Consider the following 68747-nt stretch of genomic DNA (forward strand, 5'->3'; position numbering starts at 1 on the left):
GGGAGTGTTCAAAGGGAGGGAGATAAGAAGTAAATAGCTAAAATATAAGGTGGCATATCATATATACTAGTGGGATGGTATAGGCAGAAATGTTACAGTGATCACTTCTGGGATGGGGAGATCATGGAAGGCTTCAGAGAGGAGGTGGCATCTGAGCTGAGCCTTGAAGGGTGGAGTAGGGTTAAAAAGTGAAGTTGGGTAGGCAGTAGAAAAGCAAGTAGGAATGAAGGGACTTCAGAGTGTGTGTGTGTGTGTGTGTGTGTGTATAAAGCAAAGGAGGAAAAAAATCACAATTTGGATGGGTTCAGGCCACAGAGCAGTGGGAGATGAGGAAAAGGGGGTGTTGGGACAATTTGTGGTATGTGAATATAATGGGAAATTATAATAATATCTGATGTTTCTGTATCATTTTAAGAGTTGCAAAGCACTTTACATTATCTCATTTGCTAATCAATAATCGTTATCATTTGTATAGTGCTTATTATGTGCCAGGCACTTCACAATTATTATCTCATTTGGTCCTCCCAACAATCCTAGAAGGTAGGTGCTATTATTGTGCCCACTTTTCAGTTAAGGAAACTGAGGCAAACAGGGCTAAGTGACTTGCCCAGGGTCATGCAGCTAGTACGTATCTGAGGCTGGATTTGAACTCAGGTTTTCCTGACTCCAGGCCCAGCACCATATACATCGTACCACTTAGCTGCCCCCAACTAGGTGCAGCTAATCACAACAATCCCATAAGGAAGCACAGCGGACATTATTTCCTCTATTTTGCCGACGAAGAACTTGAAACGTATAGAGGTTAATTGAGTTGCCCAGAGTTATACAAGGAAGTATCCCAGGTAGGATTCAAACTCAAATCTATTTACACTAGGAAGTCTTTACTGGAAGCCCATAAACTTTTTTTTTTTAATTGAAGATTTTGGTGATAGTGTTTCATTGTAATTTCAGGCAGCTAAGTGTCTCAGTGCCAGGCCTGGAGTCAAGAAGATTCCTCAGGACAGCTAGGTGATACAGTGGATCAAACTCTGGCCTTGGAGTCAGGAAGACCTGGGTTCAAATCTGGCCTTAGACATTTGACACTTACTAGCTGTGTGACCTTGGGCGAGTCACTAAACCCCAATTGCCTCATCAAAAAACAAAAACAAGAAGATTCCTCTTCCTGAGATCAATCTGGCCTCAGATACTTATTAGTTGTATGATCCTGGGCAAGTCACTTAACCTCAGTTTCCTCAATTATAAAACAAGGATAATAACAGCACCTCCCTCCCAGTATTGTTGTGGGGGAAAACGAGATGACATTTTTTGTAAGCGCTTGACCCATAGCATATATAGTACCTAATATATGCTTATTTCTTTCCTATAACTTTGTAAATGATAGCAATAAATGCAAGAAAATCTAGAATGAAGGGGAAGGGAAGAAGCATTTTAAAAGTGCCTAGTCACTGTGCTAAGCACTTTACAAATATTATCTCATTTGATTTTCACACACTGCTGGAAGTTAGGTGCTGTTCTTACCCTCATTGTATAGTTGAAGAAACTGAGATTAAGTGATTTACCCAGGATCACAAAGCTAGTAAGTGTCTGATCCTGGATTTGAACCCAGGTCTTCCTGACTGTGGGGTAACTAGATGGTACAGTGGATAAAGCACTGGGTCTGGAGTCAGGAAGATGAGTCTCAGACACTTATTTGCTATATGATCATGAGCAAAAGTCACTTAACCATGTTTGTTTCAGTTTCAGTTTCATCATCTGTAAAATGAGCTGGAGAAGACATGACAAACCACTCCAATATTTCTGACAAGAAAATCCCAGATAGGGTCATGAATAGTCGAACACCACTGAACAACAACTTTCTGATTCTAAGCCCAGCTCTCCAAGTGGATACTTGGACACCTAGCTCCCTTGAGTAGCTAGACAGGACAATTTTGATGCTGTTGTGTTAAATATAGTATATGGATTTTTTTTCTTAATAGGAAGAAAGATGATAAAAGTTTACAAATTCTCATTTTGTATTTGGGAGCTTGTTGGTGGTTACTAAGTTTACAGTAATTTTTAAAAATAAATTTATTATTTTGATAAGCTTTAAAAATTTAAGATAGTTGAGGCCAGATTGTAGAAGCCATGAGTGCCTGGTTAGGAGTTTGGATTTTAATCAATAGATGATGGGAAGCTACTGAAGGTTTGGGGGAAGGAGGATGACCGAATCAGAACTGTGCATTAGGAAGATTGATTTGGCTGTAAGCCTGAAGAGGGATATAAATGGGGACAGGCAATGAGCTAGGAAAATGTTGCAGTTTTCCAGTGAGAATTCATTTCTGCTACCAAGCCATAGCATCACAAATTCAATGGGGCAAATACGTATTCCCATTTCATTCATTTTCTCTCCAAGCTCTCTGACCTCCCATTGCTTCCATGCCCTGCTTTCAGGGATCCAACCAGATCAGGACCATGTCCCAGCTGGGCTGCTGTTCACTGGCTCCTACACCTACTTCAGCCTCTCTTCCCTGCCACCATCTCTGGCCCAAGCCCTCCCTTCTTGACCTTGAGTCCCTCCTGGTCCCAGAGTTAATGAAAGGTTTGGGAGAATGGAATCACTTGTTTGTATCTAGAATTTAAAGCCATCCCCCTCTTATCCAGCTGTTTTCAGGCTCATTGGCCTCCCAGATTGAATGACCCCACAGGTTCATGACCTCTCCTCCCCCCACTGTCTCTCTATCTCTCTCTTTCTTCCTACACTGCCCCCAGCCCCAAACACATACACACATATTTGTGCATCATTAGGCATAGACAGAATTCCAGGGGCAGCAATAAGATGTGGTCTCCAGCTCTGTACCCTTCAGGCTTATGCCCAGTCACTACTGCCCTTGCAGCAAGAGCAAATCGAAATGAGGGGAGAGTTGAGTAGGGCTGAGGTTAGGGGTGGCTGTTTGGCAAGAGATCAGTCCTTCAGGAAAGAGAGAGGGTCCGGAAAAGCAAAAAGAGCAGGGGTAAAGCTCAGGTAAGAGGGGAGTTTGGAAAGAAAGGGCAGGGTTGAGTAAAAGTGAGGACCGGCAGATAGGGCCCCTGAGCTAAGGGTGGATGGTGAAAAGAGAGTCAGCCTCCCCTAAGCCAGGCAGTGTGGGGGTGGGGGGCTGAGGGTGGGGGAGAGAAACAAATTAGAGAGCTGGAGGAGGAAATGGAGTCTTAGCAGCCAGGGAGAAGGGAGGAGGGAAAAGGGGGATTGGAGAGGAAGGGAAAGGGAAAGCGGCCCAGGCGATGGAGACAAAAGTCTGGGCGTCTGAGCCTCTGAGGAGCCACCTGGAAGGAGAAGCAGGCAGCAGCGGCAACATCAAACTTGGGAGGGCAGGACCAGCTCTGAGAGAGGGGGCTGGGGGAAGGAGGTGGATAGGGACGGGGACAAGGGAACAAAGGGGACAAGGCCAGGGGGATTGACCCATCACCCCACTGTGACTCTGGCCTCACCCAGTCTCCCTTCCTACCTACTTTGAGCCTTGAGAAGGTGGGGTGCCAGAGGTCCTGGCTTCCCAGACACTCCCCAGCTACCGGCACATAGTAAGCATTTATTTAGCAAATGCTCATTGACTGTTTGACTGACCCTGACGTACAGTTACCACCTCCCAGTCTCAAACCTCACCCTTGCCTTGTTTTTTTCTTTCTTTCTTCTTTTTTAAAATCATGCAGGAACCCAAGAAGGAGGCAGAGAGAAGAAGGGTCAACAGCACCCCATTAAGGGATGGGGTCAAATTGGTGCCCAGTAGAAATGGGGCATACAAGTCAATTCTTTCCCCCTTCCAAGTCCAAGGGAAAGTCCTCTTTGCTAGTGGAGAGGTGAAGTGAAGTCATGGGGAGGAAGGTTCTATGAGGACAGGTAAAGACTGGGGAATATTCTCCATCTCCTCCCTTCTCTAGAAGGAACCCAGAGTACTGCCCCACTAAGAACCATTCCCCTCAGCTCTGGGACTGGACCTGCTACCTAAACATATGGAACACATTGAAAGAATTTGTATGCTCACCTTATAATTTATGCAAATCAACTCTGTAATTAACTGTAATTTGAAGGCATCCTTTGGTATTTGAGACATTTATCCATGAGGAAATGCCCTGGTGATAATGCTTCTGTATTAACATTATTTACTCCACCTGTGTGGTCTCCCCCCGGAATTTTGCCCCCCTCTCTCTTGAGCTTTCTGGCTTTCAGATGGGAGAGGGATGGGGAAGCCCCCTTGCCAGAGCCTGCCTCTACTCTGGATGTGCCGGGTTCCCCAGGGAAGAGGCACTGGCAACTCTGCTCCCTCCCTCCTCCTACCTTGGCAAGAGTGTGTGTGTGTGTGTGTGTGTGTGTGTGTGCATCTTGGAGAATATAAAGGGAGCTTAAAATTCAGCTTGTACTGCTGGACCCTTAGTCCTCTACTTCCCCCTCCCACCACTCTCTACTCACTGGGTGGCTCTCAGTAGAATAGAGCTGTTTGCCCTCTCAGAGGCCTTAATGTTCCCATCTCTGAAATGGGGAGAGGAGGGACTTGTTAGGGCCTTTTCGAGTTAATTAGCGAAACATTAATGAAGGGAAGGGGAATCCCCAGGATTGAGGTTGTTAGGAGGGGTATGGGGGAAGGGGGAATGGAGGAAGCCTTCTTGACTCATTCATCTGGAAATCTCTAAGAGAGGGAGACCCTTGAGATTATGTCATTGAGGTCCACTGTGGAACAGACCCTGGGAAGAGGAATTCTTTTGCAAAGGAGAGTGTTTCCTAGTGGGGATCAGGGAGTAGGCCAAGGCTGGGGGGGTCTTACCTTCAAATTTATTACAATCCAGTCCTGATTCTAATCCAAATTCCCAACATCGAGCAACATCTGAAAGGCTAGGCAAAAGAGGGTGCTTTGGTCCTTAAGCCAATTCGTTCCCTCCCCTTTGCCTCAATCAGCTTCTCTCCGTTTTCTGTCTGCCTTAAAGTGCTGATGCTGGTGATACACTGAGAAAAAAAAGATCTCTTGTGGGTAATTTTTTTTGGGAAAAAAAATCAACCTTCCATTTATTCCTATCTCCAGCCTCCTCCTAACCATACTGCTGTTATTATTTCTGATTAAAAGGTGGGCCCTGTCCCTAGAAATGGCTGGTTGGACTCCAGTCTCAGCACCCTATTAATTTCACTGCTTCCCTGGGGGACAGGGCTCAGACAGAGACCTATCCTAGGCAATATTAGGGACATCAGTAATGGGATTCCCTTGTTTTCACTGTTAACAGGCCCACAGTTCCCCTCCAGGGTGATTGAGAATACCCAGAGCCTTCTGGGATGGCTCAACCCAGGGGTGGGGTGGGCCCCATAGACCCCACCTGGTGGTGACTGCTAGAGAGGGTGGCGGGGTGGGGAGGGGGAGCTATGAAACTGTGTCCTCACAGGCTGGCTTGGCTTTGGATCTCTGACACCCTTTTGTTCTGCCTATTCTGATGTCTGCTGTAGCCCAGCCTGCTGTTGTAGTTATGAAGATACAAATTCAGCTATTAATTAATATTAGTACTAATGCTCTTTGACCGAGAATTTATTAAGTATCTAATTTATTAAGTATCTATCTGTGTATCACAAGGTCATGGATTTAGAACCATTGGGGATGCACAGGCCATTGGAGTCCAACCCCTTCATTCCCAGAGAGGGAAGTTGATTTGCTCAGGGTCATGCAGCTAAGTGTCTGAGGTAGAGTTTGTACCTAGGGCTTCATGATTCCAAGAGCAGTACCCTGTCTGCCCCATTCCAAGACCAGTGCACCATTCTGTTTATACTTCGGCATCTTCAGGAACTAAGCTAAATGTTGAGGTTACAGAATTAAAGATGAACAACTGCCCTCAGGAGGCTTTTATTCTACTGGGTGGATTTGGCATGCACCCAAGTAAATGTAAATATAAAGGATAGGGATAGAGAGGGAACAAGCATTTATTTCTCCCCCACTCCACTTAATAGTGTTTTATTTTTTCCAATTACATGCAAAGATAGTTTTCAACATTCACTTTTATAAGATTTTGGTTCCAAATTTTTTCTTCCTCCCTCCCCTCCTCTCTCCCCAAGATGGCATGCAATCTGATATAGGCTACACATATATAATCATATTAAACATATTTCCACATTAGTTATGTTGTAAAAGAAGATCAGAACAAAAGGGAAAAACCATGAGAAAGAAAGAACAAAAAAAAAAAAGGAAGAAAATAGTGTGCTGGGGCAGCTAGGTGGTACAGTGAATAGAGCACTGACCCTGGAGTCAGGAGGACCTGAGTTCAAATCCGGCCTCAGACACATAACACTCACTAGCAGTGTGACTCTGGGCAAGTCATTTAACCCCAATTGCCTTATCAAAAAAGCAAAACAAAAAAAATGGTTAAAAAAAAGGAAAGAAAGAAAATAGTGTGCTTCAATCTGCACTCAGACTTCATAGATCTTTCTCTGGCTGTGCATAGCATTTTCCACTGAGTTCCTTGGAATTATCTTAGATAATTGCATTGCTGAGAAGAGCTAAGTCAGTTATAGTACAATGTTGCTCTTGCTGTTACTGTGTACAGTGTTCTCCCGGTTCTGCTCACTTTACTCAGCCTCAGTTCATGTAGGTCTTTCCAGTTTTTTCTGAAATTTGCCTGTTCATCATTTTTTTTTATAGAACAGTAGTATTCTATTACATTCATATACCACAACTTACTCAGCCATTCCCCAATTGATGGGCATCCCCTCAGTTTCCAATTCTTTGCCACCACAAAAAGAGCTGCTATAAATATTTTTGTACATGTGGATCCTTTTCCCTTTTTTATGATCTCTGGGATACTGACCTAGTAGTGGTATTGCTGGATCAAAGGGTATGCACAGTTTTATAGCCCTTTGGGTGTAGGGGAATAAGCATTTATTAAGGGTGTACTATTTTCTAAGGAAACCACTTCAGTATCTTTGCCAAGAAAACCCCAAATGGAGTCAGGAAGAGTTGAATGTGACTGATAGAACTCAGTGACAACAAAAAGTTTGCTAGGTGCTACACTAAGGACTTTACAAATATTACTGCATTAATCGTCACAACAATCCTGAGAGATAGGTACTATTATAATCCCTATTTTAGATTTGAGGAAACCAAGGTAAATGAAAGTTAAATGACTTGCTCAGGGTCACATAGTTAGTAAGTGTCAGAAGCTAAGTTTGAACTCAGGTCTTCCTGACTCCAGGCTACGGGATCACCTAGCTGGTAGGACTAGACCTACAGCCAATACTCTAGAGATTAAGGTCTAGTAATTCAGTGATTTGCCCAGGGTCACACAGCCAGTATGTATTAAAGGCAATACTTGAACCCAGATCTTCCTGTCTGGATCTCCATCCTTTATTAAAAGCCATGCTGGTTCTCTACAAATAGGAAGTACAGGATGTTCCAAAGTCTTAGTGAGGTTGTAAATTCTTTTTTTTTAATTTAGTATTTTATTTTTCTCTGATTACATGTAAAACAATTTTCAACATTTGTTTTTAAAATTTTGGGTTCCACATCCCCTCCAATATTTGTCATTTTCCTTTTCTGTCCTATTAGCCAATATAATAAGTGTGAGACAGTACCTCAGAATTGTTTCAATTTGCATTTCTCCATTCAATAGTGATATAGAACATTTTTTCATGTGACTATAGATATCTTTGATTACTTCACCTGAAAACTGACTGTTCATATTTTTTGATCATTTGTCAATTGGGGCTCTTACTTTTTACAAATTTGACTCATTTATCTATATATTTGGGAGATGAGGCTCTTATCAGAGAAACTTCAAATTTTTTTCACAGTTGTGATTGCTAACTATTTCCCTCCATCCTATTTCCCCTCTGTTTATTCTGTTCTCTCTCTCCTTTCACTCTGTCTGTCCTTAAAAGTGTTTTGCTTCAGACTATTGCCTCCTCCAATCTACTCTTCCTTCTATAAGCACCCTCCCCTTTACTTATCCCCTTCCTGTAGCGTAAGATAGATTTCTATACTCATTTGAGAGTGTATGTTATTCCCTGTTTGAGTCAGTTCCAATGAGAGTAAGGTTCAAGTGTTGCCCACCACATCCCCTGTCTTCCCCACCACTGTAAAAGCTCTTTCTTACCTCTTTTATGTGAGGTAATTTACCCCATTCTACTTTTCCCTCTCCCTTTCTCCCAGTGCACTCCTCTTTGTCACCCCTTAATTTTTTAAGATATCATCTCATCACATTCAACTCTGTCTATATATACTCCTTCTAACTGCCTTAATAATGAGAAAGTTCTTATGAGTTACAAGTATCATCTTCCCATGTAGGAATGTAAACGGTTTAACCTTGTTAAGTCCCTTATGATTTCCCTTTCCTATTTACCTTTTTATGCTTCTCTTGTGTCTTGTTTTTGGAAGTCAAATTTTCTGTTTAGCTCTGGTCTTTTCATCAGGAATTTTTGAAAATCCTCTATTTCACTGAATGTCCATTTCCCTGGCCCCCCCCCCAAAAAAAGGCTACACTCAGTTTTGCTGAATAGGTGATTCTTGGTTGCAATCCTAGCTCCTTTGCCCTCTGGAATATCATATTTCAGTTCCTTCAATCTTTTTGTTTGTTTTTGTGAGGCAATTGGGGTTAAGTGACTTACCCAGGGTCACACAGCTAATAAGTGTCAAGTGTCTGGTCTGAGACCAGATTTGAACTCAGGTCCTCCTGACTCCAGGGCCTGTGATCTATGCACTGCGCCACCTAGCTGCCACCCCACCTTCAATCTTTTAATACAGAAGCTGCTAGATCTTGTGTTATCCTGACTTTGGCTCCATGATACTTGAATTGTTTCTTTCTGGCTTCTTACAATATTTTCTCCTTGACCTGGGAGCTCTGGAATTTGGCTATTCCTGGGAGTTTTCATTTTGGGCTTTCTTTCAGTAGGTGATCAGTGGATTCTTTCAATTTCTATTTTACCCTCTGGGTCTAGAATATCAGGGCAGTTTTCTTTGATAATTTCTTGAAAGATGATGTCTAGGCTCTTTTTTTTTATTATGGCTTTCAGGATGTCTAATAATTTTTAAATTGTCTCACCTGGATCTATTTTCCAGGGCAGTGGTTTTTCCAATGAGATATTTCACATTGTCTTCTATTTTTTCATCCTTTTGGTTTTGTTTGATTGTTTCTTGATGTCTCACAGAGTCATTAGCTTTCATTTGCTCAGTTCTAATTTTTAAGGAATCATTTTCTTCAGTGAGATTTTGTACCTCCTTTTCCATTTGGCCAATTCTATTTTTTAATGAGTTCTTTTCTTCAGTGAATGTTTCTGCCTCTTTTTCCATTTGGCCAATTCTGCTTTTCAAGGCATTCTTATCCTCATTGGATTTTTGTGCTTCTTTTACCATTTGGCCTATTCTGTTTTTGAAGGTGTTATTTTCTTCAGTATTTTTTGTGCCTCCTTTTCTAAGGCATTAACTCTTTTTTTCATGATTTCTTTGCATCACTCTCATTTCTTTTCCCAGTTTTTCCTCTACCTGTCTTACTTGATTATTTTTTTAGACAATTGGGGTTAAGTGACTTGCCCAGTATCACACAGCTAGTAAGTGTCAAGTGTTTGATCTGAGGCCAGATTTGAACTCAGGTCCTCCTGACTTCATCACTGGTGCTCTATCCACTGTGCCACCTAGCTGCCCTCTTACTTGATTTTTAAAATCCTTTTTGAGCTCTTCCATGGTCTGAGACCAATTCATATTTTTCTTTGAAGCTTTAGATGTAGGAGTTTTGACTTTGCTGTCTTCTTCTGAGTGTGTGTTTTGATCTTCCTTGTCACCATAATAACTTTCTATAGTCAGAATATTTTCTGTTGTTTGCTCATTTTTTCCCAGCCTATTTCTTGACTTCTAATTCTTCGCTAAAATGGGGTTCTGCTTCCAGGGTGAAGGGGGCACTGTCTCAAGCTTCAGGTTTTTTGTTCAGCTGTTTTCAGAGATACTTCTAGGGACTTGTAAGTTTTCAGTTCTTTCAAGGTGATATGATCTAAGGAGAGGTGTTTACTACTTTCTTGGCCTGTGCTCTGGAGTGTAAGCCACCACGAGCACTCTTTTCTGCCCTGAAACTGTGGCAAGAGTCTTCCCTCCACTGAGGCTGCAAGCCCTGTGTGCTAGTGCTCCTCCTGGCTCTAGGACTGCTACTCAGGACTGTGACCCAGATCAAGAATGGGCAAAGCAACAAAGGCCTGCCCCCAGTGCCAGCAAAGAGACTCCTGTAATTTCTTTCTGAGGAGTTGTTTGACCCCCTATACTGTCTGTGGACTGAGAACTCCAGAAACAGCTCCTGCCACTGCTGATTCAGTCTTTCCAAGGCCTGCTACTGGTTTGCTGGGACCTGGTCTTTGTGGTTATACTAGACTGTGCTCCACTCTCACCCTGGTGCAACAGACCTTTCTTGCTGAAAACCTAAATTGTCTTGGGCTGGAAAATTGTTTCACTCTGTCCTTTTGTGGGCTTTGCCACTTCAGGAATTCTGTTATGGCATTATTCAAAGGTGTTCGGCGGAGTTTGGGAGAGAGCTCAGGCAAGTCCCTGCTTTTTCTCTGCCGTCTTGGCCAGTTGTAAATTCTTAAAGCTTAAAACTGTACCAAGACTTTTAAGACATCTTGTACATACAAAGTAATTTCATGAGGGAGAAAGTGAAAATAACAGGAGGTCTGGGTGGGTGGGTAGGAGATCAAGAAAGCCCTTAAGTGACCCTTGATCTGTTCTTTGAAGAAATTCTACAAGACAGAGATGGGAAAGCAGTGTGTTATAGATATGGGGCACTTACTGTCCAAAGACACAGAGATTAGAGTTGGAGAAAGTATGTAACAATAAAATGACAATGTTTGTCTTCCCATTTGGATTCAAGGATTTCTTGTGATAATTCTGTAGCTCCCTAAGCATCTGGGGCCCAAAGGCTGGGGACCACTTGGCTACAAGAAAGAAATTCTGTGAAAAGAAGGAAAAAAAGATGAAGGTTGGACTGGAATTGGGGACAATTCCTCTCCCTAAAAGAAAGCCAATTTTCTATCACAAAGACTGGCCAAAAGTCCTAAGGTGAGGGAGGAGGATGTTACTAGATATTCTGGTATATTCAATTTAGGTTCCTTAAATGATTTCTTGTTTTCCTTCTCTCCTAATTCTTGATTAAAAATACCCAAAGCAGGAAAAAAAATAGAATCTGGGGAACCAAGGACTTCCAGCCAACCCAAACTCTTTTTTCTAACAGGCAATTAATGCACCCTCTTTCTATCCCACTAACCCCACAAAGCCATTTATTATCCATTTCCTCACTACCTGCCCCCCAGCCTCAGTCCTCCCCCCCATCTCCATCTCCTTTAGAGGAAGTTCCCCCCCCCACCAGCTGTTTCTTCCAGCTGAAATCCTTCTTTCCTGCCAGACCTTAGAGACTCTGATCTCACCCCCACCACTCCTCCAGAGGAGCCAGGGGGCCACTGTTTCCTGGATTATCCTAAAAGCTTCCGAGGCCGTGGGGACTTGGCAGCACACCTGCATCTCCCACCTCCCTCTTCTATCTGTCTGTCACCTCCCCATATAAAGCCAGGTTCCCCCCCTGGCACTGTTCATCCCCCTACTACCATTGCCACTGCCACTGACAGCTTGGAACCCCATGGATGGGTAAGGAGAAGGCTATGCCCTATCCAAGGTGGATACGGGTGTAGAGGAGAAGATGGGTGAGGGAGGAGGGGAGAAGGCAAGCTTCCCCAGCCCACACACCGAGATTGACAACCTCTGGCTCCTTATTTTAAATATGAAGAGGGGTCTGGAAGGGCTGGACTCTCCTCTAATAAGAAGGGGATTTTCTTGGGTAAGCAGGGTGTTTGGGAAAATTTCGGAGTCCCTGGAGTCAGCCTAGGTAAGAGAGGTGTGTGTATTTGTGTGTGGGTCAGGGTGGGGGAGGGGTCCTGACCACCAGGGACAAGAAGTTAATTCAATTGAATAGACAATTATTAAGCTCCTTCTGTGTGCAGAGAATGGTATTAGGCACTGAGGGAAATGCAAGATTTAGCTAACACAAGGTTCTCAGCTCTCAAAGAGCTCACATTCTAACATTGTGATAAGAAAAAAAAAACTGAACACAGATAACCATATTATACAATAATAATATACAATAAATACATCAGAGAGGTAAGAAACAAAGTGCTCTGGGAGGTCCAAGGGGGAATGATCATTTCTGACCGGGGAAAACTTTTTGGAAGGAAGAATTGACATTTTAATATGGCTTTAAAGGATGAATAAGCATGTTTGGCCCCAGAAAAGGTGAAGAAATATGCTTGCTTTCCCTTTTTGCAGAGACTGTGGACATGGAATGTGGCTTTTAATGTAAGACATAATTGATTGGTTTTGATGAACTGCCTTTTTTCTATTTTTTTTTTTTAGATTAACCTTTGTCCAAGGGGAGGATGGTAGGGAAGGTAGGGAGGTCTCTATTTGGATGTTCAAATGATTGTGAAAACAAAAGTTTTCAAAGAAAATGAGATAAAAATAAAACAAAGGACGGGAAGGAATTTAAAAGGCAAAAAAGGCAAGGAAAGAGGATTTTCCAGGAATAGGGAACAGCACGAGTAAAGTTTTGGGGAGAGGAAAAATGCAGGACTTGTTCAAGTGACAGAGTTTTCCAGATTGGTTGTAAAACTTACACTTTCAGGAATTGATAAGGAATGCTTAAAGGAAATTGATAAAGCTGAAAAATTAGGTGTGGTTAATGGGCAGCTCTGAAGAGTTTATTCTTAGGGAGGCTCCATCCAGTACATATGATCATTTGCTGACACCAATATATGTAGATCTATCTTTAAGAGACACAGAAACACATAGATATATACATAACAAAGAGGCAAGGACACACATACACAAGGTGAAGTCAGGCAACAGCACGTTGAGTACACTCAACTTCGGTGCAGAGCCTTGGACATGGTGTCAAGGATTGGTGAGCAGGAATGGGAGAGTAGGGGAAACATGGAGATTATTTTTAAAAAGGATATAGGAGTATATTGGGAAAGAGCCTGGATTTGGAATGAGAAGAATCAGTTCAAATCCTATCTATGCCATTTTCTTCCCCATGTATGACCTTGGGCACTCTCTGGCCTCAGTTTCTTCATCTCTAAAATAAGGGGGCTAGACACATAAAAGTGTCTTTTGGTAATCTAGGGATGCATTTTCAGAATAATACTACATTCATAATTGAAGAAAATGCTAAATATTAGAGTTTGGTAAAAATAAAAAAAGTAATTTTTCTCCTCTGAAACCTATCTGTAGACCCAGATTGAGAAACCTTTGACTAAATGCCCTCTTTCATTTCTAAATATATGCTATGATGTTAAGACAGTTCTCAGTATTTGGGGAGGTCCCAGTCTGAAAGAGAACAGAGGACTAACATACATCTTATACACACAGGAAACATTTTGTATATGCACATTCTGATACTTTCACATATGCATATAGATACACAGACCTTGTATACTCAGCTATGTTAGGGAGGCACAGAATATAGTGAAAAATGCCCTGAGCTTGGAGTTGGGATGGTCTTAAGAAGTCAGCTGGATGGACCAACAGCCACTGGGTAAGCTAGAAGAGAGAGAAAAGAAATAGACATTAGTGAGCAGTTTCCCTTATTCCTGGGGGGGGGGAAATCTGATCAAGTGTCTCCCATTAATCATAATGTAAGCTAATTTAGAGTAAGGCTTATTTCTTGCATTTTTTACGTGCATCCCCAGTGACTAATTCTAGTGCCTGGAACACAGTAGGTGCTTAATAATTGCTTTATGATTATTGGAGGGAATGGGAGGGGGAACTTCACAAAATATTTCTGTAGTGTTGGACTATTCAGCTTTTCTTTTCTTTTTTTTTGGGGGGGGGAGCTAGCATACCTGGGAGTAATGTATAGCCAGACTTTACCCCCAAGAGAAACCAATCTAAGGTACTGAAATCTGGAAGGAAGGTAGATTGCCTGAAAAAAAAAAACAAAAGGAAGAGGGAACATAAAGACAGCTCCTTTTCACTACAGTAGGGAATTACCCTGAACTATGTTGAGGAATCTTCTTGGGAGTTGCTGGTTTCTGGTGTGTGTGTGTGTGTGTGTGTGTGTGTGAGAGAGAGAGAGAGAGAAAGAGAGAGAGAGAGAGACAGAGACAGAGACAGAGAGACAAAGACAGAAAGAGTCAAGCTCCTGGACACTTTCACTCAATATCCTGGCATGGTGAGGATTGGGGGGAGGAGTGCTTACATGAGAACAGGTGACATATGCCATTACTATGATAGGTAGAGAAAAATGTTATTTCACCAAAACCAAAATCCTTCAGCTTTGCCTTAAAAGAGACTATGCAAAGCGGTGGTCTAGAGAGCAGCTATAGTCAACAGTTTAGAAAGTGAGAGAGACCCAGAAACATTTCCCGTAGCATTTTGTCCTCCTCGCTGTGTCCTCGAATTTCAATCAGCATATAGCTTTATGTGTCAGCCTCTCATCTCCCCTGCTTAAGTTGGAAGCTGCTGGAGGTGGAAGGATTGTTTCCTCTTTGTCTTTGCTCCTTCCTCAGCAGGGCCCCTTCCTCCAATACAACGCCTATGAACTCAGTCTATGAGTGTTGAATTAAATCCCTGTGATAACACATTCCAGGAAGAAACGAGAGTCTTACAAATTAACGTTATCTATTGATTTGTAGCTGGGTAGCATAGCCCCAGGAGTGCTGGGCTCAGAGTCAGGAAGACCCCAGTCTCACCTTTGATGCCATTCTGCTTGTATTACCCTGGGGAAGTAATTCAACCTCTCACTACCTTCTCCCCCCTCCTTCCCCCACAAATCACTAAGACTATAAATTACAGGACTGCTGCAGGTCTACATCAGTGGAAAGAAGTTTTTTTTTCCACAGGAAGTTATCGGCCATTTGTAAAATAGTCTGAACAACCAAAATTTTAGGGGCATCTTACAATATCTAGGGGTAAGAACCATTATCAAATTCGAAGACATTTATGGTGTTGGGTGGGACCTGAGGGGAATATGAGGAGCCGCAGGCTCCCCAAAGTGAGGTCACAGGACTGGAGGGAATGATGGTTCTTCCCAAGACTGTGGTGATAAAGGTTTATGGTAGGGATTGGATCTGTGATTTCGCTGGTGGAGGCAGCTGCCACTGAGAAACTTCCTCTACCAATGCTCCTTCTCTCCACCAACGAGTAGCTTAGAGCACTGAAAAGTTCATGACTTGCCCAAGGTCACACAGCTTGTATGTGTCAGAAACTTGAGTTTAGTCACGAAAGTGTTAAAACGGGATTAGGGGGATAAGAATGGCAGGGAGAATCTGCTCCAGGAAGAGTCTGAGGAGTCTCAGCGGGGACTGAGGGACTCGGGATTGGGGAGCATGAGTTCCACAGCGGGGGAATCGGGCGCAGAATAGCTGCACCCAGGCCTAGGGCTTCCGCGTCCGCCTCCCCCAGACACCCACTCTTTCGAGGTCCCATTCCACTTTGTGGAGCTCGGGGCAGGGAGGCTTGAGATGGTGGGAGTGGGAGGACCCAGAGAGGACCCTGACCGTGTGTGTGATAGCAAGGACATCTCAGCCTCGCAAGAAGCTGGCCGTGGCTGCGAGCTGCGAGCGCTCGCTCGAAGCGGTCTATGAGTAGCTCGGGTGCAGCCTCCTCGGCTCCGGGTGTCTGCAAGAGAATTCCCGAGCGGAGAATGGGGGCCGGGGACGGAGCAGAGAGAGTGAATACACCGCTTCTGTCGCTCATAAAGTGCGGGCTGCCCGCGGGACAAAAAACTGGAATCGGAGGACGCGGAGCACGCACCTGCCACTGCGGGGATGTTTTGTGACTTTGAACATAGAAATACGCAGAAGATGAGCACAGGTGTAAATGGCGAAGAACAGATGTAGCTCTCGAAATAGGTGGAGATAGAATAACCTTAGCTTTGACAAGCCTCGCGGGGTCAGGGATCCAAAGGAACATGGATCTAAAATTGATGGATAGAGGCAGGATGGATGGACTATCACTACGAATGTGATAATAGTAATACCTACTATATGAAAGTGCTTTGAAATCCGCAACGTCCTATACAGCTGTAGCAATTAATGGCTCAACGAGCATTTACCCTACAATGATCCAGGCGCTGTTGTAGTCACTGGGGGTACAGAGACAAAAGCGACTTAGCCTTTGCCATCAAAGAACCATTCCATCGGGTAAAATAGCCAAACAGTAACCAAAGCTTTGCGTTTTCGAGGTGCTTTCCCATGCTTGGCAGGGCAGGCTTTTGCTATCGCTTTTTCAGGGATGACTAAACCGAGGCTCAGAAGGTTTCAGTGACTTGCTCAAAATTATACAGCTAAAAGAGTCAGAACCCAGATCTCTCGACTCTAGCCAGTGCTTTGTCTTGAATACGAACATAAAGCTCTAGGAAGACTCAACGTAATAGGACCGATTTTCCTGTGGGGCTGGTGGAGGTCAGACTCAGTTTCTGGGGCACCACTCACTATGCATGTGAACACAGGTGCCTAACCCAATTCCCTCTCTGAACTTCATGCTCAGTGAAGGTTTTTTGAATGCTAATGCAAAATGATAAATAAATCTTGACGAGGTCATCTACAAACTATCACAGGATTTCAAATCAGGGAAATTCTACGTAAAGGTCGATATGTGCTAGCAGCTTTGCAGGCGAACAGCGACTAGAAACACAGGAATCTAGAGTTGCGACTGAAGGAGGACCCCACTCTTGGTCAGTTTCTTCGGTAAATCTGTTACAAATTAAACACGGGCATAGCTGTAGGTAGTGATAAAGATAACACTCGTATTCAGTCGAGGCGTGTAGCGCACAGTATTCGTGTGGCTGGCAATCTGCCCTTGGCACTCGCTTGGGAAACTCGGGCCCCCAAGAGTTGGGTTTAGCGGATCCTGGGAGTGGATCCCACAGCGGGAGTTCCAAAATTGTTAGGAGTAAAGACCGTCTGCAGGCTTGAATACTGAAGGAAAGAATCAAGTTTATGACGGCAGGTTAGGGCTGGCTGCCATGGGATGACTATATAAATATGTATTATTTTGCATTTGGGTTCAACCCTTATTGAATGGGCAGCGAGGGAAATCCATACCCGTAAAAAGCACACCATCTCCCGGCCCCCGATTAGATTGCCACTCCAAACCCCAGCTAGTCCAGAAAGGGTCACTGCTTTATTGACCGACCACCTCTTTCCAGACTGGGTATACTGGGGAGGCGAAAGCATTACTGATGGGTCCACGTGGACAGTGCTTCAAGGCGTCGGAAGCCTGTGACTGACTTCTATCTAGAGACACCACCGAAGACATAGAAGGGAAGGTGTAGGGGTGGGGGTTGGAGGTGCTGTGTCAGGACCAGGATTGTAGAGACAGTCAAGCACGGAGAGACGGGAGGAGAGGGAGGCTAATCAAAATTAGGGAGGAATGAACACCTTGGGGGAGGAAAGGGAAAGTAAAAGAGGTGTAATGAAAAATAAAGTAAAGAAAATAAAGGCAGAAAGAATGATGCAAAGTAAACAAAAAGATTAAAAATCGAGGAAAAGATAGACAAGGGAGAGAGAAAGAAAAAGAACGAAAGAAAATGAGAAAGAAAAAGGGAGCTGCAAAAATGAAGAATGGAGGGAGAAAGAAAAACAGGGAGAAAGAAAAGGGAAGAGAAAAAATAATTAGAAAAAGAGGGGGGAAATGAGAAGGAAATCAGACAGAAGAAAAGACAAACGTGGAGGAGAAAGGAAAGGAAGGGGAAAATAGACGAGAGAAAACCAAGGAGGAAAAGGGAGAAAAAAGTCCGGAAACTTCCAGCTTACTAGGCCTCCGGGCCCAGCACCTAAGACATACTTAACATTCAACTGTTTCCTTCTCCCCTCCAAGTCCCCGGGGGGGAGGAGGGCGCTGCTCCCCCACCCCTATCCCACCCCTAGTCCCACGTACACTGCGGGGCTGCGAGTTTAGGCATCCCGGCGCCTTGGGGGCTCTGAAGATGTGACCCCCTTCGAGGGTGGGGTTCGAACCGGGCTCCCACGCTTCTCCCCTCGGGGGCCACAGCGTGGCGATCTCCAGCGAATTCTCTTCAGCTCAGGGAAAGTTTCCACCAGCTCAGCCCGGAGGGGGCGTGACGCAGAAACCTGACAAACCCACTGCCTGGTCCAAAAAACTGGGGCGGGGGGGAGGGGATTTGGGTAGGATGGAGGAAGAAGGGAGGAGAGAGAGGAAAGAGAAGAGGTGGGGCATTGCCTCACTAGCCCTTCCCATCTCCGCCCCCTCCTCAGAGGCTGTGGCTTCCTTGGGGCCGAATCTGGAAGGGTTAAAGGCGGCCGCAGGTAAAGCTGGGCGTGGCCCGAAGCCGGGGGAAAAAGGAGTGAAGGGGAAGAGGATGAAGGCAGAGAGCGTGAGTCACAGGCGAAGCTGGCCCCGCTTGCTCCCCTTCACCTTCTTCGCTCTTTTCATCTGCCTCCTTCTCCTCCTCCTCCGCCTGCGCTCGGACCCGTCGGGTCTCTAGTTCTTCCCTCTGGATTTGTCTCCTCGCGGTTTGAAAGATCGCTGGCCCTGGGAGCCACTGAGCGCCCATCTATTGGGTGTATGCCGGCCGCTGCCAGCCGAGCCCCGTCCCGAGGTAGGGAAGAGGGGGGAGGGAGGAGACCGACGGTTGGAGGGCAAAGGGAAGAGTCCTCTCAGAGGGAGAGGAGTGCAGGAATCCGAGCGCTGGGGAGCTACGGAGATGGGGACAGGATGGGCAGGGTCAGGCTCTGTAGAGAATGGGGTGGGAGTGGACTGGAGAAACTGGGGAAACTGGCGAGACTGGAGAAACTGAGAAGACTGAAAAGTCGGTAAACTGGAGGGACTGGGGCGACTGGAGGACGGGGAACCTAGGAAATGGGAAGCTACACAAACCTAGGGGCTGAGAGATTCAAACGTTTTAAAATCTGTGGCTCCTGGATTCCAGACTCGAGAGCCCCAGTGGGCTTCCGGGGAAAAGTACAAGGGGATGTCTTAGGAAATAGGTCGACTTGCTCCGAAGCAAAGATCCTGGGCCACTCGGGAGAGAAAGAGCATTTCTCCCCAGCTTCACAGGCGCAGGTTTGGAGGCGTCAGTCCAGGAAGCTCAGGGAGTTCTTCTGGGGCGACTTGAGTGAGCAAGCAGGCTATTGCGTACCAGGACTGAGCGGCGGCGCCTCCTTTCTGCTCCTCAGTGGGGGGCTGGGGGACATGATCCGAAGGATGTCTTTCTCCAGCTCTTAGGCGAGGTCCCGAGCCCGAAACTGCGCTTCTGTCCCCCTTGGTTCCCCGGGGCATTCCCAGGTTCCTGGATGTGGCTGGGGTCTTTGACCTGCCCCACCCCTAAGTTTTCCCTGCCCACCACCCGCTCCAGAACGCCCCGCCCTGGCCCCAGCTGGGTTCTTGCAGCTTCGCCTTTCTCCTTTCTTGTGGTGAAGGCGTAAGAGACAGCGGACGGACCCACCCCATCCCGGACCCACCCCATCCCGGACCCTCCCCAGTCGCCTCCGCCACCGCCTCCACCTCCCTCGATCCTTCTCTTTACAAAGTCTGCAGAAACGGAGTAGGAGGCAACAAGACCACTTAGAGTAGGAAGATTCCCTTCCTCCCTCCTAAACCCCCCTTTCAAGTCACAAAGTTGCCACCTGGGCACTAAACTTCCCGGCACTTAGTGAGGGTCTACGCAGGAGGAGGTGGGGCAGAAGGGGAAACAGGCACTCTAGGTCACAGGCAACTGAACGATGACTCCAAGCTGCCTGCTCTGACTCAGGATCTCAAGCTTTTCTCTACATCACCCTCACCTCAATTGCATTTTCCAGGTGTATACAAGCTTTTCTCTACTGATTGCTTTTCCTGGGGGGAGTAGAGAGTCTCACTCATCCATTCTTCCAATCTGTGTTTTTATCACCTTGGGGGAAGGGGCCAGCTGGGGCGAAACTCTAGGTGCCAGGGTAAGAAATGTGACTTACAGTCCAAAGTTAGGGGTTTGTGTGTGGGGTGAGGGGGAGAGAGAAACTCTGCCCCTCCCAATTCTACACTGCATCTGCACCCCAGGAAGGGTGAAGTCCCTGCCTCAGGGGAAAAGGTGGGGGCCAGGGTGTGGGAGGGGAGTGTGGTGGGGCAGGCTAGGAGATGGAAAGCGGGGTGATTAAGCAGACGGAATGCCCTCTACTCACTGAAGGGAGGCAGTGTTTACTCTGCCTCCTTAAATCTCAGAACCTGCTCTGCTTTGACAAGAGTGGATTACCCTGAATTCTGGGGTGCTCTTTTCAGGCTCCCTAGTTAGGCTGGTGAGACAGAGCAATCCAGCCAGGCCCCCCAATTTGGAAAGATAGCAAGTGATGTGGAACAGCACTCTGGCTGGTCGAGGGAGCCCCGGGCTGTAAGTTTTGCCGCAGGACTTGTCTCCCGCCTTGGGGCTGTGCAGCCTGGTCTCCGAGCCTGTAATTACTCAACTCCTAGGATGTGCTGGGTCCTGTGGGAGGAATTTTTTGAAGAGGGAAGTACTCTGGGCTTGGACTCCTTGGTACCATTGCTCTAGGTCTCCAGGTACCCCCGGTCTATTTAACTCCGATTTCTTGTCTTTGGCTGGAGTAAGGAATGACTTACAAAAGGAAACCCTTCTTAACCCTTCCTCAGTCTTTCTCAGTGGGGCCATTTGCCCCAGTGTGGGTACAATAGGCAGAGGATCACGGGGCAACAGGACTTTATGCCAGCTTCTAACTTTCCCCATCTCTTTCCTCCCTTTTCTTCTCCAGGTCCTACTTGAGCCGACCCTGACAGGCCTTGTCCCTCACCCCGGAACCCGGCAATGCTAACCGCTGTGTGCGGCTCTCTGGGCAGCCAGCACACGGAAGCACCCCGTGCCTCCCCGCCGCGCCTCGATCTGCAGCCACTCCAGACATACCAGGGCCATACAAGCCCGGAGGCAGGGGACTACCCCTCCCCACTCCAGGCCGGGGAGCTACAGAACCTCCCGCTGGGGCCTGAGGTGGACTTCTCACAAGGCTATGAGCTGCCGGGGGGCTCCTCACGGGTGACCTGTGAGGACCTGGAAAGCGACAGTCCTTTGGCCCCGGGCCCTTTCTCCAAGCTTCTGCAGCCAGATATGTCTCACCACTATGATTCGTGGTTTCGGCCATCCCACCCAGGCACGGAGGACGGTTCGTGGTGGGACATCCACCCGGGTACCAGCTGGATGGACCTCCCTCATGCCCAGGGCACTCTGGCCTCTTCAGGTCACCCGGGAGCGCTGCAAGCCGGTCTGGGGGGTTATGTCGGGGATCATCAGCTTTGCGCTCCACAGCCTCACACCCATCCGCACCATCTGCTCCCCGCCGCCGGCGGACAGCACCTGCTAGGACCACCAGACGGCGCTAAGCCCCTGGAAGCTGCAGCTCCCGAGACCCACGGGCTGGATGCCAGTCTGGACGGGGCAGCAAGACCCAAGGGCTCCCGGCGCTCCGTGCCCCGCAGTTCAGGTCAGGCTGTGTGCCGCTGTCCCAACTGCCTGGAGGCAGAGCGGCTGGGAGCTCCCTGTGGGCCGGACGGGGCCAAGAAGAAACATCTCCACAACTGCCACATTCCGGGCTGCGGGAAGGCATATGCCAAGACGTCGCATCTCAAAGCGCATCTGCGCTGGCACAGCGGAGACCGTCCCTTCGTGTGCAACTGGCTCTTTTGCGGCAAACGCTTCACCCGCTCGGACGAGCTCCAGCGCCACCTCCAGACCCACACGGGTACCAAGAAATTCCCTTGCGCCGTCTGCAGCCGCGTCTTCATGCGCAGCGACCATCTGGCGAAGCACATGAAAACCCACGAGGGCTCCAAAGAGGAGGCGGCTGGGACCGGAGCACAGTGCGAAGGGAAACCCGGAGCAGCAGCCGAACCCCCGGGGGGTAAAGGCAAGCGGGAAGCGGAGGGCGGCGGGGGCGGTGCCGCACAGTCCAACTGAGCCATCTTCGTTGGACGCCCCCACCAGCTCCAGTGTGCACCCCCCTCTCCCACTCTGGGGTCTCAGACACGTGACTCCTTTCCCTCCGGGATCGGCAGGCGGCTTTGGAGGGAGGGGGATGGGTGGTTATTTATTGGGAGGCGAAGTCAGAGTGTAAGTGGTGGGGGCGAGGAGGGGGCTGGGATACGGGACGCTTGGGTTGTTTAGCCGAAGGGAGTGGGAACTGGCGAGCCTGGAAAGCCAGGCGGAGCTCCGGGGTCCCGTAGGACGCCGAGGGAGCGAATAAGCACCTGTGAGCACAGTCCCAACCCCGACACACACAAATTCAGGCCCTGGGCGTCTCGGCACCCCCAACCCCCATTCCCCAGCCTGAGTACCTACAGGAGAGAGAGAGAGAGACAGAGAAAGAAGAGAGAGGAAGGGAGGGAGAGAGACGTTGCGTCCGGGAGCGGAGAGAAGCGGGGCTGAACCCCGGGGCGCGGGGGAAGCTGCCTGAACACGTCCCTAGTGCCTGGGAACCGGGACATGAAAGCGCCTCCGGAGCCTCCCCACGGCCCGGGCCCCTTTCATCCCGCTTACAGGGCTCCTCCTGTCCTTTGGGTTTCCGGAGGGGGAGGCTGGAGGTCCCCACGGGGCGGGGTCTGCATTTGGCCGGGCGTTGGAGGAAAGGAAAGCAAGATTGTTGCGGGAGAAATAGCTCCCCTTTGATCTCTATAACCTTACCAGAACCACCCTGCTAGAGACTGTGAGATGGGGGTTGGGAGGAGGGGGTTGGGCCAGAAGATGCCCTTATACTCCTCCAATTAGGGGAAGGGGTCATTGGGAGGAGAAGAGCTTTCCTAGTAAAAGTCGTCAGAGCAGTTTTGGGGATGTGGGGAAGGGATTAGGACCCTAAACTCCGAATGAATACTATACAGTAGGATTTTTGAGGAAGAAAAATATAATATCCCAAATCCTCTAACCCTGGCGCCTGATTTCAAGGAATTAATGTTGCCCTTCAGTTATCCTTCCCCCTTGCCCCCCTCCTATTTTTCTCTCTGGCCTCTTCGTCACACATCCCCTTCCTTTTTTGTAGGGTTGTAGGAGGTATGGCTAGGCATTAAGTGGGATAGGGGAATGGTGGTTTCTCATCCTTGCTTCTTTCTATCTTAGAGACTAATTAGTCTGGAGAGAAGAGAAGCTGGGCCAACCCCTTCACTGAACCATCTCTCCATCCCTTTCTCTTTACTTGTAGAAAGCTTATTCCCCTCACCTTTCTTTTCAGTCTGAATCTCTCCCTGCACCATAGGTTCTCTGTTACAGAGGGAATGGAGACTCCATCCAAGGTGATTCCTGGGCCCTTTCTCTCTTTTTACGGGGGAAAGAAACTGTAGTTTGTTTTTTTCTTTCCCTCCCTATGAAGTAGTTGTACTCTAATGTATAAGATGTGTCCTTTAAGGGAGACATCTGAAAAGCTGTCCCTTTTCCCTTCCCTTTTAGGTGTTTAAAAATGAATATGAATTGTGATGTTGGGAAGGGGCAAGAGGGAGAGGCCTAGTTGAGACAGACCCTGGGAATTGGGAGAGAAAGTGTGATGTGGGAAGAGAGGGCCCAGATATGCCCAGGAACCTGAAGTCCCTTCCGGGTAGGGTCTCTTGGGAAAGGGGCAAAGGCAAGTCTGACAAAGGCTCCTTCCTCAAAGATTCCCCCTCTCCTCCTGCCTCCCAAATGAACCTTCTGTGAGACTTAGCTGTGTTTTGATTTTTAAGTTATAAGTAAAGGGTATTTTATTTAATATTAGGGGTGTATGTGGATGTGTGTGCGCGTGGGTGTGTGGATGTGTGTGCATAAGAAAGTGCATATGTGTAGTCCTCTGCTGAGCCTGGAGTCTCCATACAGGGAGAATTCCATCTCCCTCATGTTCTTCAAGGGCCTAGGGTCTCCAGTAGCATCTCCCTCTGCCCCTTCCTCCCAGGAGCTGAATTCAGTTCATGAACTGATAATTCCTGGGTAAGAGAAACTGGGACATAGATGAGGGTTGTATGTGTATATGTTTTTGTGTAGAAAAGGGGGACTCCTCCCCCTTGAGAAGGACAAGATACCCCTTTCTTCAGGGGATTGTTTCTGGGGCATGGGGTAGTTTTGAGATTTAATGCTTTCTTCCTTCTCTTCCCTAATCCTACCCCCATTTTGAGAGTCCTCTATCCTGTGGAGAAGGGACATGGTCAGAAGAGCTAGTCCAGCCAGCCATGTGGAATAAGGGGGAGAAAGAGAAGATATCGCTTTGTGTGGGCTCCCACTTCTCTACCTATCAAAACCAGCCACCTCATCCCTCTGCCACCAGAATGGCTGCTTTGTGTAGAATAGGTATGGTGAAGCCTGAAGATACTTCAAGTCGGGAGACATAGCCCTCCTTTCCACACGGGGTATCCATGGTGGTTAGGGTGAGAGATCCTTTGGGAGGGGTTCCTCTGGCTCCTCTCCCCTATAGACCTATGTTGATTGGCTGCCTGACTTTTCCTCTCCAGGGCAGCACCCTCCCTACCCCTAGAGGAGATATGTAGGATTTTTTTTCTTTAACTGCTGTGAACCCACATTTCCCCCAAATGAAGAGGAGAGGAAGAAAGAGAGGAAATGGTCTCTGTGTGTGTTTATGCCATAATAAAGTTGTGGACCCCTTGGTCCTCTCTTATTCTCCAGATCATTGTTGCTGGGATGTTTTGTTTTGATTCGGCGTGCTTGGTGAAGTCTGGGGAGCCTAGAGAGGCTATGCACTGGAGGGAATCCTCTGATGGGGTCTTTCTTGGTCCCAGGTTCCCTGGGCAGGTTGATTCCAACCACCTTTGAACAGACTTGGAGTGGGAAGGGTCCCCCAGTTCTGATCCTGCCTCTGGCTTGAGGATATGGGGTGGGGCAGGGGCAGGTGGAGTCCTTCCTCAAGCCTTAGGTTTTGAGGACCTGATTGGAGAGAAGCAAGTGGCTGCTACTCTCTAAGCTCTAGAAAAGATCCAGGTTCCCTCAGTGCCACTTGGCCCCACCCTTGCCTTCTGGCCAGGAGAGAGAGAGAGAGAGAGAGAGAGAAAGAGTTGTGTGTGTGTGTGTGTGTGTGTGTGTGTGTGTGTGTCCATCTGTGTGTGAGGTGGGAGTGACTGTCGGTGATTTCCTCACCCTAACTGCACCCCGGCTGATCCCTATCATGGACAAGCCTGATGAAAGGCAGGCAGAGTATCTGATGGGCCCCCACCCAGGTGGAAACCAAGGGAGACATAGTTACACAATAAATGCTTAGGTACATTCACAGAAACAGGTAAGACAGATCCATGGGTATGGAACACACATGTTCATTCCCTAGTATCCCATTCCTTAGGGTTCCATGAAGATCCATTTCTTCCCTTTGACACCCCTGCCCTGCTGAAGCATCCAGTTCTTTGGAAGATTCTTGGATTGAGGTGAAGCTCATCTCCTGTGTCCTGTGGGACCTCCGGTTTTCCCCATTTACCACCTTTCCTCTAAATCTAGATCCTGGTCCCCAGACCTAGCGTCCCTCCCCAGGCATCTGTGTGTAATCTGAGTTTGCCAGGTTTTATCGCTATCTTGGGAATGGGGAGAGTATTTGGGGTCTAAGGGAAGAGCCTTCACAGAGGGAATTGGGAAATTGACCCTAACCCCCTCCACTAGCCCAGGTATTTATCTTCCCAAGAGGAGTATTGGTGGCAGCAGAGGGTGGGAATATATACAAGGATGCCCAGTCTCTCACCCAACTCCATGAGGGTAACTACCCTCATTTGGAGAACTGGGGAGTGAGGGTGGGGAGGAGGCCCTAGGCAGCTGGCCCTCCCTGTCTTTCCCCTTCCCCACAGGCAGGAGGGCAGCTGTGGGGCCGGCTGGGCCTGTTGGGGCAGGGCTGAGGCCAGCCCTCTCGGCTCCTCCCTCTGACCTTCATTCTTAGTGGGGGCCTTTGGCGGGGCTGGTGACACTGGGACCGCAGCAATGTGGCTGAGCTGGCTCAGCACCCCCTACCAAAGCCTTGGGCCACCTCTGACCCCACAGACCCTGCTCCACATTCCTGGAACAGGGAGGGGAAGGATAATGACACCTGGGTCCTTGTCACAATTTTGTGTTAGCCTGCAGACACTAAACACTTCCATTGCCCCAGCTGAGATACAGAGAAGGAATCCCTTCCAGGAAGGAGGGTCAGTAAAATCTTAAGGATGAGAAAGTGAAAGAAAGCTTAGAAAATTCATGTCATTTGGCTGCTCTATGCCTTCCTCCTTTAAAAATATTTTACTTTTTACTGCCTCCAAGAGGGCAGCCAGAGAAGTACAGGACCATTAGCCCTTAGGGACGTTCCAAGCAGTGCTTGCAAAATTTGGGTTCTAAGACAAAGGTTGTGTGTGTGTGTGTGGGGGGTCTCCTAGTATTAGCACGTATAGTGTTTATGGTGAGGATTAACAACTTATTTGTGGCAGTTTATAAAAATCAGGCAAAGCCTCACTGATGATGTTTCATCCAAAGCAGCTCTCTCCTCAGTTAATTCAAATTTTTAAAAAACAAACACTTGTTCTGGAGTCAGAGAAGCCAGGTTCAAATCTTCCCTCTGAAACTACCTGTATGATCTTAACCTCCACAGGTCTCAGTTTTCTTATTTGTAAGATGAGAAGTATGGACTAGGTCTAGGCTTCTAAGATCCCTTCTAGATCTAGATTTATGACATCTATGATAAAGAAAATCAAGGTTGGTTAGAATATATTCTTTTTCTTTAGAATCATTGAATTTTAGAGTTGGGAATGACTTTAGAAATCACCTATTCTAATATTCAGATTTAATAGATTTTTGAAAAGAGAGAGACCCAGAGATTGAGTGAATTGCCTAGAGTGGCATAATAAATTATTGTTAGAGCTAGGATAAGAAACCAGGTCTCTTTACTTCCAGGCCAAGGGTTCTGCTGCATGTTTGCAAGAGGATAATTTAAAAAGTTATAAAGGTATTAACTTTCTACAAAAACAACTATTCAAAAAGATGAAATCATAGGAACTTGTAAAGTGCTTTGCAAACTATAAAGCGTTATATAAATGCCAGCAATTGCAACTCTAACCTATTGGCAATTTTTAAAAATTTAATTTAAAATTTTTATTTGCATTTCCAAATTCTCTCCTTCCCTGCATTCCTCCCCCAGCCACTGAGATGGCAAAAAGTGAGATACTCATCATACATATGAAGAATGGCAATTCAGTTTTTAAAATGTGTATGATCTTCACACAGCCACAAAAAATCTTGTTTTCTGTTAATCTCTTTTTCCTCATTTAGGGCTCTTTCTTTGACTCCACAATATCTTATGCAGACTACCAACCTTCCTTATCTGGAAATTCTTCCTCATACCTAATTCATAGCCTCCTTGGATACAGTGAAACACCTTTGAAGTTCCCTAATCAGGGGAGACGGAAACCAGTTGCTTCAATCAACCAACAAGCATTTATTAAGTGCCTACTATGTGCTAGGCAATGTGTTGTGGATACACATTTAAAGAATGAAGTAATCTCTATTTAAAATTGAACTTAGAGAGTCAGCTAGGTGGCGCAGTGGATACAGCACCAGCCCTGAAGTCAGGAGGACCTGAGTTCAAATGTGACCTCAGACCATACACTTGACATTTACTAGCTGTGTGACCCTGGGCAAGTCACTTAACTCCAATTGCCAAAAAAAAAAAGACGCGTATTGCTCTAGGAATCTTTTCTCCAACTGCATGAATGAACATTCCTTCACCAGTCAGTGCTGAGTCGAAGAAAGAGGGGGCGTGGGAAGACTCAGCTGGCACAGCTACAGATGTAGTTGGCATGACTTTTATCTCCACCCTGAAGAGGCAACGTAATGGAACAGAAACAGCCCCAGACAGTAGGGTCAGAAACTTAATTTGAACTTTTCTATTAACTGTTTGTATGACCTGGGATAAATGACTTCTCCTTCCTGGGATTCTGTCTACTCAATTGTAAAAGACAGGTTTGGACTGGATCAGTGCCCAAGTTCCTTTGAGCTCTCAGTCTATAAATTTATGCCAGAGGAGGGGATTAAAAATCCTGGCTTCAACATTTAACTACTTGTGTGACTCTTGGCAGATCACCTTATCTTTCTGAGCCTCGGTTTCCTCATTTGAAAAAAAGGGATAATAAAATATCTACCTCACAGCCTAGTGAGGAGAGTGCTTCTAAACCGTGAGACTTCTATAAATGTGAACTATTGTTATTTTTGCTATTATTAAAATGAATGGCCCATTTGGTTCAAGGATGCAATTCAACAAGCACTGAAAGACATTTTTATTCACATCTTTTACATTCACATCACCATTTCTATATAGCCTTTCTTCCCCTCTCTACCCATACAGCTATCTGGTGCAACAAAGAATAAAAACAAAGCAATTCAAGAAAATTAATCAATATTCACTTAGCCTGTTCCACACCCCATAGTCTCCCACCAATGCAAAGAAGGGAGGGAGGAGTAATTTATTATCTCTTTGTGGAGACTAATCTAGTCATTATAGTTACACATTTTCTTCTTTTTTTAAAAGACCATTTATTAAACAAGTACCAAGTGCTGTGCTAGGCACTGTGTACACTCCAACAAAAATGAAATGGCTGGTGATTAGAGTGGGGTCTGGAGTCAGGAAGACCTGAGTTCAAATCCAGCTTTGGACACTTACTAGTTGAGTGATCCTGGGCAAATCACTCAATCTCTGCTTGACTCACTTCCCACAACTGTAAAATGGGGACAATAGTAGTACCTCTCTCCCAGGGTTGCTGTGAGGATCAAATGAGATCAAATTTTGTAAATGCCTGGCACACAAGCACCTACAATGCTGGGTTCTTTCCTTTCATAAGCTTTTAATAGCTAAAAATTGAATTGAGACTCTTGGAACACTCTGTATAGCAGGAATCTTGAATTCCCTGCTGCTTCCCTGAATTCAACTCTTTCTTCCAGCCTCAGCATCCTCTGAGAGAAGGCATGGAAGTGTGCTCGATAAAGTAGCATCCCTCCTTCTTTGGTATCAGGGCGGGGCTGGGTGTCGAGTCAGGTTGGGGATGGGATGGGGAGGGGCGGGGCGGGGTGGAAGGCTCCTCCCGCCGAGGTGATGCTGGCGCGCATCCTGGTGGACAAGGCGGAAACTGCAGATTGAGAGGCGGGGCGGTGGCTCCGCCCCCTTGCCCGGGCCTTCCTGGGGCCACAAGTTGTAGAGGTAACAGAGTTCTGGCTGGGTCTGGGGATCTTGGAGGGTAATGGGGAGAAAGAACCGCTGAAGGGGCGTCCCTAGGCATGCACTGGAGGGGCAAAAGGGAAACTATTCAGTGTGTTATGTGTGTGGGTTTTTTTGGGGGGTGGGTAGTATCTCCAGGTTATATATTTGAAGTGGGGGGGAGGGGAGCCACGCAGAGGATTTCCAAGGTTTGCAGAGACGCAGTCATGCGTGGCCAGGAGTCTCTGTGCACTCTGTCGGAGGAGAGCCGGGCGCCCGTGTGCAACCTGTTTGCGTCCCAGTAAGAGACCGTGGGCACGCGGCGGAGGCAGAAAAGTTCTGCCCTTGCCTGTAGGTGCAGCCTGTGCAAGTGGACAGAGCCGTTGCTTGGGAACCTGGGAGTGGAGGGAGGACCTGGATCTGCAGTGGAGGACGGGCCAGGGGAGGTCACGGGGCTCCTCAGTGTCAGGCTTATGGCTAACTCTCCCTGCCCCACAGGCGATGGCATCTCCATACTCGTCCGATGCCCCCTGCTCCTGCGACTGCTTTGTCTCCCTTCCCCCGGCCTCCGCCATCCCTGCGGTCATCTTTGCCAAGAACTCAGACCGGCCCCGGGATGAAGTGCAGGAGGTGGTGTTGGTCCCTTCTGGGACCCATGCTCCGGGGAGCCGGCTTCAGGTGAGTATGGGGCTAGGAGGGAGACCCTGCCTGTAGTATAATAGAAAGTCAGGACATGGGTTCGGATTCCCATCTCTGACAGTACCTGGGGAACCTTGGGCAAGTCATTTTGCTACACATCTTCAGCTTCAGTTTCCTTCTCTGTAAAATGAGGAGGTTGGACTAATTGTCCTCCTAAGATCTCTTCTAGCCCTAGATCGAAGAATTTATGATCCTAAGGAGAGAAAGGGAGGAAACCTAATCATACCCAAACCTGCTCACTCCCCAGTGCACATACATCGAGGTGGATCAAGTGGAGAAAACCCATGCAGTGATCCTGAGCCGGCCAGCCTGGCTGTGGGGGGCTGAGATGGGGGCCAATGAACATGGTGTCTGCATTGGCAACGAGGCTGTATGGACTCAAGAGCCTGTGGGCCAGGAAGAGGCCCTTCTTGGCATGGACCTGCTCAGGTGAGGGACCCAGGACAGTGTGAGACTAAGGCTCTCCCCCTCCCTATATAGTGGGGAGAGTTCTTGGAGTCAGGAGAAGGCTGGGTTCAAATTCAGCCTTTGATGCTAGGTGGGTGATGAGTCATGGGTAAGTCATTTATCTCTTTGATCCTCAGCTTCTAAATCTGTATAAAAATAATAGCATTTATCTAATGTCTTAAAGTTTGCAAAGTGCTTTTTATTAAATATTATCTCATTTGATTCTTACAACCATGTTGGAAAATGATCCCCATTTTACATAGGAGGAAACCGAGGCAAATAGAGGTTAAATGATTTGCTCACAGTCAGACAGCTAGTGTCTGAGGCAGGATTTGAACTCATATCTAAACTACAGTAAAATTATACAATTAGCTACCTCAAAGGTTGTTATAAGAAAATGTACATAAAACATTTTGAAATTGTAAAGCACCGTATAAATGTCAGCTGTTATCTCTCAGGAATGAGTAGAGGTATGAACAATATGAAGGGGTAGCCCTACCAACAGTGCCACCTCATGGGTTTTTACATGAGTAAACATAAGAAGTATATGTTGACTTTCTACACATCTTTCTTTCCCATCCAGCTGACAAGAAAATCTGCAAGGGTCTTTGTTTCCATCCTAGCTACAAGGATGACCCCAGCAGACTAGGAATTCCCTCAGGCCTGGCCCTTTAGACTAGCAGCTCTCTGAGAGCAGGGACTTTTTTCTCTGGAGGTTAGTCTGGTATTCAGCATATATGTTGTGTGCCATTCTGGTAGAGAGACAAATTCCAGCTGTTAGGCTCTGTTAACTTGGGAAGATTGCTCCAGCATTCTGTCCTGACAGCTGCCACTGTGGCTGTGGGGTGCCCTGAATACCTGCGCCTTGAGCTACTTTCTTTATTAGGCTAGGATTAGAACGGGGCAGCTCGGCCCAGGAAGCCTTGAAGGTCATCACCAACTTGCTGGAGCAATATGGGCAAGGGGGCAACTGCCGAGAGGACCCAACCCCTTTCTGCTACCACAACACCTTTCTGCTGGCCGACCGAAAAGAGGCCTGGGTGCTGGAAACAGCTGGGAAACTATGGGCCGCACAGAGAATCCGAGGTTAGAGATCCCACCTGGCTCTCCTGAGGGACTGTTCCTTGCCTAACGTTAGGTTCCCCCAAATGGAGCAAACAGAAGAATGTGAGAGAATGGCTGGGGTGGGGTTAAGGAGGTGAGGAGGAAGCCAGGAATGAGCCCACAGGAAGAGGTGAAACTCAGTTTGGAATGACCAGAGCTCCTGCACCCAGGAAGGGACCTCTAACCCCACAGACTCTGGCCTTCTCTCCTTTTCCCCAACCCCCCAGAGGGTGCCCGGAACATCTCCAACCAACTGAGCATCGGCACAGACATCACTGCTGAACATCTGGAGCTGCGGGCCCATGCCCAGAAACAGGGCTGGTGGGATGGGCAAACTACCTTTGACTTTGCCCACGTCTTCTCACTGGTCCATCAACCTGTGCGCATGGAGGCTGCCAAGGCAAGATTCCAGGCTGGCCGAGAACTCCTGATGAAGCAGCAGCAAGGTGTTCAGATGGGGTCAAAAGAAGCAGGGGTTAGCTCAGGGTTATGAGGAAGACAGGGTTCAGGCACAGGTATAGTGTCACACCTTGAGATCCAGGAATCTTTGCCTTATGTTCTGGGTGGGGGGCTGAGTTGCCAACTGTGACACCTGTCCTGGGTTCTGTCGGTGGTGCTGGGGGTTTGCCTGACCTTCTTATTCATGGCTTTGGCAGGTGGCATCACAGCTATGACAATGATGGGCATCCTTCGGAATAAGGAGAGTGGCATCTGTATGGATTCTGGAGGCTTCCGAACTACAGCCAGCATGGTGTCTGTCCTGCCCCAGGACCCCAACCAGCCCTGTGTCCATTTCCTCACTGCCACACCAGACCCCTCCAGGTGCCAGGGAGAGGGAAGTGGGAGGTGGGGAAGGCAGCAGACAGACCCACAGAATTTGAGAGAAGGAATAGACAGGGGTGGGAAGGCCAATAGAATTTGGGAAAAGGAGCCAGGATGAAGCCTTACTCATGTCTCCCTTATCCTACAGGTCAGTGTTCAAACCTTTTGTGTTTGGGGCTGGGGTGGCTCAGACCCCCCAGGTGTTGTCCCCTACTTTTGGGGACAAAGATCCTGTTCAGACTCACCCACGCTTTCAGACCCAGGTGGATCGCCGACACCTACTCTACCGTAGGCACCAAGCAGCCCTGGGAAGGATGGAGAGTGACCAGGTGAGGGAAGGGAATTAATCTGACGGATTACTAAGGACTCCTGGATGGGAAGGATGCCCTTTTCTTCATTGCTTTTATAAGCTGGGCTCCTGGAAGGGTGACTGGGGGTGAGGCTCCACAGCTGGCTGGGTTCACTCCTGTGATGATTGATGCTATATAGCATCTCACACCAGTGTTCTTTCTTTTCTCTCTCTCTCCCCCTTCACCCTCACACACCCTGCACAACTCCAAAGGGCAAGAGGGTACAGGTCCCTCCTTGCCCTCTACATAAACTCCATCCTGGGGGTTAATCTCTTGTCTCTTTTGGGTAGGAACACGGACTACAGCTCCAGAAGAAACAGCAGAATCTGGAGCAGGAAGGACAGGAGGTTCTGAGGAAGCTATTGGCTGGGGAAAGGGCTCTCTCTCCCCAGCAGCTGGTCAGCCTCTTCCAGGCCTTTGTGGAAAAGGAGAGCCAAGTTTATGGCCAACAACTGTAGCCCCTCCAGTGGAGCGTCTCCCTAGGGCCCAGACTTCCTTGTTCATCAGGCTGCGGGAGGTTCGTTTTCTTCACTCGCCCTGGACCTTGCCCTGACCTAAAAGTTCTGACTCAATAAACATGTTTTTCTTCTCCCTGTTCACTGAATTTTAATGCTTGGTCTGCTTTGGGAGGAGTGGCCAGGCAGGTCACTGGAGTTCCCAATCTTAATTTCCCCACTCAGTAATGTGAAAGGAACATTGATTGGGAGCCAGAGACAGTTTATTAGGAATGAGCTTCTGTCAGGGAATGGGAATTTAAACACATGGCCATCCTTATTTCCCACCCTTTTATTCCTCCCATGGCTCTGCTGAGAGAGAAAAGGTGGAGTGTAAAGAGCCTGTGGCCTTTTATTTTGTGGCTCTGATGGCTGCCGTTGTGGTAGCGTGTTGAGCCTTGGCTTGGGGGCCTGTGGTCAGTCTTCCCCTTTTCTCCACCTTCACTGTGTTGCTCTGCGGCTGGCTGTCCAGGCCGCGGGGTTTCCTGGTGGCAGAAGGTGGTTCAGTGGGGCTGGCCCCTGCTGCATCTTGTCCAGACACTGGAGAGGGGCTGTGGCTCTTAGGTGGAGGGGCCCCTGGCAGCAGTGAGAGGTCAGTGGTCACAGGCTTGAATGCCATCCTGATCTCATGCTCCAGCAGGACCTCCCTTAGTCTCCTCTCCCTATGACTGGCCAGCTCCTGTTCTAGTTCCTCGAAGAAGCCTGTGGAGAAGGAAGCATAGACCCAGATCTCTGAATTTGGAAAGACGAGGTTGGATCCAGTGCTGTACCCCACTGTTGTTATAGCCAGGACAAGTAGCACAGATCAATAGCCAGGTACACAGCCTGCGATGCACCCAGGGGACTTACCCTGGAGTAACAGGCATAGCCAAGGAGTCTCTGCAGTCTATCCTATTTTTTATTTTTTACTTCCGCCACACAAAAGAAAGGCTAAGCACATACTGACTTAGACAACCATGATACTCTCCTCCATGAGGTGGAAACTTAAGTATCCAAACATGAACTTGTTTGTTGGACCTATGTCCTATGAAGCCTAGCAGCTAAGCATTGTTTCTAAACTGCTGATGGAATATAAGTACTGACAATGTCCTCTGAATGTGGCCCTCTGGGGCAGAATGAGGTCCAGCAAGTGCCTGTATCCTAGCTGACTGCTCTGGATTTACTGTGGAGGCTGAGGCAGAGAGTCTGGAAAAACACATAAGCTTCCTATATAAACTTCTCTCCCCACGAGACTTAAGGGGATACAAGGTGGAGAACAGGAAGGTTTGGTGGAAGAGTAAGTCACTAAATACGTTTATGCCTGAAGCCTGTGTACGGTCATGGATTTTCAGTCTTGAGCCAGCTCAGATTTGCTCCGCCCCTTCTCTCTCTTGCCTGTGGGTGTGCTGTGGCCATGACATTATCTTGGCTTCCCTGTTCCATCTCACACCCCTATCTGCCTGGTGGTCTGTATAGAAAGAACAGTCACCTCGTTCCGAACAGAAGGGGCCACTCAATTCGGGGAACTCGTCCTGGGTGTCTGTCACTTTGTTCTCCTCTGGGTCCTCCCATCCAGGCACCTTCTCACCATCTAGATCCAGAAGCCAATGTAAGGACTCTGTCACCATTTCCCTACGGGGAGGAAAAGATAGCATTGTGTTGGAGAGGTGCATCCTGGGAGCGCAAGAGCTCTTATCCAAGGTATTAAGGAAGCAGAAGAAACAGTCCCTTGCTCTGCACCTAGGTAGATATGAGGTGGTGAGCTCATAGCATGTTACAGATATCCAGTCGTTATCACATGGGACCTGGACCAGGCTGGGGGCTATAGAAACAAAGCAGTCATTGTGAGGCAGTCTAAGCAAGAAGGAACGGGGCTTGGGGATCATTGGGAAGTGGTGGGAGAGCAGGGAATATGTTCCCTCTACCCTATAAACAGCTTGGTTCTTTCAGTCCTTAGATCTGGCTCTCTCCCATTTACTTACCTGTAGCCATCCTGCTTGGTACAATCATTCCCAGAAAGATTAAGAACTAGGAGGTTCTGGGGAAGCTCAGCTACACAGGCAGAAGGAAGAAAATGAAATCAATTAAGACACGTCCCTTCTCACTCCCACCTTTGCCAAGTGCCAAGTTTTTTTTTTTTGGCAATCACCCATGACAGGCCCCTCAACCCTACCTTGCTCTCTTGAAACCTAGGGGGAAGGGAGGATTGGGAGAGCAGTGAACAGAGATGGGGGCTCGGTCCCCTGGGCCAAGACAAGGGGTCTCCTACCTAGTTGCAATGTTGCAATTTGATTGTGAGATAAGTCCAGGAGCTGCAGCTGCTGGAGACCACGAAGGTTTTCTATCTGTTGGATCTTGTTTCCTGCCAGGGTTAGGAAGCTGGGGGAGAGGGGAAATGGACATGAGGAGATCCAGATATATCCAGGATAATCAGAATAGTCCAGGAAAGGGACAAGACATGGTTCAGGAAACAGTGGAATGCAGAGCTGTGGATATTGGAAAAGAAGGGGAAGCTAGGCTACCTGTTCTGAAAGTGGACTCTGTGGATATTCCAAGACCCACACAACCCAGGGGGCTGAACTGTGTCACCTACCGTAAGCAAGGGAGACAGTCTAAGTTCTCAATTCGACGGATCTCATTCTGTAATAAGAAACATGAGGGTGGGGAGAAGTAAAAAAAGTAAAGCCGGAAGCATTCACTTCTCTCCTCTCCTCTAATCCAAGTACCTGGAGGATGTCTTCCCACGCTGGGGAAATGCAGATAACAATAATAACTCACATTTATATAGCACCATAAGGTTAGCAAAGCACCTTTTTCTCTTTTCAATAAGTCTCTGAACTAAGGATTACCTGCTTGGAATCATCTTCCCCTTTTTCGCTTTTAGTCCTGGGACCTTCCCATTCATCACCTGTAGCCATCCTACCTTCTATAGCTATTATATTCAGGGATGGTTGGACCTGGTACCTACAGCAAATCTCCAGCACATCTATTCTGGTACCAGCATCACAATGTAAGGGGACAGAGAGACCAGACCAAGGAGAGAGAGGGAAATTGGAAAAGCATTGCTATCTCATGCTTAGTAGGCACTCAATTATTTTTTGATCCGATTTGGTGAGACCAATGAGGAAAAGGTAAAGGAACTTGGTATTATTCAACATGTAGGAGAGAAGTTGGAGGAGCCAAAGGGAAGCAGTCTCTGTCTTAGAAGGGGTAGGGAAAGAGGCTGTTGGTTTCCATAAGAGGGTTAGACTGCGACATGAGAAAAACCTGATGAGGAGGCTATGGCACTATCAAGTGGGGGATTACAGGGTCTCCTTTTTAGAAGTCTTTGTTTCATCCAGCCAAGATTATTTAAATGAAGGCCTTCCTCAAGGAAGAAGACTGGACAGAATGGATTTACAGAATCACAGACTCTCAGAGCTGGGTAGGGACTTTTCTGTTACTTAGTCCAATCTATACCTGAAACATGAATCACAACAATCCAGACAAATGGTCTCTACTTGAAGACCTCCCTAGTGATAGGGAATTCACTCTACCATGAGTCAGTCCATTTCTTGGCTGCTCCTCTATCAAGATATGGAGCCAAGTATCAGAAAATTTTTCCTTCTAACTAAATTCTGTCTATAACTTTCATCTTTCTAAGATCAGTACTATAAAGGTCATCCAAGTACAATCTCCTTTTACAGATAGAGGAATTGAGGCCCAGAGAGGATAATGACTTAGGTAGAGTCATACAGGTAGTAATGGCAGGGGCAGGGTTTGAACCCAGAATCTATAACTCCTAATCTAACACACTTTCCACTGTGGCACCCGACTTTGTTCTTCTCAGAAGGGTCACTTTGAAGATGGATACCATGGGTACCCCTAAATCTGTTCTTCTCCATGGAATACGTACCCAGTTCTTTAGATAATTATTGTATAGCAAGTTTTCCAGCCTTTTCACTCTCTAGATCAACCTCCTCTGGGTATGCTCCTATTTGTCCATAGTTTCCCAAGATGTAACCCCAAGAACTGAACACAAAACTTCAGATGGGAGTCTGATCAGGCTGCTGTACAAACAGGGCTTTTTTTCAGGCCCTTCTTAGCTGAAGTACCACAGTGCCTTAGGGTGGTTGGGAAAACTCACCTCTTGAAGGTAGAGACTGTGAAGGGCTCGGAGGCCCTCTAGGTTTCCAATATAGCCAATGCCCTCTCGGTCTAGGCGAACAGTCTGAAGCACAGCAAGAGCCTGAGGCCTGGGAAGAAAGGCAACCATGGTGGAGTGATAGATTCACAGCTTCAGTTTCTCAGAGCCAGAAACAGCATTTCCCAGGAGGGAAGCAGTGCTGAAGGATTTTGATTAGCCCTTTAGCACATTTTGATTAGAATGTCCTTATGTTTGTATTAAGGTTTGTCAGACCCTGGCACAGGCTGGATTCAGGGTCTCCAGAGTAGCTGAAATTGCAATTTGAGAGATTTCAGTGAGTCCTCAAGAAGGACTGTGAAACTGATGAAAAGGGTAATAGAAGAAGGTTGTCTCTGAAGAGTTTTCTTTTTTTTCTTTTTCAAAGAAAAAGACCTTGGCCTATCCAAGACACCAGGAGGCAAGGATATGGATAACATGATTTCTGCAGGCAAACTGCCAAACCCATTTTTTTTCCCCAACTCTTTTTCAAATAGCCCAAAGAAGTTAACTTTCCCCAGTCTCAGCAGTTTTTTTTTTGTTTTGTTTTGTGGAGAGGAATATAGAAGGGAATGGTGAAGAAAGGGGCTGGTAAAGAATAGAATTTAGGAATTTTGGCTGGGACAGAACAAGAAGCCCTTGGGTCCACCTTCTAACCCATTAGATACTCACTTCACCTTTGAAGTATCCTTGTCTTTTTTGAAGGCCAAGTTCCTCTTGGCAATGAGGGCATCAGAGATGCAGACACCCACAGGGCTCTGAGCAGGAACAACTAAAAAGAAAAGAGGGCTCAGGGTCACACCCTTCCTAGGAGTGAATTTAGGTATTGACCCTCAAAGGTCGGGTTGAGCAGGGAAAACCTGCAGCTCATCTGTCTAGTTACCTCCACGCATGGCTTCCTTTGGGAGGTGGGCACTGAACTCCTGGGGGAGGAGGAGAGAAGAGAAGATGAGCAGTTTGGAGCCCTTGGAAATACTGAAGCCAGGAGAGGGGGGAGAAGAGAGGCAGGGGCTGGGGGAGGGATACCAGGGGAGGGAAGCGGGGTCACCCTTGTTGCAATGGGGAGGAGAAAGGGTGCGAAGAGTTGAGAAGCAATGGGCAGGGTTAAAAGGGATCTAAAGGGGAGCTCAGAAAGCAGCACTCTGGGAGACCGCCATGGGGAGACGCTACTGGGAGTGTTGGGGCTGCAGGAGCCTGCAGGCATCAGAAAAGGTCTGTCCTCAGCACCCGGACCTCGTTGCTAGGACACGAGGACGCTTTGATCTGCGCCTGCGCTAGCGTGATCTCTAGGCAGCGGGGCGGGACTGAAGAAAGGACAGGAAAGGAGAGCAAAGGAGTTCGGAAGGTTGCCGCAGGCTCCTCCCCCGTGCGGGGCTACAGCTTCCGGTTCTGAGCCCGGAGCCCCATAATCCTCTGTTCCTTCCATCTCCAACCGGGACCCGTACAGATCTGTGGCGAAGATGGCGGTGGCCGTGGTTGGAATCCTGGGCGGCCGGCTCCGGCCCCGAGCTGGTAAGGAGTGGGGAGCGTCTTCACGGAGCAGCCTGGGAGACGCCCGGAGCCCTTCGGCCAAGGACCCCGGAGGCCTGGCGCCCTTACCGACCTTTGACCCCTCTCCCTCTTCTGTGACCTCTGGACCCAGCCGGTTACCTCCCTGACCCTAGCCGGCCTTGGTGACCCCTGACCCCAGCAGGCCTTTTCCCAGTGTGAGTCCCAGCATCCCCAGGGCAGCATCTTATTCGTGGGACTGCTAATATGCACTGGCCTCAGCCCTGGGGGGCAAGTGTGGTAGAGGCTGGGGCCGAAGCTCCGGGGGACCTGCCATGTCTCTGGGACCAAATATAAACATCCCTGTATGGAAGGAGAAGCCCTTCAATCTGGCCCCATCCTACCTTTCCAGACTTACTACACATTCAGCCAGACTGGCTTTCTTGCTATACTCACACCATAGCACCGACATCCCATCTCCCACCTCCTCGCCTTTATACAGGCTGTTCCCCTTGCCTATAATGCATCCTCCCATCACCTCGGTCCCATAGAATCTCTGGCTTCTTTCAAGACTTAGCTCATTCCCCACCTCTTAAGCAGGACTTCTGATCCCCCCAATTGTTTAGGGTCTGTCTTCCTATGCTACCATATATAAGACTTTGTGTGTAGTTTGTATCTCCTGGTCTCTGTTGTTTCTTTTCAACAGAATGTAAGCTTTTTGAGGGCTGGGACTATTTTTTTTTTTTGCTTTTTGCTTTTTAACAAGGCAAATGGGGTTAAGTGACTTGCCCAGGGTCACACAGGTAGTAAGTAGCATGTGTCTGAAGCCCGATTTGAACTCAGGTCCTCCTGATTCCAAGGCCAGTGCTCTATCCACTGCACCACCTCGCTGCCACCAGACTATTTTTTTGTTACATTTTTCGTCTTGTATTCCCATTGCCTGGCACAGTTTCTGATACATAATAATTGTTTGTTGAATGAATGTTTGGGAGTAGAGGTTTTGCCTTGTCCTTAAAAGGAGGGATTTTTAGTGCCTCTCCTCTGGGTCTTTTGGGTCTCTATCTCCAGCAGCTGTTAATAGATTCAAAGAAGAATGGGGTTGATGTTTATTTTTCTATATTATTTTAGAGCTTGCAGGGAACATAGAAGCCCATATGGAAGAAAAAGCATGGGACTTGACATTTGTGGACCTGAATTCAAATCTTGGCTCTGTCACTTACTGTGGCCTTGGGCAAGTCACTTTCCCTCTCTGGGTTTCAGTTTCCTCTTAGGTTGTTTTTCTTAAGCCTCCTCTAACTTGAAATTTGGTCCTATGATCCAGTTCAGTCTATACATTTTGAAAATAAAGAAATAGTAGATGTTATTTACATGACTTTCAGGACCTTAAGGTTATGAACATTCCTCATATCTTATTTGAGCTTCACAAAAAAGCCTTTAAGGTACTTGGTATAGGTCTTATCTCCATTTACAGATGAAATAGACTCAGAAAGTTTAAGTGAATTAATTGCCCAGGGTCACACAGTGGATTTGAACTCTGTGTTTTCAGTCTTTAGGTCCATTCTAAAATTGTTTGTTAAAATTTTTAGCTGTTCAGTTAACAAGCATTTAAAAAATTAATCGGCCCTACTATTCTTCCTCCCTTATTGAGTGAATAAAACAAATGGACAAATAAAGCTCTCAATATATACCTGCATAATCTAGTCCCCCCCCCAAGAAAAATCTCCACATTACTTATATCTAAAAATGTGTGTTTCTTCGATTTAAGTTTATCACCTTTCTGTCGGGAGGTGAGTGGCCGTGTTTCATCTTCGTTCTTTTGAGCCCATTGTTTCTCATTGTATAGATTAGCGTTCTAAAGTCTTTCAAAGTTGTTTTTCTCTTTAATGTATCATTGTATAAGTTGTTCTCTACATAGTTCTTGCTCAATTTGTCTTCCTGGGTTCCCCTGAAATTGTCCATTCCTGACTTCAGTTCTAGTTGCCTTTGTACTATACCATGTTTCCTCTTAGTGTTGCTTCAGGTCTGGAATGGTAATAATTACTGTGATGTTTTTCCAGAAGAGGTCAAAACACTTTATCCCTTGTCTTCCTTGTCAGAAGGAAAAGCTCTAGACAGTTAGTAGGTGACTGGTTCAAGGTCACATAAGGGTAATAAGAGGTAGGCTTTGACTGTATAATTGTCTCTGTTGAGAGGGAGGGAAGGAAGGCTTATTTTAACTCCATGGCTTTTATTCACGGTAGACCTTATACCTGTTTTATCGTCTGTCTTGTCAGGCCAGCTGCCCACCATCCAGACTGTTCGCCATGGCTCCAAGGCTGTTACCCGACATTTTCGAGTTATGCACTTTGAGCGACAGAAACTGATGGCACTGACTCAGTATATCCCCCCAAAACCTGTCATTCCCCCATGTTGTCTGTCCCCCCCCCCCAAGCCACCCTCGGAGGTAAGGAGGGGTACGAGGCCTCTGGAGGAATACCTGAGATGAAGTTAGCTTTGTTTCCTTGGCCAAAGGGGTTTTGTTGATTCTGAGAGCTTGTAGTCTTTTCAGAAAGGCTTGTAGAAATCATTTTGTTCATGCCTCCAAAATAGGGCTTCGTGAGGTAGCCATGCCATTAGGTATGTGTGTGTGTGTGTGTGTGTGTGTGTGTGTGTGTGTGTGTGTGTGTGTGTGTGTGTGTGTGTGTCTGTGTGTGTGTGTGTGAAGGGGAAAAGGCCAGCAAATACCCAGTACCTGTTCTTCATAAAATGTCTCTCTCCCCTAAAATGTATTCTCTCCTTTAGGAGTTGGGCTTGAATCGATTGCTCCGGAGGGAGGTGACAGAAGTTTTCAGAAAAAACCGAATGATTGCTGTATGTCAGAATGTGGCTCTGAGTGCTGAGGACAAGCTCCTTGTCAGGCACCAGCTTCGGAAACACAACATCTTTGTGAAAGTCTTTCCCAATTCAGTAAGGAAGGGGCTGACATCACTTCTTGCCCTTATTTCTCGTTCCTAGGCTACAGCCTCAGTGTCTGTTTCCCTTTCCTCATTCCCTAAGCTGAAACACCCTGGGGAAGCTAGAAAGAGACTTAGGCGGGGGTGGTGGCTCCCTGTTCCCTTTCTACTTCCCATCTAGTTGTCGACAGGTATTGAATGCCGGGGGTGGGGTGTGTGCTGTTTCTGGCTGCCAATTCTCCTCTCCCTCCTCCCAGATCCTGAAGCCATTCCTGGCGGAATCCAAGTACCAAAACCTGCTACCTCTCTTCATTGGGCATAACATGTTGCTGGTGAGCCCAGAACCCAAGGCCAAGGAGATGTTTCGGGTCTTGAAGAGCATGCCTGTCCTACCACTACTTGGTGAGAGGCCAGACTGGCTGAGGGGAGATGGAGTTGGTGTTATCATCACCTGGGAATGGGCACCAAGGGAGAACCATAGGGAACATTCTAGTCAGATTATGCAGGTCACCTCAGTCTTCCTTAGTACCCTGGATCTGGTGTCCTAAAGTAGAACCCTCTACTGAGCACTGGGGAGACATAGCCCCTAATATCCCACTGTCAAGGATAATGGGGGCATTGGGACATGTGTAAGTGAAGATTTGAAATATGTGTTTATGCTTATATCTACATGTGTATATACACAAATGCTAAGCATTTGTAAACGTCATTGCTAAGGTGACAGGTTGCTCAGGGCCAGATAGAATTAATAATGCAAGACTTCCTGGACTAGTTGGGGAAGAGGGAGGAGTGAGGAGACAGTCTTGTCAGGTTATTAAAACTGCCTGCTGCAAGGCTGGGAAGTGGAAGAGGCTTTGGGGAATCCATTGCTGGAACTGGAAATCTTGTTGAGAGTCAAATAAGAGTGTTTGACCTTAAAGCACTAAGTGAATAGAGACAGCTGGGTAGTGCAGTGGATAGAGAGCCAGCCTGGAGTCAGGAAGACCACAGGTCAAATGCAGCCTCAGATACTTGTTTTGGGGAGGTTGAGGGACTTGCTTAGGGTCACACAGCTAGTAAGTGTCTGAGGCCAGGTCCTCTTGGTTCCGGGGCTGGTGCTGTATCTGCTGTGCCAGCTAATGCCCCCTCAGACACTTACTGTGTAACCTTGGGCAAGTCACTTGTTTGCCTCAGTTTCCTCATTTATAAAATAGGGAAGATTTGTTGTCAGGATCAAATGAGATGATATTTGTAAAGTGCTTTCCAAACCATAAAGGACTATATAAATGCTTGCTAGAAATGTTAGCTCTTACTGTTTGGCAGGGATGAAAAGTGTTTGTTCAATAGACAAATCCAGGAGGGCTTTGATGATGACAGTCATCAGCAGAAGCCCATGACCCACCAGTCTCCTGTTATTTCCTCCAGGCTTAGAACCTGTGTCAGCCTCAGTCCTCACTCTCATTTGCTGTCATATCCAATCCACTGCCAAGCCTTGGTGTTCTCGCCTTCATGACATCTCCTGTATCTATGCCTTTCTCTCCACTCCCACAGGCCACCACCCTAATTCAGCCCCTCCTCCTCTCTCCCCTACTGGCTCATCTCCCTGCATCAGTCTCTCCCCACGTCAATCCATCCTGCACTCAGATGCCAAAGTGATTTTCTAATGTGTAGGTCTGACCATGCCTTATCCCGGGAGTTTCACCTCCCTCCAAGCTTCCAAAGCTTAAAACTTTTGGGATGTTATGTGTAAAGTGCTCTGTTTGACATCTAAAGCACTTCATTGTGCCGCCCCTTCCTGTCTTTCCAGCCTTCTTACACCTTCCTCTCTCTCCATGTATTCCACAGTCCAGCTCCCTGGGCTGGCCTTTGGATACTTCCTCAAATGCCACACTTCATTTCCCATCTCTGTGCTTTTGTACTGTCTGTCCTCCAGGCCTAGAATGCTCTGCCTCCTCACCTCCACTTTGTTGTTTCCCTGGCTTCCTTCATGACTCAGTTCAAAGCCCACTTTCTGCAGGAGGCCTTTCCTGGTCCTCTAGGTGCTAATGCCTCTGTATATAGCGAGTTATTTACACGCTAATAGGGGAGACAGGGCATGGACTTTAGTCTCCAGAGGATAGCTTAGTACTTGGCGCATAAGTCCTTCAGAAATGCCTGTTGACTGACATTCCCCATTTTCTTCCAGGTGGCTGCATTGATGACACCATCCTCAGCTATCAAGGTTTCCTGAACTACTCCAAACTGCCCTCACAGTCTTTGATGCAAGGGGAGCTGGTAGGGGGCCTGACCATCCTGCCATCTCAGACTCACTCCCTCCTACAGCACCAGCCCCTTCAGTTGACTGCCTTGTTGGATCAGTACATCAGACAGCAGCACATAGAGGACAGCGAAGCGCCCAGCACTGGACAGCCGGCTTCCGCTGACCCTGTAACAGACACTTAGCTGGGTGGGGCTCCGCGTCCATAAATGTCCTTTGACCCAAGAGCCTTTGATCTCGTCTGTGTGGGATGGGGAAGAGTTCGGAATTGGGGATGGAAGTGAAGCGGGTGAGGAGAAGAACTCCTTGTCCTAAGCCCCGTAGCACCCTGATACAATCCGGGTAAACAAGGCTGGGAAACCAGGGGCCCAGCTACTGCTGCCAGCCTTCCTACTCATAGATAGTTACAGATCACGTTACTCACAAACTGTCTCTCATTCCCATTTACAAACAAAGAATTGGGCTCATCAAGATTAAGTGATCACTAAGGGTCAAGCAGCCTGTAGTGGTTGAACCAGCACTGAAACCCAGGTTCTTCTAACGCCCAGATCTAGCACATTTCCCGCTGTGTCCAACCACTTAGCTTCCTTGATCCCAAAGAAACTTGACCTAGGTAGAGAAAGAGAGCCATGAGTAATGGTGGGTATTCAGGAGTCTTTGCTCCTTCCACCATTGCTAGATGAAGTATCATGTCTTCCACTTCTACAGTAGCTGAACTCCTGGAAACAGGAGAGGGGACAAAAAACTAAGGAACTGGGGGAAAGAGGGATGGAGCTAAGGAGGAAATATTGAACTTGTCATCTATGTATGGAGTGCCTTGTGTACCTAGCCCTAGGGAGCCAGTGTAGGAAGGAAGCTTAATTCTCTGCCTTTGGAGAGTCTAGAATTCTTATGAATTCCCCCCCCCCTTTTTTGGTGAGGCAGTCAGGGTTAAGTGACTTACCCAGGGTCACACAGCTAGTAAGTGTCAAGTGTCTGGAGCTGGGTTGGAACTCAGGTCCTCCTGACTCCAAGGCCAGAGTTCTATCCACTGTGCCACCTTAGCTGCCCCGGCATAAGAATTCTTACCCTCTAAAAAGCTCCCGTTCTGTGGAGGAGAAGAGGTAGGCCAAAATAGAAGTCGTTAAGGTAATCCCTGGACCTAGCAGAACTGGGGTGAAGTTGGGCAGGGGAGCAGGAGAATACAAAACAGCACTTGATTCTAGGCCCAAAGCAATGCCCACTGTCCTGTAGCCGGGGACAAGCATGGCCTTGTCATCGAGGTTCTGTAGCTGCTGTCTTAAAACCAGCTTTTCAATGTCCAGTGAAGGACCTTGCACACTGGACCACTGAGTCAATGTGAAAGTGGATTTAATGAAATACTCCCAGCCCTCTCATGCCAGAAAATTCTCAGTAGCACTGTCTGGGAATGAAATAGAAAAATCTGAACTTGGTCCTCGAAGAGTTAATTGACCTGTCATCGGACTTATTTTCCCCCTTGGTGACACAGCAGGTGCATAGGGTGTCCCCTGGCCCTGTCACTCATCACTGCCTCCCCTGTCTTCAAGCATCTGGGTAGGGCTAACCTCCAGGACAGGGGTTCTCAACCTTTTTTGTGGTCATAGACCTCTAGGCAGTCTAATGAAGCTTATGGACCTCTTCTCAGAATGTTTATGAATGCATAAAATAAAATGTAGAGAATTACAGAGGAAGACAATTTATATAGAAATACAGTTATCAAAATATTTTAAAAATTCATGGCCTATATACTGAAGGGGTGGATTGAGGGTATCTAACCTGTTATTTTTACAGGTTTGAGACTCCTCCCCAATGAAAACTTTGCCCATCTCCTGAGGGGCACCTCCATTTGCACCCCAGAAAGGTCTCTGCTTTAGCTCAGTAGGTGAAATACAAATCTGTGGAGACTGGCACTTTGAACTGTTGGCTGTCAGTGAATTCTATTTTAGTGTGAATAACATCTTAAAAGTTGGGGATGCTTGAGAGAGGTCGAAGGGCATTGGATTCCTTTCCCTCCTCATCACTAAGGGAGAAGGCTGGGGCTGACTGGCATTTGTTCTGGGCACTTTTCCCTGAGACCAGCACTGTGGCTATGTCCCCATGTCAGTCCTACATGTTGGAGGGCCTGTGTGTCTCTGGGGAATGCTCTCCCAGTGCCTTATTCATCTTATCACTCTTCTCAGGACTTATGCTGCATCACTCCCTTTTGTTTTATTGATTCTACCTTTTTTTTTCTTTGAGGCAATGGGATTAAGTGACCTGCCTAGGGTCACACAACTAGTAAGTGTCCTGAGGCCAGATTTGAACTCAGATCCTCCTGACTCCAGGTCTGGTGCTCTATCCACTGCACCACCTAGCTGCCCCTGTATCATCTCTGTCTGGACAGGTTTCAGTTTCATATTGGAGGCTTAGACATCCTGCTTCCTGGCTGTTGGCTCTCACCATTAGACTGTACTATTGCTCTGGCAGTGGCAGAGTGCCTTAGAGAAGCTGGCATTGCCATAGAGACCCAGGTATCAGAGGCACCTATCTCTTTAGCTATCAATTTGGCACCTCCAGCTCCAAAATCTGTAGTCCATCTTCAGATCTTGAATGAGGGATTGGATAATTAATTAATTAATGTTGAAATAGCACTAAGTATCAGCTTAGGTCAGGTTAATGCCAAGCATCAAGTCAGCTCAAAGCAGCAGCAGTTTGAATAAGCTAGTTGCCTCTTCTGCCTTGAGGCCCCTCCTTTAACGATTCCCCACCTTTCCTGACATTTCTGTAATTGTTCCCAGTGGAGCCGGTGGTGGCCACTCACTGCCACCCCCACCTCACCTCTGGGACGCCTGCTCGGCCCTGAGTCCTCCCAGGAGCGGGGGGGCAGAGCTGAGCCCCGGATGCCCAGGGCCTGGTGGGAGGGAGGATAGAGGGGGGCCGAGGAGGTGGGGAGATCCGGCTCCAGTGGAGGCTACGACGTCTCCTTCCTTCCTGGTTCCTGCAGTAGCTGCCGCTGCTGCTCGGCTCAGAAAGGGAGACGGTGACTCAGAAGCAGTGCAGGCGAGCAGGCGAGAACCCGGCAGTCCATGGGCACTACGGTAAGGGGGTCACGTTGACATCACCTGGCATTCCTGGGAGAAAGGGGTCCAGCTCTGCCTGAAAGTGGGCGGTCTCTGCCTACCTACCTAGATGTGGGGAGGCAGCGAGGGAGGGAGCTGTCCACCCTGTTCCTTATCCCAACTTCCCCTCCCCCTTGGCTTGTGATAGGTGCCCCATCTCCCTTGGCTGTGAGAAGCCAGCACCCCCATCAAGGCCAAATGCCCCCAAATCCACAGGCAGAGTTTGGGGAAGTTTCAGTAGCTGGATCCAGGAGCTTTTCCCCATAGCTTAGTCTTCTGTCCAACCTTGTGCCGCTGGGCAGCCCTCCCTCCAACACTCATATTCCATATTGCTATCACTTAGCTGGGCTTCGTTCCTCAGGTGCCTGGTGTCTCAGTCTCTTTAAGATCACCTGAGCAATAACCCTAGCTTCAGGCTAACACCTTTTCCTTCCACCCCAGCCCAACACACACACACACACACACATACACACACACACACACACACACACACACACACACACACACACACTCATGCATTATTGATCAGGCCGTGGTGCCAGGATGGCCAGTGCTGGTGCCAAGGGCACCAGTGGGCACTGCTGCAGGACCTGGGAAGACCTTGAACTGCTCTTGCCCACCAATTGTCCCGACTTACAGCTTCCCCACTAACTCTAGTCCCATTTCCTTTCTATCCTTATTCTTTTAGCAGATGGATAGCACCTCTATTTTTGTGCCCTGGGGACTTGGGTCTGGGAGTGTTAAGAAGGAGGAAGGGAGGAGGAAGCTATAGCGGCTCCAAGGGTGTGGAAGAACTTAGGGAATAGTTAATGAATAGTGGGAGGGGAACAGGTGGGCAGAGGGAGAAAAAAGCATCTGCTCTTAGGCCTCAGTTTCTCCATTAGGCATTATGTATATTGGCAGGAAAGGAGGAGGAAGAGAAGGTGGAAAGGATTTTGCACAGGTAATCATGGCAGAGGAGGCACCTGGCAGCGGAATGGGGGAAGGGAACTCCTTATGGAAAAAGTTGATAAGATACTTGGCACATATTGATAAATGGTAGTTGATTGATCTTTGTCTGTTTAGACTCTGTCTGTCCCTTTCTCCATGCCATTTCCTCTTCCTCCCCTACCCCCAGGCCTCTGCCAAAGTAGAGTGTTTTCCAGAGCTTGGTTGTGTGTGTGCTGGGCACACCCCTTGTGGCTTTCTTAGAATCAGCTTGTCCACAAATTCCCAAGTAGCCTGGGGTCAAGAGTTGGCAGGGAACTGGGAAAATGGGGCAGAGGTGATAGGGAGGTTGAAAGTGATGCTGGGTTCTGGAGATGGTGGGCTGAGGGTCAGTATTTTATTTCCCTAGAGGGTTTGGGGCTGGCTTGAGGTGAATGAAGAAGGTGACTTACCCAAGATGGTCTTTCTCTTACTCCAGGACAGTCTCAGGACCATTAGGTGACATTTCTCCTGCCCCCTACTCTGACCAGACACTTCCTCATCCCCCTGAATGGATAGCCAGGAGAGGGACCCTGGCTCTCCTAGTCGGGCTGCTGTTCCCTCCCTCTCAGACAGCACTCGGCCTTCTAAGTACATCATCCAGCAGGTCCGAGGGTCTGCTGTTAGCATTGGGAAGGGTAGATGGAGAGCACTTAACACAGCCATGCCAATGAGAGTTTGGGGATAACTCCAAAGGGAGGGGGGTGGGGATACACAGGAGAGGCAGGAACTGGAGAGCAGGCCCCGGGGTCCTGGCTGGACTAAGAGCTGGGATGGAACATATTCTGAGAAGCAGGTCTCCCCAGGAAGCTTTCCTTTGCTTCCAGGGTTTGGAACTATGGGAAGTAGTAGAAGAGCCTCAGGGAAGACTGGGGACAGAAGGGACCCAAGCAGAGAGGCAAGAAGGTCATTTGCTCAAGAAGAGAAAGTGGCCCCTGAAGGGTTGGCACAAGGTAAGGGGAGGAGCTCCTCACTCCCCAGCAAAAGGCTTTTGTCTTTAAAAAAAGAGAGGAAGAATTTACAAAGATGTACCTATGGTTATTTTCCTTCCTACCTCTGACTCTTTCTCTATGGGTCTCTCTGCCCCTCCTGGACCATTCCACAGAGATACTTTGTTCTGGAGGATGGAATTCTTCGCTATGCAAACACTAGGCAGGATGTGAGTTGGGGCCCATGTCAAAGAGTTAGGGTGTTGGGGCTGGGAATGATATTGCTAACTCCACATTGTTGAGGGAGGTTTGGGAAGGGAGTAGGGGAAGGAGGGGCATTCTTCATTCTCATGGAGGTGGGGGAGGGAGTGTGGTATGATAGAAAGAATGATGGTCTTGGAGTTAAAGACCAGAATTAGAATCCCTGCTTCTGTATTACCAGTATAATCTTGGGCAAGTCACAGAACTGATTTTGGCCTTAATTTTCCCATCCATAAAATGGGAATACCAATCCACAAACAGTTTACCTCAGGGGGTTTGTTGTGGGGAGAGCACTTGGGAAAGCTTTAGCTCTTCAAGAAGTGTAAGTTGTGGGAAAACTAGATTTAAATATCCTTCCTTAAAGGATTAGCAGGGGCTAGGGTCAGTGGCAGGGGGAGGGTGGTTCTGTGGGTCTGAGGCTGAACCCTAGTTCACTCCCTCCCCTCCTTGTTTTCATTCCTCCAGATTGCCAAGGGGAAGCTCCATGGCTCCATTGATGTCCGATTGTCTGTCATGTCAATCAATAAGAAGGCTCAGCGAATTGACCTTGACACTGAGGATAACATTTACCACCTCAAGGTAGGAAGCCTGACAAGGCAAGAGCAGTGGGAGGGCAGAGGCAGGGGCTGGGGGAGAGGGCGGTTGCCAAAGAAATCAAAAAGACATTAACATTCCCCTCTTACTTTGGGGAGATAAATAAACAGGGCTGTTCAGCTACTCTTAAGACAGAGGCATCAAAACGGACTTATTTATCCAGGATCTGGGCTTCTGGTCAGCTCACTTTGCAGACTTGGAGGTCTGCTGTCTTTACATCTCCCTCTCTCCTCTCCCATAGATCAAATCCCAGGAGCTGTTCCAAAGCTGGGTGGCCCAGCTCTGTGCCCACCGAATGGCACAGCGCCCAGATATGGCCAGATGCCCAAAGCTACCAGTGAGTAGCACCAACCGGAAAGTAAATCCTAGAGCAGGAATGTCGTTATGGTGGGAGATGGATGGCTGAGACTCAGACTGCACCCATCCAGTTTGATTCTTGACTCATTCCTGCAGGCATCCAGTGCCCGCCTGGCATCTACAGACAATATCTCCGCCCTGCCTGGTCTTGGCTCTCGGGACAAGGTGTCATCTTGGCTGAAAGACAGTGAGGGATTAGATCGGTGCTCCCATGGTGAGAGGTGTTGCCAGAATCCAAGTCTCGTTCCCTTTATAAGCTGTACTTTCCTGAGTTCCTGTCCCCAGAGAACACCCCTGTTTGATGGGGAAGCCATGGGGCATGCTCTAGGGAAGCCCTTCTCCACCACCTTTCCCCTATGTCGGTGGTATTAGGTGTAAGCTAAGGGTTTGGACTGGCTCACTTATTTATATTCCCTCGAACCTAGCACAGTGTCTGGAACACAGGAAGTACTAACTAGATGGTTGTGGATTAGTTAAAGCTGCTTAAGGTCAAGGACTATGCCTTAAAGCTTTTATGTCCAATGCTCATACTGCAGCACTAATGTTTCCTTCCCTACATGTAGGAAGCACAGTTAATGTTTGACAATTGTGGTCATTATGGTTGGGGAAAAAAGGGCTTACACAGAGAGAGACAAGGTCAGTTGAACACAGGGAAGCCTAAACTTTAACCTTGGGGAATGGAAGGCAATAAAGAGGAGGGAACCAGGGAAGGCCTGTGTGAATCAAGTTGGGCTTCTTGGAGGAGGCCAATATGGATTTGGAAGGGAGAAAGGTTAGATGGGGAAGCTAGGTGGCACAGTGGATAGAGAGCCCAGGCTTGAAGTCAGCAAGAACTGAGCTCATATTGGGTCTAGCTGTGTGACCCTGGGCGAGTCACTTAACTTCAGGTTCCTCATCTGTAAAATGGGGATAATAATAGCCCCTACCTCCCAAGGCTATTGTGAGGATCAAATGAGATCATAATTGTAAAGCACTTAGCATTGTGCCCGGCACATAGTAGGCACTGTATAAATGTTAGTGATCATTATTATTATTAGAGAGGAAGGTGAGGAAGAATATTATACACTGGGAAAACAGTTTCAAGGAAGAAGGGGTGATATAAAGGATAGTGATAGAGGGTAAAACCTGAGTCAGAAGCTCTAGGGAACAGAAGAGCAAGTTGGTAAAAGGGTGCCTGTAGGCTAAGCAGAGTGATTCAGTTTGGGTGCCCAAACCCACTCCCTGAGGGGCAAGTATACTTTGGAAAGTTGATCCCAAGTTTAGCTGCATCAGAAGGCTCAGACCTTAAGAGCACATGGTTGGAGAGGAAGAACCTTCTTCATTAGTTCTCCTCCCCTCCATTCCTCTCCTGCCCAGAGCTCTCTGAATGCCAGGGGAAACTTCAGGAACTGCATAAACTACTCCAGAGCCTGGAATCTTTGCACCGAATCCCGTCTGCTCCCGTCATCTCCACACACCAGGTGAAGCACAGGAAGGGGAGGGCACTGCGAGCACCACTTCTAGGGAGGCCACTACCTCCCACTCCCCTACTCCGCCCCTGCCCTGAAAGCCTCCACGGCCCTGAATAGTCAGTAAGCTACTTCTAGTTTAGCTACATCTCCCTGGCTTTTTTTTCCTGCTCTTCCTTAGCATTGTCCGTCAGTCTGTTTCCTTCTTTGGAAGCATCGGTTGGTCTGTCTGCCCGTTTGCTCATCTACTATGTTTTTTCCTATGTGCGTGTTTCTCTGCTCCTCTCCCTGGGGTTTGTATGTTGCTGTTCTTTTACCACCCCACTCCCCAGGTCCAGCTCCCTTCCCAACTGACTTCCCACCCCTCCACACACCCCGCCAGGCCTCAGTGACCACTGAGAGACCCAAGAAGGGGAAGAGAACCAGTCGAATGTGGTGCACTCAGAGCTATGCAAAAGATGACACCATTGGAAGGGTGAGCATGGGGAAGGGATGGGGCCCTTAGAAATTGGAGAGGATCTGGGCAGGGGGAAACATCTGAAGGGTTTTTTCTTTCTTTTGGTGCTCCTCTTCCTCCCTGACCCCAGGTGGGCCGTCTCCACGGCTCAGTTCCCAACCTGTCTCGATACCTGGAATCTCGGGAGCCCTCTACTCCTCGAGGGCTGCCCCCGACGGACTATGCCTACCTGCAGCGAAATTTCTGGGTCCTGGCACAGAAGGGTAAGTTCGAAGGGCTCCTGGGGAGGAAGAAGAGGAAGAAAAAGGAAAGGGCTTCAGGAAGGAGAGGGTACCCTGACTCTCACCGTCCCTCTGCAGTGCATGGCTCTCTCAGCAGCGTCCTGGCTGCCCTCACTGCTGAATGGGATCGACTTCGGGCCAGTCACCAGGGTTCAGAGATGCAGAGACTAGGGGTGAGGCGGGGAATTGTGTTCCTGAACACAAGGAGTTGGGAGGTGCTGAAGGGGATGAAGGGAGAGGGATGGAAGGACAGAGGGACTGTTGAGGCTGGGTGATCAAAAGGGTAGATTCAGAGAGCTGGGAAGCTGAGATAAGGTAGTAGGGCTGGGTTACCAGAACACAGTGTGTGTGTGTGTGTGTGTGTGTGTGTGTGTGTGTGTGTGTGTGTGTAGTTTTAATACAGGTAGCCGTAGGCAGCTATAGACTGTGTGAATCAGTCCAAGAATTATCCATCTTTAGCCTTGAGGTTCCCCTATGCCTCTCCCTACAGGTCTCTGAGGTTCCAGCTGGCCAGAGACGCTCGCACACCCTGTCCGTCTCCTCAGACACCACAGCTGACTCCTTTAGCTCCCTCAACCCTGAAGAGGTGAGAAGAGCCAGGGTTAGGTTCCTGGAAATCCTTTTCCTTAACTTCCTTCTGCCCTATCCTTACTTTTCATGTCCAAAGGGAAACTAAAGCCCAGGACATGTGAAACCCAGCAGTCCTAGCTCCTGGTCCCTCTCCCCATTTCTTCTTCATTTCCTTCCACTCCCCATCCCCCACGCCCCACTTGTCTTCTATTTGGAAGATCCCACTTAGAGTATATCATAGAACAAGAAGGGGGCGGGGACTTGTATCTTTTTTTCTAAAAGGAAGTGTCAGGGGACTTAAAACTCCTCCCTCCTCCCTCTTGTCTTCACCTGCGACTTACAAGTAGTCCAGCCGAATTTAGCATGCATCGTGCCCAGCCCTAACACTAATCTCTCACTTCTGTAGCAGGAGGCTCTGTACATGAAAGGTAGAGAGCTAACCCCCCAGCTTTCCCAGCGTAGCATCCTGTCCCTGGCCGACTCCCATACAGAGTTCTTTGATGCCTGTGAGGTTTTTCTCTCTGCCAGCTCTTCAGAGAATGAGGTGAGAGGGGAGAGTGGCCCTAGGGTGGCAGGGAATGGGACCCCACAGGACTAGAGTGGGTTTTAGGGATTTTGAGCCTATGGATTCCTTAAGCCCTCTTCCCTACGTCTTCCTCCCGCTAGTTAGCTGGGCACCCTTGCCTCTTCAGCCAAGCCACTGATCAGATGTCTGAGGCTCAGGGAAGTCTATCCCTTTCCCACCCCAAAGGCAAACCTTCCAGTTCCCCTTCCACCAGAGGCTTGAGTGTAGACTCCAGAGCCCCCACAGAAGTACCACCTTCCTCTCACCTAGGGCTCAGAGGAAGAGTCCTGCACCAGTGAAGTCACCACTAGCCTGTCAGAGGAGGTGCTGGACATCGGGAGCTCTGAGCACTGCCAGAAAGGTGCCAGCCCAGGGGTATGGGACAGAGGAAGTTGGAGGGACAATGGGGAAGTCCAGGGGACTGGAGGGGGTTGCCTATCCTCTTTTAGGAAAGATGATGGGTAGTTTCAACCTGTTTATCCTGCTGTTCTATTTGTCTCCTGTATCTAGGAGCTCTGAGGCCTTGGCGAAAGACTATGAATACTCAAAGCCAGAGGGGACTTGGGGTGGGGGAAGGGGTGGAAAGGTGAGGAGGGTATGCCCCAGGTATGCCCACGAGCAAGGTAGCCCCCTAAAGTCTGGGCAGATTTTCCCGGGGGCAGAACTGCTCCAGAGAGGGAATGCCGGGAAGATGATACTGGTAGTAGGTGCAGCCCGCCCCATCTCGCGCAAAGTGCAGTAGTGAGATAGTGCCGACCTCAGTGTTGCGCGTGTCAGTCTTGGAGCGCGGCGCTGACGCGAATGGGGGTGGGACGGGGGGAGCCAGGCAGCTGTGTTCCAGGGGGGAGCCGGGCTCCCTGTTCGGCGTCGCTGCCTGCCCGCAGCCAGCGGCCCGGGGACCGACGTGAGCCTGTGGAATATCCTGCGTAACAACATTGGCAAAGACCTGTCCAAGGTATCCATGCCCGTGCAGCTCAACGAGCCCCTCAACACGCTTCAGCGGCTCTGTGAGGAGCTTGAGTATAGCAACCTGCTGGACCAGGCGAGCCGAACGCCAGACCCCTGCGAACGCATGGTACGAGCCTCGCCTACCCCTCAGAGCGGTGGGGACCAGCTTCCGCCCCCGCCCCCCCAGTTCCCTCCCCCACCAGGAATTCTAGAACGTCTGAATTAGCGCTCCGAGGCCAACCCCCTCCTTTTCCAGAGGAGGAAGCTGAGCTTCAGAGCTGGCATCAACGATTTGCCCCAAGTCACACTTGCTCAGGGCTCCCCAGAGACTCAAAGCCTAGAGACTAGGGCTGTATCCAGTCTCCCAAGATGCCTTCCTCCCACTCAGGATCTGCCCAGCCCTTCTTGGGGATCCTAGTCTGGGAGTGGGGGTGGGGAAAGGGAGGTTGGGTGGTAGTGGGCAGGGATTCTCTTTCTCTGCCTCCCCACCCCCCAGTTTGACTAACGGGGTTTTCAAGTCTGCTACCCTTCCCAGTTATACATTGCAGCCTTTGCTGTCTCTGCTTATTCCTCTACCTATCACCGGGCCGGATGCAAACCTTTCAACCCTGTTCTGGGGGAAACCTATGAGTGTGAGCGGCCCGACCGAGGCTTCCGATTCATTAGTGAACAGGTGTGTGGGCTGGGCATGGGGAGGGGGTGTGGGCCAGAGCTGGAAAATGTGCAGCGACCCAGGTAAATTATATACATACATAGGTATCCAATACACATACATACACATATATACACATGCCACATATATGCACACACGTACACATATGTGCATAAATGCATACTTGTATGGGAATACATGTATCCATTCATCTGTACATATGTACAGAGTTTCTCAAAAATCTTAAAGCTGGTATTGAGACTTTTGGGATACTGTGTGTATCTATTTATAATCTCACTGGTGTGGGGAACTCTCACTGAGGAAACTCTCTCTACCAATGTACCTGCATAGCTATATAGAAATTATTTTATTTTATTTTATTTTGGGGGGAAGAACAAGATCTGTGATTTCATTAGGAATTAGGGCATTCCTTTTCCTCAGTATACATTGGGGTATATGTGTGTGTGTATAAATAGACATAACTGAGGTGAATGAATAGACCTGGGATTTCATTGGTGTTAGGAAACTCACTCCATCAATGCAAATTGAGAACTTATCTGTAATTTGTAGTCTTAGAGAGTTTTCTAGGGACACTAAGAGCTTAAATGCCTTGATCTGGTTGTACAGTTAGTTATTATACACACAGGTCTTGAGCCCATGAGATCTTCATTACAAGGCTAGGCCTCTGTCCATTATGCCAAGTTGCTTCTCAAATAAATCTAAATATATATTCTTGTATTTCATGTTATAAAATAAGGGAATTAAATATGGAAAGAAGCAGAGATCAGGTGATGTGAGTGGAAGGAAAAGGGGTGCTGGAAGAGCCTTCAGGGCAACCCAGAAATAATGTCACTGTCTTCTGCTCCAGGTTTCCCACCATCCACCCATATCTGCTTGTCACGCAGAGTCAGATAACTTCATCTTCTGGCAAGGTGAGAGTAGGGGGGTGGGGCATGTGGATGAGCAGGAGAGGCAGGGGACAGGACAACAGGGGTGGGATGAGAACCGTCAGGAATGAAATGAGAGTGAAGGCTATATGGCAGAGTTGGAACTCATCCAGAAGGAATTTCTCTCCAACATCTCTTCTGCTTTTCTGCCATGTTCCCTAATCTAGATATGAAGTGGAAGAACAAGTTCTGGGGGAAATCCCTGGAGATTGTGCCTGTGGGGACTGTGAATGTCAGACTTCCCCGGTGAGTGGTCCCTGCCCAAGTCTGTCAACCAGGATAAGACCAACTGTGACTTTTTGCAGTTTGGGTTTCATGAGAACATGTAGGAGAGGGACATGGAACAGAGAGGGATGGAAAATGAGGGAACAGTGGAAATCCAGATGAGAACTGAGAAACAGAGAGTTCAATGCAGTGGCAAAAGTTCTAGACCCAGTTGTCCGAAGTTCTGGATTTCAAGTACCCAGCTTACTAGCTCATTCGCCTTAGTCAGTTTTTTAAGGTCTCTGCGTTCCAGTTTCCTCATCTGTAAAATGGCTTCATACTACTTGCAATACCTACTTCCGAGTGATGTAATTTTGAAATCGCCTTGTAGAAAACAGCAAAGTAAAGCCAAAATATTATGTGGAAGGCTATGAAACCCCTGGTGTCTCATCCCTAGTGGGGTCTCCAAAGATGAGCCAGTAGAACATAGACTCTGGCAAGATTTCAAGTTGTTTATTGTCCAAGGCCCAGCCCAATGAAGTTTAGAGCTTCTCATCAGTGGATTGGCCACAGAGGTATGAATTTTGCAGCTATAGCAGCTGTTAAGGACTATTCTTGAATACTAAGTCATAGAAGGGCTATATTCCAGGTCAGTGGATGGGAGATTGACAGGACAACCCACACTGATGAATCGTGAACATATGGAAGTTTCTGTGTGAGCAGCTTTGGCTATTCCTTGCAGCTGGGCTAGAAGGCTGGCTGTTCACTGTGACCTTATCCATCGATCCATCCCAGCTGTCTACACACTGTTTTCTCCAGGTTTGGGGACCACTTTGAGTGGAACAAGGTCACATCCTGTATCCACAACATCCTAAGTGGCCAGCGATGGATTGAACATTATGGGGAGGTACTCATCCGAAACACTCAGGACAGCTCCTGCCACTGCAAGATCACCTTCTGTAAGGTATCCTCACCTGCCCTCTCCTGTTTCTGTAAGGTCATGTTAAAACAGTGCAGTCTACCCACAGGGCTGACCTCCTCCTTCTTCCCTTTCCTAACACTCCCACTCCCAGGCAAAGTACTGGAGTTCCAGTGTCCATGAGGTACAAGGGGCTGTGTTCAGCAGAAGTGGGCGTGTCATCCACCGACTCTTTGGCAAGTGGCATGAGGGGCTATATCGAGGGCCCCCACCTGGTGGCCAGTGCATCTGGAAACCGAGTAAGAGAAAGGGAGTGGGGTGGACAGGAGATGCGGGAGGCAGGGCTCTCTTCACTCCAATTTTTTTCTTTTCTTTTCTTTTCTTTTTTTCTTTTGGAGGCAATGGGAATTAAGTGACTTGCCCAGGGTCACACAGCTAGCTAGTCTGAGGCCAGATTTGAGCTCAGGTCTTCCTGACCCTAGGGCCAGTGCTCTATCCACTGGAACACCTAACTGCCCCCTTCACTCCAATTTTTCACTCCTGCCAGATCAGAGCCACTTGGTTCAGGATAAGGAGGAAGTCCACCGTTCTCCTGGAATGGATTTTTTTCTCCACAGTGTTTTCTAGCTGTGGCATTGTTCAATGATACCTACCCTCAAAGGGCTAGAAGGGTATTGTGGGGATAGGGGAAGGAGACTCAGAGGGACTAATGGGGAGAGATGTAGGCTGAGGTCTTTGCTCCATCTGCCATCCTTTCTCCAGCTCTAATCAACTTAACCCCCTCTCACTTCCAGATTTGATGCCTCAGGACCATGAGCGGAACTTTGGCTTTACACAGTTTGCCCTGGAGCTGAATGAGTTGACAGCTGAGCTGAAGCGCTCTCTGCCCTCTACTGATACACGGCTTCGGCCAGACCAGAGGTCAGGCATCTCCAGTCTGTCTGCTTTCCTTGCTACAGGGCATCTGGCTGACCCAACTACCTACCTCAGATTGGGTCCCCTGCTTCTCCCTTCAGTGATACAGAAGGCGAATGAGGCAGAATCCCTCATACACTTCTCCTTAGACTTGCCCAGAGAAGAGAGCTTTCCCTTGGGTAGTGAAACTGCTGAGGGTAGCCTGAGTGGGTGGGAGGAAGGTCACTTCAGTCTTGGGTTGGAGAGGTGTCAGTGATGGAACTTTGGTCACTCAGGTATCTAGAGGAGGGGAATATTCAGGCTGCTGAATCCCAAAAACGGAGGATCGAACAGCTTCAACGAGACCGCCGCAAAGTGATGGAGGAGAATAATATCACCCACCAGGCTCGATTCTTCAGGTGCCTAAAGAAGCCCCCATTTCCCTGGGGGGAGATCTCCTCCCTCCTCATGTCCTGTTGCCTTTCCCCTCCTTTAATTCTGTTCCAAATCCTCTGAGCCACCTAGACCAGCCAGCAATGACAGCTGGACCCGTAGAGAGCTTTCCAAAACATCAGAATGGAGAGGGAAGATGTGGGAAACAGGACCTCAAGTCTGCTTCATTGATTTATCTCCCATATTTCCTGTCTCCTCCCTGCAGGAGACAAACAGATGGTAATGGAAAGGAGTGGTGGGTCACCAATAACACCTACTGGAGACTGAGGGCTGAGCCCGGCTATGGGAACCTGGATGGGGCAGTGCTTTGGTAACCTTGGCCCCCAGAGGGGGATGCAGAGACCTTTACTGCTCCTCAAGGGCAATGTGCTACTTCTTCCTCCTATTGCCTTGCAACACTATGGATGCATGGAATGGGGCAGAACATTCATCTCCTTTCCCTGGAGACAATGGGCTTGCCTGTCGCTCATTTCCTCTGCAGGCCAGAGGAACTGGATCCTGTCATGTGGGGTTGTTTTTTTTGAGGGGGGGGTCACAAGCCTGTGGTGTCTCCCCTATCCCCATCTTGTTGCACCAGCGACAGGCAGCTATGATGTGTCTTTGTCCTCTCACATACCATTTTGCTTTCCCACACTAGCTTATGGGAGGGAGACTTCAAACTTTCCACCTGCTATGTTTTCATCCAGTGCCTTGGACATGAAGGACTCTGACTGTGACCTTCTCCCCGTGACCCTCTCCACCTCCCCTGCTCCAATAAATCCTTCCAGATTTGACTGAGATGGAGACGGTCCTTGGTTTCAGCCTTTGTATTGCTGCCCCTCCCTTTGTTGCCAGCATCTTTCCACCATTTCCACTTTCCACCCCTTTGTCCTCACCCATCTCACTGGCTGTTCCCTCAAATCTGTAGCACTGATCTGTTTCTGCTGTCCCTGGACTCCACCCCTGACACTTTTGTGTTAGCTGTGGGTTCTGTGGGAAGTGGCGTTAATACAAATGATGTTAATGCAAGCACCTGAGAGTCAGAGGTGGGGTTAGGGCAGGGTGAGAGTGTGTGTGTGTGTGTGTGTGTGTGTGTGTGTGTGTGCGCACGCGTGCATACATGCTCTCTCTATCTCTCTCGGGTGCACATGGTTGGGAAGGGGATAGAGAAGCTGCTTGCAGGCAGGCAGGCTTCCTTAGAAATGGCTCCCGGGATCCTGGGTCCCTCCTCCATGGTAATTATTTCTTTTCAGGCCCTCTCTGTTTTAAGGTGAATTACCATGACTTTCTGAGCTCCAATAAAGGCAGTCCCAGATTTCTGTTGTCTTTTTTTTCTGCCCCTCTCCAGTTCATAATTAAGGTCCATGGACTTTAGATTTACAGTCCAATCTATGTCTATTCTTGGTTTCTGGATACTGCACCTTATACATAGGAACTCTTGATAAGGGAGACCCTTATGCCTGCTTGAGAAGTAGTGGGACACACAGAATACCTAGGTTCAAACTAATCTGCTAATCATTGGCCTTGGAAACTTGGGCAAATCACTCCTTCCTCTCTGAGGCTGACTTTTTGCACCAAAATGATGTGGCAAAGGGAGAAAAAAACCTCTGAAGTTGGACTTAGTTTTAAATTTTTTCTGCTGCTTTCCCTCCAGTGTGATCTTGGCCAAATCATTTCTACTCTCTGGGCTCATTTCTTTATCCATTCCGTGAGGACTAGGTGGTTTGTTTTTTTTTTTAAAAAGCGATTTCCCAGCTCAGTCTGTGAGATTTGCATGTGAGAATCTTGCTTTACTTATTGTATAACCCTAGGGAAGTCACTTAACCATTCCAAAGCTCAGTGTCTGGATCTGTAAAATGGGGGAAATAATATCTGCTGCAGGATTTGCCTCTGAAGGTTGTAAAAAGAAGGAAATGAGCATTTATTAAGCACCTACTATGTGCCAGGTGCTGTGCTAAGAGCTTTACAATTATTATCTCATTTGATCCTTACAACAATCTTGGGAGGCAGGTACATTATAGGTCAAGTGACTTGTCCAGGGTCACACAACTAGTAAGCATCTGAGGTCAGATTTGAACTTGGGTCTTCCCAACTGTAGACACAGAGCTCTACTCACTATGCCACCTAGCTTTGTGCACCTCAAAGGTCTATATAAATGTCAGTTATTATTATCAGGCTGTGAATATAGGATCTCTAAAGATACTCTCCAGTTTTAGAAGCCATGAGCTGAACAGGTTTACACCATGCATTTATTACCTCCTGGACCTCAGGGATGTGGGCAGGATGGGAGAAAAGGATAATCCTTAGGGATGAGCCTTCCTTCTAGCACTCATGCTGCTTCCCAGACAGAAATCACAGCTCTGCTTTATACCAGCCTTGTCTCCCAGTTATTTAAGCAATAATGCTAAAGAGGGGAGGTAGGGAAGGGAGGACATAGTTGGCCTACTTTAGTTCTCTGTATCCTATCAGAGGTGAGATAGCTTAGAAGGCTGCACCAAGAACCATAGAGAAATAGAGCCTAGGGACTGGGAAGGAGCGCTGATCCTTGCATCTATGTATCACACATCCCAAGGGGAATCACACCTTCTCCTTGGGCTTGGCTTTCCCCATAGGACCCTAGGAGAGCTCAAATTGTATGGTCACTCCGCTGTACCCAACTAACCCTCATAATAAACCAAAGAGATTGTTATCTTATATCCTGAACAATAAATGACTTCTTTAAAAAAAAAAAAGAACATACTTTTTTCCATTTTTAAAAATTTAGTACTATTTTACATTTTCCAATTACACATAAAAACCATTTTCAACATTCAGTTTTTGAAAGATTTTGAATTCCAAATTTTTCTCCTTCCCTTCCTCCCCTCTTCCCTGTCCAAGACAGCAAGCAAACTGATATAGGTTATACATATGCAATCATGTAAAACATATTTCCACATGAGTCATGTTGTGAAAGAAGAAATAGAGTAAAAGGAAAAAACTTCAAAAAAAACTCAAAAAAAGTGAAAATAGTATGTTTCAATCTGCATTTAGACTCCGTCAGTATGTAGATAGCATTTTCCATCGTGAGTCTTTTGGAATTGTTTCGGATCATTGTATTGCTGAGAAGAGCCAGGTCAATCATAGTTGATCATTGCACAAGAATAAATATTTTTCTAAATCTAGAGGTGAGACAACCCTCCCCTCTACCCTTACCCCCCATTTCAACAATTCTGGGATTCTCGTTGTCCTAGGATGGAAAGCACCCAGATGCTAACAAAGGACACCTAGAATATTTTCCTAAACTTGACTAATAAGAAATGAGCTAAGTGACCTAAGAAGTTTCCTCCCTCCCCTTTCAACTTCCCTCAGCACACACATAAAGATATCCAAAATAAGCAAAGTGCATCATTGAAGGTAGCACCAGGGAAAGATGGCTGTGATCAGGGAGGAGTATGAAGGGCACAGCCACCGTTTCTTCTACTGACTTCTGGGGGAGCAGACACGAGGATCAAGAGAAGTGACTGCCTAGATCAGGAATTTTTTTTTTAAATAAGTAAATCCATATTGTTTTGTTCCCTTAAGTTAGCAACATGTAACATGGAGCCAGAGCTTTAACTCTGACTGAATCAAGCAATTTTAGGAGGACATCTAAACCCTGACTCAGGATGTCTGTGTTACTCAGTTTATGATTTCCATATGTTTAACCAGAGTATGAGAAAGGAATTGAGCAAGATAGGCAAATGTCAGATCCAGAATGCTTGTGTTTCCTTTACCACCAAGATGAGAAAAATTACCGTTATTCAAGGTAGCATCTGGGTTAAAGATGCCTTAGTAGTCATGAACGTAAGAATACTCTTGATCAGCTTTAGCCGTTGACGCAGGAAGGGGCATTCTCAGTTCACTCAGGAAGAAAAGATTAATTCAGGTTTTTGGCCCTTATTGGGGCTCAATTGATCTTAAATGATTATCATTTCCTCCTTTTGGTCAAAGGTAAGCTGAAGGCTTCACCTGTAGACCAAGGAAGGTATAGGAAAAAACTTCCTCTTTCTCAGGGGGTGGGAAGAGATGTCCACTTGGAGCAGGCATTTTCAGATGTTGATCAGGAATTCTTAACAGGATTTCAGGGGCTCCATAAACTTGGTTTCTTAGCATTGAAGGGGTCCATCATGGAAACTGGGGTTTCCATGGGGAAACATGGGAAACAGGTGTTCTATAACTGGGAAACTGGTTTCTGTAAGGCTGGACTAGAGGATCATTCAGACCTGGGATAAAAGATATGGACAAGGGGCAGCTAGGTGGCTAAGTGGTTAGAGCTCTGGCCTTGGAGTCAGGAGGACCTGAGTTCAAATCCAGCCTCAAACACTTGACACTTACTAGATGTGTGACCCTGGGCAAGTCACTTAACCCCTGATTGCCTTACCAAAAAGCAAAAAAAAAACAAAAACAAAAACAAAAAACAAACAAATGAAAAAAAAAAAGGAATAGACAAGCCCAGGTAGAGAAAGGTCTGAGACTTGGAGTAAAAAAAAAGACAGGAAGGAAGGAGTGGGTTGGGAAAGATGGTAGGAAGTTGGGGAGGAGAAGTGGAAAAAAGAGACAGGGAAGGAGAAACTGGAATGACTAATTATATGCCTGGGGGAAAGGGACTATTTAGGTTTACTGGGCACCCAAGAGAGGGTACCTCAATCTCAGAACCAAGAGAAAAACATCTCTACATGGCTAATCGACCAAGGTGAACCAGTAAATCCCAATGTGTCCTGTTATTCCCTGGTTTTCCACACTGAATACATGCATCCCTGCCTGAATTATCAGGAGATAAACATCTCTTCTTAGCTTCTCCTTCACTCAGGCTTAGGTCATCAGAATCTTACTTGAAGGTATAGGTCCAGAGTTCCCCTTGAGGCCTTTTCTCTTCCCAAGCTCCAGTGATAGGGTCCATGAGCTTTGAGGGTACAGACTGGAGACAATCCATACTGTTGCCCTTGGAGTTCCATGAAGGGGAAGTGAGAGGGCCACTGCCACAGCAGGACCATGGGATCCTGTCTGGGATTATACGGCATGGCAGGTAGAGAAGTGGAAGGCAGAAGTCCTGGATTCATGTCATCCAGGTCAAAGGGCAAGATGGTACTGCCGCTGTGAGTAGAGGCATAGATATTGGCTGGGGGACTGAGATATAATACCAAGGAGTCTGAAACACCTTATCCTTGGCTTGGCCTCTTCTAGCCCTAGGGGATAGCTATAGTCATCCGAAAGTAGTTCAGGGAAGGTGTTGATACTAGATTCTACTGCAGGAGGACACCCTGAGGAGAGAGGAGAGGGAAAAAAAGATTTAATTAAAGGTGATATGATCCCCCAGGATTCCAGTCCCCTCTCACCAGCTTCATAGTTACAGGGGTCTTTTTTAAACAACCAGTTTCCCTTTTCTCTGTTCATAGCCTCAACACATAAGGTCCTGGAGAAGGTAGAGGAGAATACTGGGTAAAGCTGAGTGGGCACCACCCAGAACTTGGAGCCTGGTGGACAAAGAAAGGGAGATACAAAAGGAGCTAAGTCTCACAAGTACCTACTTATTCAAGCTTTCTTCAGAATGAGAGTTTTCTCTAAAGGCCATAGAAGGGATTGTAGTTAATTTTTAGGCTTATGATAGTGGAGGGAAAAGAAAGAGAAGCCATTAAATGCATGGCAGGGCATTCTCCTCTTTGGAAACCTAGTTCCCCTCTGGGAAGACCAAAGACATAACCTTGGTCTTTATTCTGACTTTAATATTTGACTTTCTGGGTGATTTTGATTTAGCTATCTCAGTTTCTTTATCTGTAAAATGGGAGAGGGAGCATATTTTAAACAGTCTAAGCCATCTTGTCTTTGTCCCTGACCACTGCCTTCCTCCATAGCTTTTCTCTGACTACCTATACCAAGTATTCATAGGTTTTCATTAGCTTTCAACGAGGCTGTAGACTAGGATAGGTACCAAGTTCCAACTTCATTTTTACTAACATTTAACTGAAATTGAGCCTTTCCTTCAATTATGAATTTTTAAAATCATTTTCCTGGACTCCATAGGTTTCATAGGACTTCATGGGTTTCAAGGACTCCATAGATTTCACCAGCTTTCCCAAGGTGTCCATGACACAAACAGGTAAGCTCAGACTATATGTTCCCTGGCCAATGCTCCTCTATATTTTGTTGCTTCTTCCTATTAGAATGTAAGCTTCTCAAGGGACAGGAACTGCCTCACTTTTTTCTTTGTATTCCCAGTGCCTGACACGAAAAGTGCACTTTAGAAATGATTGTTTACTGATTCCCTCTTTCCACTCTCCATTCCCCTCCCCAGCCCAATCTGGATGTTCTAATAGGATGCCTCTCACCTCAGCATGGTGCTATGCAGTCATAACAATAAACTCTGTTTCTGGGAAGGTGAAGATGTGGATGAAGGAGGAGGGAGCCAATGTCTCATGTTCTCCATTCCACACTTAATTCAATGTGAAGCCTCTACTGGTGTTTGTGAAGAGGCTACAATGAGATCGCCTGTAATGGAAGTTAGAAACTATGAGATGAGATTGACATCTCTTCTCCCTCTCATCTACCCAGCTTCTACTAGTAGTGGCTTGGAAAGTAGAGAAGACCTAATGTGCTCTGAGATCTCCTTCCCTTAGGATCCACAGAAAAGAAGAAGACCCTTCTGTAGAACAAGAAGGATGCTCCTTCCATTCCTGGAAATATGAGCAATGGAAATTTCATGCTTACTTGATCATCTGCTCTAAGATCTCATTCTGCCCTACTGACACAGGAAAGTTTTTTAAGTCTAACTCCAATCTTCTTTCCTCTTATTTTGTGCTGATGGACTTGGGAAGGCTTGAGGGGTGAGTACAATGGGGATCTTACCTGGGTCTCATTCTTAGAAGTTCTCTTATTGTTAGTCAGCTTGAGGTTTTTATATTTTTAATTTTTAGGCAATTGGGGTTAAGTGACTTGCCCAGGGTCACACAGCTAGTAAGTGTCAAGTGTTTGGTCTGAGGCCAGGTTTGAACTCAGGTCCTCCTGACTTCAGGGCCAATGCTCTATCCCCTGCATCACCTTAGCTTGAGGTTTTTAAATGATATCTCTTGCCCCATCCAGTGGGCCCTTGTGTTGGGTGAATCTGGGTGAATGTACAACTGGTTCCCTATAGAAAGAGTATCTGTGTTGGGACTATATGTCCCTTAAGGAGAGAAATCTGGAGATTCCTGACACTGGAGAGGTCCACCAAACAACCTTGGGGTAGGCCTATGTCTCAGCTTCCCACACCTCTCTTTCTGGCATATTGTTCTCTTTCTTTTGATACTGAATCAGTTTGCCCTTTTGTGATGCCAGTAATGTTAACCAATTGGTATTAATTTCACAAAAACACAGTAATGAGGAATGTGGTCTATCCCATAGATTTTGTAAGCCAGGAATGGGAATATCAAGCACTGGAGGCAGGGGGGAGTAGGAGTAAGGGGGTGGGGTGGGTAAGAGGGCATTTTGTTCTTCAGCCCACAACCCTCTAGGCTTCCAGAGTAGTTAGAGCTGAGCAGTGCTTTTCCCTAGGTTTAGACTATTTCAAGACACTCTTTGGATCTCCAGCATTTAGTACAGGGGCACAAAGAACTTAATAAATGCTTGTTAATTGGTTGATTGATCTTTTGAAATGGGTGTTGATTTTCTATTTTGAAATGTTTCCTCATCATTCGGTAAGCATTTACCTTTTTTTTGGGGTAGGCAATGGGGTAAGTGACTTGCCCAGGGTAACACAGCTAGTAAGTGTCAAGTGTCTGAGGCCAGATTTGAACTCGGGTCCTCCTGATTCCAGGGCCAGTGTGCTATCCACTGCTTCACCTAGCTGCCCCCAAGCATTTACTTTCTCTACTCCACTCACACACAAAGCTGAGCCAGAGATACTACTGCCAGACTTAACAAACCTTTCACTAACGATCTTTCCCCAAATAACAAAGCCTTAGCTTAAGGATCTTATTGTTTGGGTGAAACAGATCTGGAGTCCTAGGTCAGAGGAGCTGGCCTCTGATCTTTGGAGAACTGTTCCAGGTGTCCCTCCTCGGAGACATAGAAGCCAGGGTGATCTAGAGAAGGAAATAGATGGAAATCCAAAATGAAGATGGGAAAGGGACAAATGTCCAAAGAAGTTTAGTAGAGCTCAGACATTAGAGTCACAGAAAATTCACCTCTTCAGGGATTGTACCTGGGAGGATCAGTGGGAGGGTGGGTGTGTGGGGGTAGCAAGGACAGGGCTCTTTCAGCTTTGTCAAAAATTCCAATTTTATCATAAACTTCCTGTTGAGGGGTGGACCATTTTACAGCCTTTCAGGATTCAGTTAACAAGTTCCCAAATGAACCTCCCTTCCAAAAAGGAAAAGCAAATCAGTATTTCTCCATTTCCAAGAGAAGCATTAACCAAATATGACCTGGTAGGGTTGGGGAAAGTTGAAAATAGGATGGGCAGTAAGAGATTCCTCTGGACTGTTACTGAACACTTGCTGGTCAAGGAACAGGCAGTAGGATTGAGAGATAGGGATTGCAGGCCCTGCTCCTCCTCCCTCCAAGTGAAGATGAAACCCCACTACACAACTTTCACCTCCTTCTAGTTGCCCTTGAGACCATCTCATCCTTTGGGGTTGGCGGAAGGACAGGACAAAACCCCATTTTGCCCATTTTCCTGGATCTGTGGCATTTTTTCTGGTTCTGCCATCTGTGTGACATTGAGCAAATTATCCAACTTCTTTAAGCCAAGGTTTTCTCATGTTTCAGATTGAATTGGTTAATTGGTTTTTGAGAGGCTTGTTTATAATTCTATATCAATGATCCCCACCAAAATTTAGAAGCCTTGGGAATTTTGGGGAGCCAAGATGGCAGAGTAAGCAGGAAATTGCTGTAACTCTCCCATGTTCACCTCCAAACAACCATAAAATAGCACCCCAAAACAAATCCTGGGACAGCAGAACTAGCAAAAAGACAGGTGAAACAATCTTTTAGGCCAAGAAACTTGGAAGATTGGCAAGAAAGGTCTGTCTCACTCTGGTAAAAGGGAAACACAACCCAGGACAGGAAGCTTCCCGGAAAATCAGCAGCAAGCCCCACCTCAGTAAACCAGTGGGAAATCCTGAGCCTCAGTGTCATGGAACAAACAAATGCCAACACCCAGACTCCCCACACTCCTCAGCATAGCCAGGGCTGAGAACCACCATGTGCTTCAGCTTAGCCCTGGGCAAACAGGCATTCTCCAGTGGCCAGATCTCCATGTAGTTCAGTGTAGCCCCTGGGAAATGCAGAAACATCCCTCCAGTCTCAGCATCCTCCAGACACCAGCACTAGGACCCCAGCGCAGCACCAGGTAAGCTGCCAGAGCCCCTACAACCTCCAGCAGCACCAGCCACCCCGTACCCCATCCCCTCAGCACAGGACCAGACACAAGGGTCCCCGTAAGCTTCAGGGCACCAGGCAAACAGCCAGGACCTGAAACTCCTGGCACAAGAAGCCTGAGACAGTGCCCCTGCCACCCTGGGAGCAGAGCTCAAACTTAAAAGAAAAGGAAAAGTCCAAGGGGGGGGGAGAGATGAGCAAAACAACAACAACAAAAGAATCTGACCACCAGAAGTTATTATGGTGACAGGGAAGACAAACACACAAACTCAGAAGAGGACAACAATATTAAAATACCTGTGGGCAAAACCCCAAAGAAAAACAGGAAGTGGTCTCAAGCCCAGAAAGAACTCATGGAAGAGCTCAAAAAAGGAGCTTAAAAATCATAAAAGAGAGGTAGAAGAAAAATTGGAAAAAGAAAGGAGAATGATGCAAGATAATTATGAAAAAGAGCTGGAGTTCCCCTGGCTATGCTGAGGAGTGTGGGGAGTCTGGGTGTTGGCATTTGTTTGTTCCATGACACTGAGGCTCAGGATTTCCCACTGGTTTACTGAGGTGGGGCTTGCTGCTGATTTTCCGGGAAGCTTCCTGTCCTGGGTTGTGTTCCCCTTTTACCAGAGTGAGACAGACCTTTCTTGCCAATCTTCCAAGTTTCTTGGCCTAAAAGATTGTTTCACCTGTCTTTTTGCTAGTTCTGCTGTCCCAGGATTTGTTTTGGGGTGCTATTTTATGGTTGTTTGGAGGTGAACATGGGAGAGTTACAGCAAGTTAAAGCTTAGGAAAAGAAAACAACTCCCTAAAAAGTACAATTGGCCAAATAGAAAAGGAAATATAAAAAGCTAATTGAGGAAAATAACTCTTTAAAAGTGAGAGTTGGGCAAGTGGAAGCTAATGACTCTATGAGGCATCAAGAATCAATCAAAAAAAGGTAAGGGGCTAGAACAGAATCTATTATGCTTCTGTTGAAGTAAAAAAATAAAAGCAGGGGTAGCAATTCTGATCTCAGACAAA

General features: G+C 47.5%; 5 protein-coding genes across 8 annotated transcripts; 4 read left to right on the top strand and 1 right to left on the bottom strand.

Moving 5' to 3' along the window:
• Positions 1-18360: 18360 nt before the first annotated feature.
• SP6 (Sp6 transcription factor) lies at positions 18361-24602 on the top strand. Its single transcript, XM_020997781.2, has 2 exons — positions 18361-18588; positions 20729-24602. Exon 2 carries the CDS (start codon positions 20782-20784, stop codon positions 21922-21924), a length of 1143 nt encoding a protein of 380 aa, XP_020853440.1. The 5' UTR covers positions 18361-18588; positions 20729-20781; the 3' UTR covers positions 21925-24602.
• A 4452-nt stretch (positions 24603-29054) lies between these two features.
• Positions 29055-33149, top strand: SCRN2 (secernin 2). Of its 3 annotated transcripts, none has more exons than XM_020997600.2 (8): positions 29055-29131; positions 29627-29806; positions 30075-30256; positions 31161-31360; positions 31606-31824; positions 32035-32200; positions 32349-32529; positions 32841-33149. In XM_020997600.2, exons 2-8 carry the CDS (start codon positions 29630-29632, stop codon positions 33006-33008), a joined length of 1293 nt encoding a protein of 430 aa, XP_020853259.1. In that variant the 5' UTR covers positions 29055-29131; positions 29627-29629; the 3' UTR covers positions 33009-33149. The 3 variants fall into 3 exon arrangements, with proteins under 3 accessions (XP_020853259.1, XP_020853261.1, XP_020853260.1); XM_020997602.2 differs by lacking the exon at positions 29055-29131 and adding an exon at positions 29145-29168; XM_020997601.2 differs by lacking the exon at positions 29055-29131 and adding an exon at positions 29327-29479.
• Positions 33150-33250: 101 nt separating this feature from the next.
• On the bottom strand, positions 33251-38490 carry LRRC46 (leucine rich repeat containing 46). Of its 2 annotated transcripts, XM_020997603.2 has the most exons (9): positions 38356-38490; positions 38069-38108; positions 37858-37957; positions 37150-37258; positions 35617-35663; positions 35293-35402; positions 35006-35075; positions 34513-34655; positions 33251-33746 (listed from the first exon to the last, which is right to left on the bottom strand). In XM_020997603.2, the coding sequence occupies exons 2-9, from the start codon at positions 38076-38078 to the stop codon at positions 33397-33399; spliced, it is 939 nt and encodes a 312-aa protein (XP_020853262.1). In that variant the 5' UTR covers positions 38079-38108; positions 38356-38490; the 3' UTR covers positions 33251-33396. The 2 variants fall into 2 exon arrangements, with proteins under 2 accessions (XP_020853262.1, XP_078012134.1); XM_078156008.1 differs by having other exon boundaries at positions 38069-38490.
• A 67-nt stretch (positions 38491-38557) lies between these two features.
• Positions 38558-44067, top strand: MRPL10 (mitochondrial ribosomal protein L10). Its single transcript, XM_020997606.2, has 5 exons — positions 38558-38697; positions 40947-41116; positions 41455-41619; positions 41864-42008; positions 43771-44067. Exons 1-5 carry the CDS (start codon positions 38646-38648, stop codon positions 44025-44027), a joined length of 789 nt encoding a protein of 262 aa, XP_020853265.1. The 5' UTR covers positions 38558-38645; the 3' UTR covers positions 44028-44067.
• A 2747-nt stretch (positions 44068-46814) lies between these two features.
• Positions 46815-59679, top strand: OSBPL7 (oxysterol binding protein like 7). Its single transcript, XM_020997696.2, is given in 23 exon segments — positions 46815-46919; positions 48734-48859; positions 49012-49065; positions 49562-49675; positions 49932-50027; positions 50144-50261; positions 51404-51507; positions 51878-51970; positions 52083-52215; positions 52312-52406; positions 52724-52819; positions 53210-53347; positions 53639-53729; positions 54195-54223; positions 54225-54443; positions 54852-54989; positions 55837-55900; positions 56083-56161; positions 56939-57083; positions 57193-57337; positions 57833-57959; positions 58229-58351; positions 58591-59679. Coding segments are annotated over 23 exon segments (2448 nt in total). The 5' UTR covers positions 46815-46907; the 3' UTR covers positions 58700-59679.
• The last annotated feature ends 9068 nt before the right edge of the window (positions 59680-68747 follow it).

This window comes from Phascolarctos cinereus, unplaced genomic scaffold (genome assembly GCF_003287225.1).
Source record: "Phascolarctos cinereus isolate Bilbo 61053 unplaced genomic scaffold, phaCin_HiC Scaffold_5;HRSCAF=322, whole genome shotgun sequence".
Classification (NCBI taxonomy): domain Eukaryota; kingdom Metazoa; phylum Chordata; class Mammalia; order Diprotodontia; family Phascolarctidae; genus Phascolarctos; species Phascolarctos cinereus.

Coding starts and splice junctions, on each gene's coding strand:
- SP6 (XM_020997781.2), top strand. CDS start 20,782: ATGCTAACCGCTGTGTGCGGCTCTCTGGGCAGCCAGCACACGGAAGCA.
- SCRN2 (XM_020997600.2), top strand. CDS start 29,630: ATGGCATCTCCATACTCGTCCGATGCCCCCTGCTCCTGCGACTGCTTT. Junction 29,807..30,074: donor CTCCGGGGAGCCGGCTTCAG/GTGAGTATGGGG, acceptor CTCACTCCCCAG/TGCACATACATCGAGGTGGA. Junction 31,825..32,034: donor CCTGATGAAGCAGCAGCAAG/GTGTTCAGATGG, acceptor TGGCTTTGGCAG/GTGGCATCACAGCTATGACA.
- LRRC46 (XM_020997603.2), bottom strand. Junction 35,076..35,292: donor AATTGCAACATTGCAACTAG/GTAGGAGACCCC, acceptor CTGCCTGTGTAG/CTGAGCTTCCCCAGAACCTC. Junction 33,747..34,512: donor CCCCTTCTGTTCGGAACGAG/GTGACTGTTCTT, acceptor CCTTCTCCACAG/GCTTCTTCGAGGAACTAGAA.
- MRPL10 (XM_020997606.2), top strand. CDS start 38,646: ATGGCGGTGGCCGTGGTTGGAATCCTGGGCGGCCGGCTCCGGCCCCGA. Junction 41,117..41,454: donor CCCCCAAGCCACCCTCGGAG/GTAAGGAGGGGT, acceptor TCTCTCCTTTAG/GAGTTGGGCTTGAATCGATT. Junction 41,620..41,863: donor TGAAAGTCTTTCCCAATTCA/GTAAGGAAGGGG, acceptor CCCTCCTCCCAG/ATCCTGAAGCCATTCCTGGC.